Source organism: Musca vetustissima, unplaced genomic scaffold (assembly GCF_032173495.1).
Source record: "Musca vetustissima isolate MV318-11 ecotype Yass unplaced genomic scaffold, APGP_CSIRO_Mvet_v1 utg1397, whole genome shotgun sequence".
In the NCBI taxonomy this organism is placed as follows: domain Eukaryota; kingdom Metazoa; phylum Arthropoda; class Insecta; order Diptera; family Muscidae; genus Musca; species Musca vetustissima.
In genome coordinates, this window is record NW_026880157.1 from 160,312 (window position 1) to 232,400 (window position 72,089).

General features: G+C 34.5%; 2 protein-coding genes across 2 annotated transcripts; one reads left to right on the forward strand and one right to left on the reverse strand.

The window, feature by feature from the left end:
• Positions 1 to 11,229: 11,229 nt before the first annotated feature.
• LOC133325563 (uncharacterized) lies at positions 11,230 to 41,703 on the forward strand. Its single transcript, XM_061534303.1, has 4 exons — positions 11,230 to 11,341; positions 37,102 to 38,173; positions 38,239 to 38,503; positions 41,446 to 41,703. Exons 1-4 carry the CDS (start codon positions 11,242 to 11,244, stop codon positions 41,701 to 41,703), a joined length of 1,695 nt encoding a protein of 564 aa, XP_061390287.1. The 5' UTR covers positions 11,230 to 11,241.
• A 10,687-nt stretch (positions 41,704 to 52,390) lies between these two features.
• On the reverse strand, positions 52,391 to 55,804 carry LOC133325564 (telomere-binding protein cav). The gene is made up of 2 exons (XM_061534304.1): positions 55,721 to 55,804; positions 52,391 to 53,305 (listed from the first exon to the last, which is right to left on the reverse strand). The coding sequence occupies exons 1-2, from the start codon at positions 55,802 to 55,804 to the stop codon at positions 52,391 to 52,393; spliced, it is 999 nt and encodes a 332-aa protein (XP_061390288.1).
• Between the last annotated feature and the right edge of the window lie 16,285 nt (positions 55,805 to 72,089).

The following is a 72,089-nucleotide window of genomic DNA, read 5'->3' on the forward strand; positions in this document are numbered from 1 at the left end:
TTACTAAATGTTGTCTGTTTACTTTTCTCTGTACTATCGCAAAAGAGAGTAAAAACGGCTTACTCTCTGAACTAGAACTTACTGAATTAATGTTACTGGAAAAGTAACTAGACACACTTATTAATAGATCTTGTACTTAAATTCAATGTGTATTGTGCCAAATATTACTAGATAAAATTTGACAGATGGTCGGGTAAAAAAGAAAAGTTTTTATTTTGATACATCACCTTATTATTACCAAGGTTTATTAATAAGGCCATTCGTGGAAACCTGGAGCTGGATATCAGCTACCTTTCAAGTTTCCATTATTGTGAATTGACTTCCATTGTGACCACGCACAGTGTCACGACCGCGGCCAAAAATGGTCAATACCAAGTACCTCGGAGGACAAATTGTTTGATAAGGTATGATAGAAAACACTCCAATTAGAATAAATATGAAATATTATATCGATATGTCGAGTAGTTTTGTCTTTACAAAAATATTTTCGAAAAATGGGTGTGTTTTTCTGATGCTCAAATATTTTAATATTTAAATTAACGGTTATTATAAAAGTGTTTATTTTGGTTGCTGTGGATGTTAAAAACAAGGATTCGCTTTAGTTTGCATGTATATAAATATCATATGGTGTATACAGTGTCCACACTTGTAGTACTTAGTTCATCAAATTTGTAAAAAAAAAAATTGAAATTAGTAGAGCAGAAAAAAAGTTTAAAAAAGTTTAGCTCTAATTTTTTTATTTGAGTGTGCTATTTAAGGAATAACAAAAATTAGCTGCGGAGACCTGCGGCCCTAAGAGTTATTTAACTTTTTTGGTGACCAAAAACAAGTCATGCTACAAAATAATTAGTAGCAGCCCGAACTTTTGTTAAAGCCGAGTTAAATAAGGATTTTATTTAGTATTTTATATTACAGTCCGGCTTTGTAATATCCTTACCATAAAGTTAAGGCCCGAAATTATAACATGGATGACACTAAATCGTACATTTGGGAAGACAATAGTTTATATACGGTGGCTCCATCGCATAATCGGACAAAAGTTTTTCTAATATAAATGTATTCTGAACTTAAAAAAAAGTGTTAAACATATATATTTTTTTTTTTTTGTATTTATTTTGACTTCACATACATAACTCTCCGAACAGAAAAAAAACAACAACATTTTTAACGATAACTGTAAATATCAATAGAAAAACAAAAATAACTCAATTTCTTGCGCTCAACGCATAATCGTACAAAGCAATATATATCAATGCTAAAAGTCCCGTTATTATGCAAATACGCACTTCAAATTTGTATTTTGTTTGTCATATTCATTCGTAAATTGCATTTAGATCAAGAAAGTGGTAATACTAAATAAAAATAAATTTAAATGTCTCCAAAAGTGAACAATCCAGTGTGGAAATTAGGCAATTAATATTTAAATTGAATTATGAAGGTAAAACAGTAAGAGAAATTGCCGAATTGGTAGGAATGAGTAAATCTGCTGTCCACGACATTATAAAGAGGTTCCGTGATGAGTTCAGATTGACCAATAAAACCAGAGAAGGTCAAGGGAAGATATTAAATGAGCGAGAAGAGCGTTCGATATTAAAAGAAATAAAACAATATCCATTTAAAACCGCAAAAGAACGTAAAATAAATTTAAAAACTCGCACTGGAAATGATGTGTGCCTGAATACTGTTCGCAATACATTACATAAATATGATTATTATGGGAGAGTTGCAAGAAAAAATCAATTTATAAGCCTTAAAAATAAAAACAGAATAAAATATGCCAAGGAGTATTTACTAAAACCAGAAGATTTTTGCAAGCGGGTAATTTGATGATAGATCATCTTAAAATACATTTCTATTGATAGTTTTCATTATATTAAGGTTCTGTTTACTGACGAAATCAAATTTAATTTGCACGGATCAGATGGAAAGATGTATGTGTGGCGTAAGCCAAATGCTGAATTTAATCATAAGAATACAAAAGCCACTGTTAAGCACGGAGGGGGTTCTATTATGGTTTGGGGCTGCATGTCGAGTGCGGGAGTAGTCAATTTGCATCTTATTGATGGTATAATGGACAAATTTGTCTACCTCAACATTTTAAAACAAAATGTAAAGCAAAGTGCAGACAAATTGGGTATCGCGAACAACTTTGCCTTTATCAAGGCAACGATCCCAAGCACACATCAGGTGTTGCAAAGCTTTGGTTGATCCATAACTGCCCCAAACTTATACAAACACCTGCACAGCGCCCAGACCTTAACGTAATTGAGCGTCTTTGGGAAGAATTAGCTAGGAGAGTGTACGAAAAAATTTGAACTCCATAATACAGCTTAAGGAGGCTTTACTGAAATCGTGGAACTCCATAGAGCCGGAGGTATGCCAGAATTTGGTGAAATCAATACAAAGGATATGCAACTAAATATTAATTTCTCGATTTTTATCATTTTTTAACATTGATACTTTGCTTTGTCCGATTTTGCGTCGAACACAATAAATTGAGTTAATTTTGTTTTTCTACGGAAATTTACTGTTATCACTAGGAAAGTTGTTGTTTTTTGTATTGTTCAGAAATATAAGTAAGTAATGTGTAAATAAAAGCGAAAAAAACTACACATTTAGACAACTTTTTGAAATGTATAGCATTATTATATCTGACAACCACTCCGATTATTATATATATATATAGTACAGAAAGTTACTTTTTTAGGGACTTTTGGTATGGTAGGTACCTGTAACATGTACCAGCAACTAAATTGCAATACATATTACTGTCTTCGCCCAAATTTGAAATTTTTCATTAATAACAAAAATTTTATAGGTCAAAAATCGGATTTTTCAATATCCTTTGTATGGGAGGGATATCAAATATTGGTCCGATCTACCCAGTTTTTGGTCCATTGCTTTATAGGCATAAGTAAATATAAATTGCCAATTTTCATTGAATTTTGTTGAATATTAAAGATTATATAGCCTAAAACAGTAAAATTTTTAAGATCCTTTGTATGGGAGCTATAGGCCAAAAAGGGTGACATTCTCAAGACCCATTATATGGGAGGTATACCAAATCTTGGTCCGATCTATCAATTTTTTTGTCAGTTGCTCTTTAGGCCACTAATAAGCACGTGTACCAAATTTCATTAACTTACGATAACTCCTTTTATTTTTGGCCGCTGTTTATATGAACTCGCGACATAGTGCCACGTAAACAAAGTCCAAATTGTTTACATTAGACTTGTGAAAAACAGCAGATTTTCGCTAGCTGTGACCTTATTAATAGACCTTGATTATTGTATCGTGGTACCTACCATAAAACTTAAGCCAATATTAATCATTTTTGGTAGGAAAATCTCTACACAATATGTATCCAAAATACAAAATTAAAGACAATTCAATTGAAATGCCGTATAAGCTTATACGGTCCCCTACCTTATGATGTAATTTATCCAATTCATGGTGTTTACGAATCTGGATGAAAGCATACATAGTCCCCCAAAACTGTACTGTACGATTAAACGATTTCCGGTTTCCAAAAATATTTTTCATTTGTTCATATTTACTTCCCATATAAATCACAATCATAATATACATATGTATCTATGTATGTATCTTACTATATACTAATTGTTGCTTTTTTACTTTAACTTCCAAACATATTTTACCTTGAATGAATTGAAACGCAAAAACATTCCCGCTGCCTCTTCACGAAACATGTCTAAAATTTCCTATGATAGCAACAAATTGAAGTACCCTCCCAAAAAAAAGTTAGAGGTTGTTGCTGTTATCATTATTATTAATAATAACGTGTAATTTCCATTGTTGCAGGTGTTTCTCCTCGATAGAGTATATATTATTGCTGGTGTGAGTATGGATGTGTGTGTGTGCTATACCACCTTTGTTGTTTGATAACATTTCACTTTAATGGAAATAGAATTCATTGAATTTCCCGGGTATCAAGAAATGCGCATATTCGCATTTTACCCCACCCCCAACCTCAGCAAGTGGGAGAAAAAGCAGCAACAACAAGTATGTGTAGGGAAAAAATTCATTGATGAAAATTTCCGTTACCGCTTGCAAGTGACCTGCTGCCGCTGCTGGTGCTTCTGCCGTTGCGGCTGTCACGAACGAGAATTCGTGTGTCCTATCCCAATACCCCCAAACAGAGCTAAAAATAAACAGCTGCATACACTGACACCGTTGCATACACACCAACCAACACACACACACAGACACCTGAGAATACCTATCTATGTACGACACTCGATTTGCCGCAACAATAGAGAAAATAGTTCAGAATGAAATGAAAAATACTGCTGAAGGAAGGTGTGTGTTTGTGTGGGAAGGACATCGCTTCTCCTGTTTTATTTTGGCAAATTGTTGCTCCATGTTCAAAAACAAAAACCAGAATTTTTGATTTTCGACAAACTTTTCAACGAATGCTTAAACCTGCTAACAAACAACTATATCTGCTGGGCCTCCTCTACAAATACTCCTGTAACATTTTTATTCGTTTTTTGGTTCTGTAAGTATTGACGAAAGCTTTTGAGGCATTGCGCAGACTCGTATTAAGCTGTATGTTAGTCAATGTTATAGAATCATATGGCATAATACTGTCTGGTATTATACGAATATCAATGTGAGTGATAGGAATGTGGATTTGAAACTGGAAAACGTAATCTTAGTTATATTACCTATTTTTTTGAAAAATATAATACTTGGACGGGTTTATATTTTGTCGGGAGAATATATGGAAGTTTAAATATTTTAATCCTTATCGACGGTCTATCAAAAGGCGAAGACTGTAAAGATCGTCCAAAAAACGGCTATGATGCCTTGCGTGAACTGATAATGAGAGATGATCATGTGACGAGAGAGACATCCTTGGGCATTTCTACCAAAATCACATATTCAACACCAGTCAGTAAAAATGGCTTGTTCTCGTTGGTTACCGCACAATTAGAAACCCGCTCAAAAATGAGTGCCGAGTGGTGAAAAAAAGGAAAATTATCATTAATTTCAACCGGGTCGAACTTTTTATACCTTCCATCATTAGGTGGACTTTCAAATCCTCAAAGTACCGACAGTTCGGGTCGAACTTTTTATACCTTCCATCATTAGGTGGACTTTCAAATCCTCAAAGTACCGACATTTGGCAGTACATTTGGGGACTATAACTGATCAAGAATCGATATAGGTACCTTTTAGCAAGAAAGTTTTTCTATCCACTGGGAAAAAAACCAATAACAACTATTGGTCTGGCCTCACCACCAGAGGTTGACATTATAAATATCTAAAATTATTGGGGGTTCCTAGGATAGAGGCACATCCTCCTGTATAGGCACATCCTCCTGGTGACAGATACAGACAGCGTGTTGAGGATCTGGAAGGAGCATTTTGAAAAGCTTTTCGTATCAAATAGTGGCAGTGAAAAATATACCCCAGAACCAATAAGAGATGACGGTATAGAGCCCAGCTACCTAGCCAAGATGAGGCGAGGTCCGAATAGCAATCAATCGGCTGAAGAATAATAAAGCAGCAGGTGCCGATGGATTACCAGCCGGAGATGCATGCCCAATGATTGGAACCTCAGCATCCTGTGTACCGTGCACAAAAAAAGGAAACAAGACAATATGTGCCAACTATAGAGGAATAAGTCTCCTTCCCATCCTATATAAAATGCTATCCAGCCTGCTGTGTTAACAACTTAAGCCAATGGCCAATGACATTATTGGACCATACCAATGCGCCTTCAGGCCTGGCAAATCCACCATTGACAAGATGTGTTTAAAGCCATGTCTGCGTTTGGCATTCCTTCAAAATTAATACGGCTATGCAGGATAACTTTAACTGGTACAATGCCACCAGTTAAAGTAGGAAAGGACCTCTCGGAGCCCGTCAATACTGAACGAGGATTCAGACAAGGTGACAGTGTGTCGTGTGACCTATTCATCATCCTGCTTGAAAAGGTCTTACGAGATGCAAACGTGAACAGAAATGGCACTCTGTACACCAAGCAGCATATGTTACTCGCCTACGCCGACGACATCGTTATAATGGGTCGAACATTGCGAGCGGTAACACCCACCTTTGAACGAAGTGAGAAGGAGTATGCCAATGTGGGTCTGGCAGTAAATGGCGAGGTTAAGACGAGTGCGAACCTTGCCTGCTACAAAGTAGTGGACTGAATCGATATTCGCTCCTCGGTTCGATCAAACGTCTAAAATACTGGATGAATGCCTTCCGTCTATCATAACATGATCAATTTGATTTCTCGTTGCTTGATCAGGAGAAATCTAGGTGGTCTTGAGCATATCAAGATGCTTGAATCTGGCGCCGGATGTTTCTTTATGCAGTCTGAATTTTCTGACGGTGGGCCCAAAAATATTTTCCCCTCCGATTTTTTGCATTTAATTTCATGGCCAGGGCAGCGATTATATGCTGTTTGTAGGCGCTCGTAAAATATGGCTTTGTTTTTGTCTCGACCAGCTGTAAAATTTTTCCTTATATTATTTGAAATGGTTGGCAGCATTGACGCAGAATAACTTCGCTTTTATAAGGTTTATAGCCATTCAATCATCTACTGGAGGGAATTTGGAGGTCGAATTCATGCACTCCAGCATTTAAATGTGAATAAATCGTTTGTGTCTCGTACCGTTATCGTGATACTGGTGGCCCGACGTCAAGGAAGTGGACGGAAGAAAACAACAACATACGCAGAAATGGTCCGATAAGTAATGAAACGACTTGATCGAAACCCGAGTCGTAGTGGCCGAAAAAATGGCTCGCAATATTCCATTGAAATTCCAAAAAGTGCAAGAATTTACAGCGCAAAAGAAAGAAAATAGTCTCAAAAGAGCTAAAGAGTTGCTTCGCTTGGCCGAAAGTGATGCACTGCCGAATTTGTGTTACTCCGATAAGAAAACATTCGTGGTCCAGCAGTTTGTAAACAAACAAAATGATTGTGTTTACTTGCCAAAGAGATCAGTTGAAATTGTGCAACTTCAGTTGGCCACCAGAACTCAAGCGCCGGCCATGGTAATGGTGTGGGCCTCCATAACAGCCGATGATCGTTCTCCGCTCGTATTAATCGATCGTGGCATCAGAATAACTGCCGAATATTATTGTGATGCGAAAATATTCAGGAGGATGTATTAAAGTCTTGCGCACGCAAACATTTGGCCGCAGGCCTTGGACATTCCAACAGGACTCAGCACCATCGCACTCAGCACGCTCCACCCAAGAATGTTTACAAAATGAGGTTCCTCGCTTCATTTCCAGCGCACAATGCCCACCAAAATCTCCGGATACCAATCCGTTGAACCATTGTGTCTGGGGTATTTTGGAAAGCAAGCAAAAAATACCAAAGTGTCGAATATCTCAAGCAAGAGCAATATTCGGGCAGTGTGTGACGGTTCCAATTCGAACAAATCTAAACTTTATAACGAGTGGTTTTAACTAAGGCTGAATTAAGCTCAGTCGCTGCCAGGGTCAACTTAAGGACCCACAAACCTTAAGTAAAAACACGAGTTATTACAATTTCAATCGTTATTATAATACTCTGGTGTTTACCATATGAATAAAAGTTTGGATGTGAGATAAGCTATGTATGGAGGTCGGATCGTGAGTAGCCAGCTGGTTTCAGTTGGCTCGGGGATGGTTAAGTGATGTCGGCTCGTAACAAATCGGCTGGTTGGTATTCGGGTTGGTTGTGGTCGGCTCGAAAGTATACGTCTGGTTACAGTGGGCTCGAAGATACTCGGCTAGCTGCGGTCGGTAAGTTGGAGATCAGCTGGCTACAGCCGGCTCGAAGATATTCGGCTCGTTGAAGATCGGCTGGCTACAGTCGGCTCGGTAAAGATCGGCTAGCTGATGTCGGTACATTGGAAATCGGCTGTCTACAGTCGGCTCGAAGGTACTCGGCTAGCTGATGTCGGCTCGTTGAAGATCGGCTGGCTACCGTCGGCTCTTTGGTGATCGGCAGGATACAGTCGGCTCGTAGATACTCGGCTAGCTGATGTCGGCTGGCTACTGTCGGCTCGTTGGTGATAGGCAGGATACAGTCGACTCGTTGTTGGTCGGTAGGTTCGGGTTTTGTCAGGGTTCGGTTAGTAGTTAGTGGTTATTAGTATGGAGCTAGCTATGAGCGGGGGAGCTAGCTATGAGCGTGGAGCTGGCTATGAGCGAGGAGCTTGCAAAGAGCGAGGAGCTGGCTAAGAGCGGGGAGCTGGCTAAGAGCGAGGCCGAACCGTCGTTAACATTCACCACTTCGGTATGGAAAAGTGGAACATATATCCATATGGATGAATTATTGTGTACTTCCAGGACATTGTCTGTCGTTTAATGCAATGAAGTTGAAGAACGCAGGTAATGATACCGGCTTAGGTTTAAAGTGAGACGTTATTCACTACTAAATATTGAGGTGGGTTGACATAAACTTGGGTCGTGCATAATGTATGAAACGGTCACGTTACAACTTATTCTAAAATTTGATGCTATTTCCGGCAGCTCTCAATTTCAACGAGTGTTGAAAGTAGCTACTCCAGGTGACACCGCGAGGAGGTCAGTGTCCACAATTGAGAAAGAGGAACCAAGATAAGCCTGGGCTTTACCATGTTGAAGACAATCAGAGCCGTTCCTTGGTATTTATCATCTTGCCACCTTGTATAGTTATGCCATGATATTATCTTTAAAATACATGAGAATATAAATATCGTGACATATTGCCAGGTTCTGGAGTAGGGTAGTTGTCGGTTAAGTCCGACTATATGGCTCCGCTTAGTGGTTTTTGTCTAATAAGGAGGAATAAGAACATAGAGTGAAATAAATCGAATTTACAGGTTGTATCAGAGTAGTATGACCATTGGAAAGTTGGAGGGTCGCATTATGCATCATACTAATTCTGACAGTAGTGTACAGGGTTGCCCATATTCGACGGACCCATGTTTTTTTTTTTAAAAAAATCAAAGAAAAAAATAAAAATTTGGCGGTTGGCAATGTTAATTACCGACTTGTGTGCGGTGGAGCGCCGTCTTGTTGAAACCAGAACTGCCTCATACGCTTTCGATGAATAATTGGCATCACAAAATTGGTCATCATGTCGCGATAACGCTCCATTTTCATTTTTGAAGAAAAACGGCCCAATGACCGTTTTCGCACTAACGCCGCACCAAACTGTGACTTTTTTGTCATGAAGAGGCACTTCTTGAATCTCTTGATTTTCAGTGGCGTAAAAACGGCAATTTTGCTTATTTACGTTTCCATTCAATGTGAAATGGGCTTCATCGGACATGATAATTTTGTTCCAAAATTGCTCGTCATCTTCGGTCATTTCGATGACTCTTTGGGCCCATTCCAATCGACGAGGCTTGTCCGCAGACAACATTCTTTGTGTCAATTGAATTTTGTACGGGAACAAATGCAAATCAATGCGAATAATCCGTTGTAAAGTGGACCGAGCCATGCCCAACGGCTGAGAACGGCGTTTTTGGGATGTTCTTGAGGACCTCTCAACACTGGCTCGTACGGCAGCGATATTCTTGGCCGATCGCCTTGGTCGACTTTTATATGGCTTCTTCGGATTAGAAAGAGCCTAACCAGTCGAAAATTGTTCGTATAAACGCTTAATGGTGTTCTTAGAAGGCGCACTTCTCACATTTTTTAATGTTTTAAAAACACGTTGAGTTTTCAAAATTGACTTCTTCAGTTGAATGTAAAAATCTGCTTGGACTGACGCTTCAAACGCGGTATGTCATTAAGCGATGTGACATCTCTGTCAAAAGTTATGGCGTTGCCAGATGGGTCCGTCGAATATGGGCAATCCTGTATATCACTGTATGAGCCAATTTAATTTTTACATGATGAATATCGTTTTATCAGTCAAAATCGACTGCATCTGCTCACCTCGAGGCTATATGCACGTGTCATTATTGTGCCTAATATAACATATGTAATAAAATGTATCCTGTTACGAACAATTCGTTGTACAAAATTCAACTGTAGTACCGACCACACTGCCTGTAATAAGGCGATAACACAAACCAATTGTCCCGAAAAGAATACCAAACAAATCGTAAGCTTCTATGGGGGTTTTACTAACAGAATGCGGAGGTGTTATAACATTTTGCGTCACCAGGCTGGCGAAATCGTAAAACGGAATACGAGTGAACGAAGCAGCAGTTCGGTTCGGTGCCGTTCGGTACGACTCGAGAGGAAAGTAAGAGCTGTGAAAATTTGAACACCAACAGTATAACGGGAACACTGAACGACAACGTATCGTAACGAAAAACACACAAAACCAAATATAAGAAAACAAAAAAACAAGAACGCACTCACGAACCAACAACAACAACAACAAAGCTCATTAAATATTACACAGTTCAAATACAACAAAAACAACAGCGACAAAAACAAATAGGAACCGCAACAACAGTAACAAAAACATAACTATTATACATATACATACACACACATACGGCGTATACAAACAACAAGAAGATATAAAAAAGCACCGTACATACACATACATATACGAAAAAAAAGCTAAAAAGAAAAAATATAGCAAAAAAGAGGAAAAAATCCTATCCTATAAGCAAACATATTGCCAACTAAGAAGTGTGGAACTATAGAAGACGTATAAAAGAACGTTAACGAAAAAAACCAATAATTAAATTGAAAAAAAAAAATAAATAAAAATTGTTAACAAAAGTTGTTAATTATTTAAAAAAAAAATAATTATATATTAACCCCCAACATAAGTTAACAACCCTTGGGAGACATAAGAAAATCAGCAAAGGCGGTGGTGAGGTCTGCGAAAAAAATAAGGGGAACAGCAACCAAAAACCTACCAACAACAGTACAGGAGAAGAAAGAGAAGCAAAGAAAAAATCAATAATTGCCAAGCAGCCAAAAGGTTAAAGGCACACACATTTGTTTCGCTTTGCTGCTACAACTGCTTCAGCTGCTGGTGGTGGTGCAGGGGACACTGCTGTTATCACTGCTACTAACACTGCAGCAATGACCGGCCACCATATGTTAGCGAGGATAACCCAACATTTTTATTAATTTCTATAAAAACCCCAATTTTTGAGGATTTTATAAAACTACAACTAAAAAAAAAATAATATTTAAAAAAAAATACGAAAAAAACAACAGAAAAATAAATACCTAAAAATCTATTTTGAAAACAAGTGCAAGTGAAAAGTTTTGTGTGAAAAACAAAAAAACAACAACAAAAAAGCCAACAATATGTTAACTGCTGTGGGTGGTGGAATTTGCCTGAAAACACTTGTGGCCCTTGTTGTAATGCTAAGCATTCTGGGTCAATGCGAAATGTCATATTATCCAGGTGAGTTAAAAATAGCTAAGCCATCCATGGCACAATGAAAAATTTATCTATGAAAGTACATATACCTACATACATATATAATATAAAATTCAAATTAAAAAAACTATAAAAAATACACACTTATACCTACCATATATACGATATGCTCTCTATTCGAAATTTGAACTACGATTTGTATTTCATTCTAAAGAAATCAAAACCAAAATTTAACTACAAAATTCATTAACATATTTGACATGATTAGCAGCTGCAGGTGGTTTTTTTACTTCTTATCTTAACACCAGCCCAAACGCCCGCACTTATTTCTGCATTGTGGAAAGTTTTTGTTTTCCTTTATTTTTCCAACAAATATTTTCACAATGAAATTTTGTTAACCTTTTCATCCAACATATGTATGTAGTTATGTACTTACATATGTATATACTAGTACATAAACACATAAAATGTTATACATTCTTAGCAATAAAAATTCTCAAACACACACACTCAGTCACATTGTGTGTGTTCGTGTTTGTGTGTGATATTTGAACACTTAATCATGAATGCAAGCCAGCCAGTCAGCCATCCAGCATCCCTACGCATAAAAAAATCATCATCCATTCATATTGTGTACACAATATTATACATATCTTCATCTTTTTTTTTGTTACCCTAGCCCCAACCCCGCTCCATAGAATTTGCAACAATGAAACAACGACACACGACACCGCCAAAGAGATCCTCTCAGCATCAATGGCAACAACAGCAAAAAAACAAAAAGTGGTAACATTGGGGAAGTGGAAGTAGCTGGAATATAAAATATATATGAGCAATATTCTCTCGTAGGGATGCCATGTAGTTATATTAAGTTTGTTCGATAATTTTAAAATTCTTTGACGTATAAGTTACATATTTTTATGTTTTTTACAATTGTGTACACTGTACTTAACTCACACGTACGGAGATGAAATGCAAACAAGGAGCAATTTCAGTTTTAAAACATAAAAAATATAACAACAAATATATATACAGATTGGGGAACTTACAGCTGGTGATTTTCGCCAATATTTCGGTAATACACAATGGATAGAAAACAACAATATATATTTAATGAATATTATGCTGGATTCAGAAAACATTATTTTAACACATACAATATTTTGAATTTGGTAAATATAAATCACTTAATAAGTTAGGAGGGAAAAATACATTTGCGTTTTTTTGTTGATTTTGCTTGTGCTTTTCAAGTGGTTCCCAGAAACTCTCTGTTTTACAAACTTTCGTCAATCAGGTTATATTCTTAATATATCCGCATACTTTAACACTATTATACAAATAATAGGAGCCAAATTCGTGTCGGTAGTACTCTATCAGAACTTGTTGATCAAGGTGTCCGACAAGGTTGTGTATTAAGTCCTGTTATGTTTGCCCTTTATCTAAACAACCTGTCTGACTTCCCCATGGTGTAAACGTAACGGGCTCTCCAATTAAAAGTAAATTTAGAAAAATTAGAATTGAGCGTCCATCCATGATATGCACCCCCAAATCATTATTTTTCCAAATTTGACTTTTGGGATGGTGTTCTGCATTTCTAGTGCCTTTAAATGCTTGCATCGAAATCTAGTCCACAGTGGGAAAAAATCCCGAGGAAACTATAAAACATTAATGCAGTTTGAAAGTAGAGTGTTGAGTGTACTTAAGTCCGTATAAAATAATCCGAATTAATAAGTTAGAACGGAATAACGGTACATTTTAAAAATATATGTTAAAAATGGTATTTTTTAGCTATAAAATTCCGATGGTCGTGTGCATTCTGTGAATATATTATTATAGAATTTTGTCCATTTTTGATATATAGTATTGGTATTTAATTAAATGGAATAGTTATATAACCCATAAGTTATTTTAATTTAGGTGTTTCGGGCTAAATATATGTAATGCTTCGGCGCTTAGTGGGTTAATAAAATAAAATTGCCAATTTTTTTCATAAAATAATTAAAATTGTCCATCTAAATCTATTCTTATCCAAAATATCGATAAACATACAGTAAAATATCTAATTTTATTTTCTGCGCGCTAGGTCTGCATTTTTTCCCACTGTGTGGTGTGTCCATCATTATAATACAATATTGTTCGGTTAATTGCACATCAAAATTTGCACATTTTTTTGTACAATTAACCGAGGAACCGCTTAATTGAACTGTTTGTTCAATTACAGAAATCACACTTACGCTTTCTCGCGGGGTTTCCTTAGCAATAAACATATGTTGAAATGAGGAAATGTACAGGGGAAACAAACAGGGAATGGAACACAGAATACCAATTAGAAAATAAATTGATTGAATTGATCAAAAATAAATTTTAAACACTGTTAACACTTTTTAAGATTCACAAACGGGTTAAAAAACACAAAATAAATATTTTTAATAAAAAACACGGAGCACGACAAAAATTTATCAACAATCACGACAGGGTTGCCAATCACTATTAATGATGTCAAATACGTATGTAAAACGAGTATGGAAAGTAATAAAGTCGGACTGGGCCGACTATATGATACCCTTCACCAATTTGGTATGTTCTACATATGCATCCTAACAGACGTCGCTCTTCGAAGGAACATTGACATTTGGTGCACCATTTACCTAAAATCGGTAAATGGGACCTATATCTAAATTTGAACCTATTTTTCTCAATTTCAATAGGCTTCGTCCTTGGGCCGAATAAATTTGGTGTAACAAATATCATCTAAATCGAATTATAAATGCGACCTGTACCTTGTTTACAATTTAACACCAACAGACGGACGGACATGCATAAATCGACTCAGAAGGTGATTCTATGCATACTCTCAAAAGGAACTATGAGTTTTTAAAAATGCCTGATTATTTTTCAATAACAATGCAATTAACCGGTGAAAAATAGAGGAAATTTATCTTTGATGACATGAATTTTGAACCAATTAAACGGGAAAATCAATTAACAGTGTTTAATTATCCGAGGAAATTTACATGTGTTTTCGTATGCAATATTTTTTTGTCCCCTCATGTGGTTCAATTAAGCGGGGAAACCAATTAACCGTAGGGCCAATTAACCGAAAAATACTGTATAACATAATATTGGATTCATCGCAATATTCAGTCAGGTGTGAAACTTTTATATTGTTGTGCTCTTCGATTTTGACTGTGACCGTTGCCGAATTACTATGAGCAGAACATGGTCCAAAATACAGGTCGTGTAAGAAGCGAATAGTATCGGCAATTTTGATGAAAAATCCCAAAACTGCATCAACTTCGGTGGGATAATGCTTATACCTCTTAAAAGTACGCAAATTGGTTGGAACCTTAATAAGGGGACTATGTGCAAACCTAAATTGATAATTATTATCTACGTACAGTGCCGGTCACGTAATTAGCACACATCTGAAGGGAAAAGTGTTTTGATTCCTACTGCGAACCTAAAATATGATTTAACAGCAAACGTTATACTCACCTGTGCTTACTGGCCGACTTTTTATAGGCCTTGGTCTAAACTAAATGACCATAGATTAGATATAGGGGTATGTTGACATTCCCACTTTTAGGTTTGCAGTACGAATTGTTGACAATTTAAATATATTTTATATAATTTTTTCACCTTTTTCTTCGGAAAAGAATTCATCAGACTTAATTTGTTAACAAGAAGTAGTTTTTTGTATATATTTTTTAATATCAACGAAATTTAATTTAAAAATTCCAAGATGTGCTAATTACGTGTCCCTCTCAAATTTGACTTGTTTCATAAATACCGTTATATATCACAAATTTCCAGTGAAAATTTTCTGTTCAAACCCTTAATCGATCAGTACACATACGCTTTTTCAATAAAAAAAAAACAATTTAAAAATATTCCAAACTATTCGAGGGTTAATAAAAACACTTTTCCCATCACATGTGTGCTAATTATGTGACCGGCACTGTATATGTATGCCAGACTCTATAACCCCGCAGTGCGGTTAAAATCTTCAAAATACCGAAAATTGGGTTGGCATTAATATTTTTGGTTTGACGGGAATTTAGTTTGGCCTATGTCACCAAAACACCGAATAATGGGGATAAGGATCTATGGAGTGCTATCCTGAAACATGGACCCATATTGACAATTTTTTGCAGTGTGATTTTCTAACCAATTTATATTCAAAATTTCATATTAGCGCCAGTTCGGCTCTACCTTAGTGCAGTGTATAAATAGATTTTGTGGAAATATCGGATAGATCATTTTTTACTAAACCTTCAACATTTTCCCCACATGTATATTGACCTTTATTCGTATCTTTTAAATAGAATATTCCCGCAAATTTGCAACATTTATCTACACCGATTTACACATGTCGTTAAGAAAATTATGTATTGTACCATATGGTACCATACTACCCACACGGGCACACACATACACACAATTGAAACCCTTCAATTTCCAATAAACATTAGATCACCTGTTGATTTCGCACAGATTTCTTTTCTACATATATACAATTTTTTTTGTTATTGTTTAAATAATTTTCAAACAGCTAACAAGTTATTCAATAAAATTTATTATTTAATTTTGTTTTGTTCAGTTTTTCTTTTTTCTGTCCTTTTGCAAAACTATTTGGCAGCCCTATAAGTCTCTTTTCCACTGAAAACATTTTGCTAACATGTGTATCATTGTGTTTAGCTGTTCTTGTTGTTTTTGTTTGTTTCATTCTTTCTTTTTCTCGTTATTGCTTTATTATATGTGTATATACATTGTATGTGTTACATGTTCATAATACAGTTGGGTGTGTATGTGTAGCTGTGCGCTCGTTTCCTTTTGTTGGTTAGGGTTTATAACTGTTCAACCGAAAGCAAATGCTGGCATTTTTTTATTTAAAATGAAGTTTAAAACTGAATCCAGCAAAGAAATAATATAATAACAGTGTTGGTTTATCCGCAAGTAAAGTCATACACACGCACAAACACAATGACACATGTGTGTGCGTGTGTGCAATGCAAAAACGACTTGTTGTCGACATTTAGACGACTTCCGCTTTTAACTGTTTCCAATTTCAATGTAAAATAAAACATTACACAGCCACACACACAAATACAAATACAGTGGCCACAAGAGCGGCAGCAGCATCATCAGCCCATATAACGTGAAGGGGCACTCATACACACACACACACATACACAGATTTATACAAACAACATTAAACAATTTTTATATGAGAAAAACGAACGGAGTTTAGCACAAGTCTATTGAGTTTGAGGTAGGAATTTATTACTGAGAATTCCTTTGCATGAAACAGAGAGAGATAGTGAGAGAGAGAGGAAAACAAATTGAGAGCATCATAGAAAAGATGCCACATTGGTGGCGAAAAGTGGGCCAACTTGATTAATTACCAGAGGAAAGGAACGATTTATATGAAGTTAGTTAGTTGGTTAAAGGAAATATGATTATCTGTTTGTTGTTGTTGTTGCTACTGTTGTGGTCATACAGTGAGTGATGCTGCTGACCAGGGAGTAGAGAAAAAAAAATAAAAAACCCAATTTAAAGTAAATTAAATGAATGAAAATGACAACAACGTACCAGATACCGGGAGAAATATTGAAATAAAATTATGTTGATTAAAATCAAATGGATGTAGGTGGAATATGTAATGAAAAGAAATAATAAAAGCGAATGAAAATGAAAAACAAACGAAAAGAGGTAACGTTTGTGGAAGATTGTTTTTATGAAGGCCAAGGTTTTAGATTATATTTTTTAAGTATTTATCAGTGTTCATTTCATTTTGGTTGAGTTTTTAAAAATATTTTTTAAAGGGTGGATTTTGAAGGACCGATTTTTGGACGATTAACAGAAGCTTGTGATTTTTAAGGAATATTTTTTTAAGGGAAAACATAGACGTTGAATTGTTAAGGATAGAAAACATTCTTTAGAGGAGACTTTTAAGTCTTTTTCGAACAAGTTTTAAAGGACTTTTAAAAAGCGAGGATTTTTCTAAACGATTATTTTTAAAAGTCTATCAGACGAATAGTTTGAAGAATATATTTTTATGGCACCATCGTAGCGTGAAATTAAAAAAAAACATATATATATATATTTATTTAGAAGATATATTTTTAATTATATAAAATATATCTTCTTTTTTAAAAATGTATTCACTATCTAATTTTTGATTTATATAATATCATTCCAAGACGTAGATTTTTTTAAAGTATATTTTTCTGAGGCGTAGTTTTTTATTTTTTCCTAGGAATAGATTTTTTATAATTTTTCAAGACGTATATTTAAAAAAAATCAATATCTAGTTTTTTGAAGGTCTAATTTTTTTTAAATAAATTTTTCAAGGATTAGATTTTTTAATTTTTTTTCAAGGCGTAGATTTTTTTCAATAATTTTTTTAAGATGTGGATTTATTATAAAATATTTTTTTCATGACGTAGATTTTTAAAATCATTTTTTTCAAGGCGTTGATTTTATTAACTATTATTTCCAAGGTGTAGATTTTTTAAAATTAATTTTTCACGTCGTAGATTTTTAAAAATATTTTTTTTAGGGCGTAGATTTTTTTAAAATAATTTTTTCCAAGGCGTAGATTTTTTAAAACATTTTTAGATTTTTTAAAACATTTCTTTCAAGGCGTAGATTTTTTTATAAAATAATTTTTCCAAGGCGTAGATTTTTTAAAACATTTCTTTCAAGGCGTAGATTTTTTTAAAATAATTTTTTCTAAGGCGTAGATTTTTTAAAATATTTTTTTCAAGGCTTAGATTTTTTAAAAAATAGTTCTTCAAGGCTTACACAAGGCCTAGATTTTTTAAAAAATATTTCTTCAAGGCTTAGATTTTTTAAAATATTTTTTTTAAGGCGTAGATTTTTTAAAATATTTTTTCATGGCTTAGATTTTTTAAAATAAATAATTGTTTTAAAGTCTTAGATTTTTGAAAATCATTTTTTCAAGGCGTAGATTTTTTCAAACTTTAGATTTTTGAAAATCATTTTTTCAAGGCGTAGATTTTTTTAAATAATTGTTTTCAAGGCGTAGATTTTTTTAAATAATTGTTTTCAAGGCGTAGATTTTTTTAAATAATTGTTTTCAAGGCGTAGATTTTTTTAAATAATTGTTTTCAAGGCGTAGATGTTTTTCAATATTTTTTTTTAAATAATTGTTTTCAAGGCGTAGAATTTTTTTCAAATATTTTTTTAAAATAATTGTTTTCAAGGCGTAGATTTTAATTAAATTATTTTTTTATAAATTATCTTTTTCCAAGGCGAGGATTTTTATAAATTATTTTTCCAAGGATTTTTATAAATTATTTTTTTCACGGCGTGGATTTTTATAAATTATTTTTTTCAAGGCGTGGATTTTTATAAATTATTTTTTCCAAGGCGTGGATTTTTATAAATTATTTTTTCCAAGGCGTGGATTTTTATAAATTATTTTTTTTCCAAAGCGTGGATTTTTATAAATTATTTTTTTTCAAGGCGTGAATTTTTATAAATTGTTTTTTTTCCAAGGCGTGAAGTTTTATAAATTATGTTTTTCCAAGACTTGTTTTTTTATTTATTTTTTTTCCAAGGCGTGAATTTTTATAAATTGTTTTTTTTTCCAAGGCGTGAAGTTTTATAAATTATTTTTTTCCAATGCGTGGATTTTTATAAATTATTTTTTCCCAAGGCGTGAATTTTTATAAATTGTTTTTTTTCCAAGGCGTGAAGTTTTATAAATTATTTTTTTCCAAGGCGTGGATTTTTATAAATTATTTTTTTCCAAGGCGTGAATTTTTATAAATTGATTTTTTTCCAAGGCGTGAAGTTTTATAAATTATTTTTTTCCAAGGCGTGGATTTTTATAAATTGTTTTTTTCCAAGGCGTGAATTTTTATAAATTATTTTTTTCCAAGGCGTACATTTTATATTTTTCAGGGCTTAGATTTTTATAAATTTATTTCTTCAATGCGTAGATTTTTTATAAATTTATTTTTTCAATGCGTAGATTTTTTATAAATTGTTTTTTTCCAAGGCGTGAATTTTTATAAATTATTTTTTTCCAAGGCGTACATTTTATATTTTTCAGGGCTTAGATTTTTATAAATTTATTTCTTCAATGCGTAGATTTTTTATAAATTTATTTTTTCAATGCGTAGATTTTTTATAAATTTATTTTTTCAATGCGTAGATTTTTTATAAATTTATTTTTTCAATGCGTAGATTTTTTATAAATTTATTTTTTCAATGCGTAGATTTTTAAAAGCTTTGGGTAAGGCGTTGATTTTTTGGCGTAGATTTTTAAAATAATGTTGTTCAATGCGTAGATTTTCTTTAAATATATTTTTTTTCAGTGTGTAGTTTTTTTTTGAAATATTTTTTTAAGGTTTAGATTAAAAAAAATATCAATGGATTTTTTAAAAAAAATTTTTAAAGTGCAGATTTTTTTAAATTTATAATAAATTAAATAATTATTTTTCAAGACATGTGTTTTTTTATTATACACTTAGATTTTGTATAGAATTATATTTCCAAAAATGTCTTCACTATATGGGCTCGTTATTCTTTAAACCATCATACATGTATTTTCACACATATGCATATGAATGTATTGGTGACTCTATACAAAGCCATCATGAATATGATATGGAATTGCATTGTATTATAAATTCCAAACAAAAAAAAGGGAATTGTAAAACAATTTGTTCCCCTTTTGTTTCCAAAACCCTCTCAGAATATTTCTCATAAATGTTTGAAATACATTTGAACAAAAGACGAAGAAGAAGAAGAAGCAGCGGCAGAAGAAGACAAGAAAAGCGCCATAAATAGACAAAACATGATATATGAACTTGTAGAAATTTATTAATTTTTGTTTGAATACAAGCACATACACACACATACATACAGTTCCTTATAACATACGCATAGTATGACCGGATGTAAGGGGTCCTCAAACAACATTTTCGCTGTATATGTATGTGTTTGAGTGTTCAAGAAAAGAATCTCAAGAATTTCCTTTTGGAAATCTTAAACATGGAAGAAAAAATGTTTTTTTATCGTGATACCACTTAACAACATACCAGACATACATTCCACATACTGATTTCTGATTTTTTTTTGTTCTCCAACCAACAACGACAATTGGCATCATTCCAAAATTAATTTTTATTGCACTTAGTTGGGTTGGTTGGGTTTGTACTGGATTGCTGGCTGGTTAGCTGGCTGACTTATATCGAACAGAAATGGGGTGACAATACCGATGACAATGATGGAAAATGTGATAGAAGTGTCGGTACACATTGTGGGGACATTTGAGTTTGGATTCGTTTTGTGTATTGGAGGACAAATTATGAACGATATTATCGTGAATTTAAACAGAAGGTAGGGGATTTATGTCAGTAGTGAGAAAATGTGGAGGTTAAAATTCAGCTTATTTCCATTAATGATCGATAGCAAATATAATATTATACAGGGTTCCAGGTCGTATGATTAACGTATGCAAACATCTTTAAAGTCACTCATACGTATAGGTGGAACATATAATTTAAATATAATGAAGAAAAACATTTCGCAGAGAACGAAGTGCGACCAACATGCAAACACAATTTTACTTCCGACCTATTATACTGTGAAATAATATTTTGAGGGTGTGTAGAATTCCTTACGGGGATGAAAGCCCTTGGCGAGAATATTAAGAACGCAGAAGTTGATATATATTGGGTCGAATCAAATGAGGAATAATTTTGTAAAATCCTTTTGCGTCTTTTTCGTCCTTTTTTTCTTGAACCCTATACTAAAAATCGCAAGAAGAGATTTTCTGACTTACTTAGCTGGCTTGTGACAGAACATTCGTTCCATAAGCCGAACTTAAAAATGATTTCCAGGCGCGGCGGTCTTATACGCAGTTTTTCCAGTTTGAAAGATCATATTTTATCTTTCCATCTTACACGTGGTCTTCCCCTTGTGCGTGAAACATCAGCTGGTTCGCAACATGACCTAGCCAACGTAGTCGCTGCAGCTCAATATGTCCAACAATGCTGATGTCCGAGAATAGCTGGCACAGCTCACGGTTCATTCGGCGGCGATATTCACCCTCACGCAGATCTATTCTCTTTCAGAGAATTTTTCTCTCAAACACTCCAAGAGTTGCCTCATCTGCTTGCGTAAGTACCCATGCTTCAGATCCATATAATAGCACGGGTATTATCAGAGTCTTGTAGAGTTTGAGTTTGGTCTGGCGGGAGGTGGCCTTGCTTTTGACTTGCTTACTCGGACCATAGTAGTATCTGTTTGCCATCACAATCCTGCTCCGAATTTCAAAACTGATGTCATTCGTTTTATTTATGGCGGTACCATGGCATATGCAATTTTTGAATACCTCGAAGCTGTAGCTCCACAGTTGGCCCGATTCTACTTGACGTATTGCGCATTGATACCATCAGCTTAGTCTTCTCGCCGTTTACTGCCAGACCAACTTTGGCAGACTCCTTCTCAATTTGTAAGGAGACTCATTCCTCTATTTTTGGTAAATATTGCCTTGTATCCTTTTTTGTGCAAGGGACACAAGTTGCTGGGGTTCCAATCATTGGGCATGCTATCCTTTGCCAAATAGTACTAATGAGCTGGTGCATACTCCTGACCAGTATCTGACCACCGGTATTGAATAGTTCGACTAGTAGCCCACCGACTCCTGCTGCTTTATTATTCTTCAGCCCATTGATTGATATTCTGACCTCAATCTATACCGTCATCTCTTATTGGTTCTGGAGGAATACCAGAAACATTGCAAAATTCTCCTTTCAGAATCTCAACACGCTGTCTCTATCTGTCACCAGGTTTCCATCTTCATCCCTACAGGAGAATGTGCGCGCACCAAAGCCATCGGTTTGGTGTTTTTCTCGTTGGTAAACTCGGTAAACATCTCGTTGGTAAAAATCTTGATTTGCTCCCGCTCACACTGTTCTTGTTCTTACTTCTGTTTTCTGAAAATACGTTTCTCCTCTCTCATTTTCTCCCGATAATTCTCCATAATATTACGTGTTGCTACTGTCCGCAGGGTTGCCCTATACGCTGGGTTTTTTCATATCAGTAGCATTACGGCACTCCTGATCGTACCACGGATTTGTTGATGGTGGTTTTTGGTACCCAAGTGTTGCTTTTGCTGCAGTTTGCAGGGAGTGGGCAATTCTCTGCCATTTTGCTTCTATATTATTATCGGGACAAGGAGTGCTTTCGTCAAGCAGGTGGGTAAGTTGAGCAGAGTAGACTTCTGCCACCTGTTGTGTTTTGCAGTTTTTTCGACGTCGAGTTTCCGTGTTGTGTTAGATCGCACCTTTGGTGCTACAGACGAGTGTGAACCTTGGCTGCTACAAGGTAGTGGTCCGAATCGATGTTTCCTCCTCGTATCGATCGTACGTCTACAACACTGGACGAATGCCTTCCGTCTATCACAACATTATCGATTTGATTTCTCGTTGCTTGATCAGGAGAAATCCAATTGGCCTTGTGTATATCGAGATGCTTGAATCTGGTGCTGCTAACTTCCATATTTTTTGCTGTCGCGAAGTCAATCAACCGCAGTATTAGGTTGATTGACTGATGTTTCTTCATAGAGGCTGAATTTCCTGACGGCGGGGCCAAAAATATTTTCTCTTCCGATTTTTGTATTAAAATCTCCTAGCAGAATTGTCATGACCAGGGCAACGGTCATATGCTGTGTCTAGGTGCTCGTAAAATATGTCTTCGGTCTGTTCATCTTTGTCTTCGGTCGGAGCATGGGCGCAAATGAAACTGATGTAGAAGAAATTCTCTTTTATATGGATTATAGCAATTCGCACATCTACTGGAGTGAATCTGGAGACGAGGTTTTTTTATTCTACTGTTAACCATAAATCCGCAGGGAAATTCATGTCTTGTTTCACGCCGGTCCTTTTCCATCGCATTTCCTGTAAGGCAATAATATCGGTTTTGCACTTCTTGAGTACATCCGCCAAAGCGAAAACTGCACCTGTTCTGTACAACGTGCGCACATTCCAATTGCAGATTCGCAGTTCGTGGTCCTTTATACGTTTTCGGAGGTCGTCAACCTTAAAAATGTGGAAACTTTTATAAAATATTTTTAGAACTGGCATATATAGAGGAGATTAGGGCAACTTTGAACGGTGAAAATCTCGGTTTAAAAAATTTCCATCCCGTAATTAAATTGTTTTCTATGGGGCTTGAAAGCAGTATAGTGTTCAAATGTGCCCTGCTCCCACCTATGTCCATAGGGAAAATTTTGAAAACTAGATTTAAATAGGGCCAAATAGCCTGCAAAATTAGTATCAATAAAATTATACACAATTGTCCAAAAACACTTTGGGTTTTTAATTACAAAAAAATATTAATTTATTTACGTTCTTTATAAAATTTATAAATTTTAGTTAATTATAAAAAATAATATGCTACTGCTACACTCAACTGCCTTAAAAACATATTATTAACTCCCTTGCTCTCATTCCTGTGTTTCTCTCAGCTGGAATTTTCTTAACCAAACAACATTTTGTTATTGTCAATAAATACTTCATTCTCTGAGAGCTTCAAAAGCCTCTCTCTCTCTCTCGCACAGCTTACGGCATATGGTGGTTGTTGAATGTTGAACGACTGTGGTGGTAGTAATGGTAGGGTAGATTACTTGACGGCTGCTGGTGTTGATAATGACAATGGGTGGCGGTGGTGGTGGTGTGGTGGTGTTGATGTTAGGCGACTTTTAATGGCGCAAATATATGTGGCTGGGTTTGGAGGAGTCCGTCCCTAGGAGAATGATAGCATGTCGTACGTGCTTCAACATTTCATTTTGACTACGTCACAACCTGTATCATAAAGAAACAAATTCATTTTATTCACACACACACTCATGTATATTTTGTATACTTTTCAACGCATACAAATGCAAAAAGGCCCGTACTGTATACATAGAGACAAATAAATTCCAACAGAATATTACTGCTGGCTGGGGGCTAACTGAAATGGACTCGTAATAAACAGTTTGGAGCAGAAAACCCCCGGTATACGGGGCAAAAGGAGTATTCAAATGCGTCAATGGCCAACGGGAGGCAATTTGTTGTTTCCTCCCTACTAAACTACCTACCAACCTACCTCTATTGGTGGAATGAATAACAAGTTTTCTGTTTTCTGCTTACAAAGAAGCAAAAAAAAAATGTAACGAAGAACTGCAGCTATAACAAAATATATGTATGTACATAGGGAATGGAAGAAACGGGAGAAGTGGAACAAGACCGAGAAATGTCGTCAATTGTATATACATACATATCAATGAATGAATTAATGTGGAGTGTTTCCATATGTTTGCACTGAAAATTGTGGATTTTTTTCTAAAGAGTTAAATTTTGAAAATATATTTATATGATTATAATTTTTTTAATACATTTTTTTAAATAAGCCGCCACATGCATAGGTCATTGGGAACATGACCTAAATTTTGTTGATAAAACCAGATTCATAATTATTCGGCTGCCCCTTTGAAGTATTTATCCATTCATATTAGGCAAGTCAAAACTACTCTGTTATTAAAACGGGAATTCTCTGTAAAAATCGTGAACATCTTGCATTCACAATTTTGGGTCGCCATGGAGCACTTTGTCGTACCTTAATACATACAAGTTATTGATGTGAAAAAAAAACAAACAAACGTCAATCAATAAAAATTTAGAAAATTGCTCCTGTTGTCCAAAATCTTACACCATATTTTCGGGTAAAGACGTATTTTATCTAGAAAGAGCAAACTCTTGTATTTTAACATCTTGCGACTTTATTCTCAAACATTGAATTTGTCAGGCTGTCGAGCTATAGCTGTATTTTAGAGTGTAGCCACAGGTTTCAAAGACATAAAAGTATAAAGATAGGACAATTGATACGTAAACAATTCCCAACAGATGGCTTTTCCTCTGTTGTTACGATATCATAACAACAGAGCGAACACTATTAAATGTTTTTAGTGCAATATCTTAAGCTTATAAAATGAACACATATATTTTAAGTGCAGACCTGTGATTTTATTTAAATTTTATACAGTCATTTTGTATTGGCGTTTTTATTGTTAACATGCCTCTGTTAACCTTGATTCCCCCTGGATATGTTTTCACAAACTATTTTCTCAAAATGCATTTTGTCGAGTCTTTACGGCTTCTATGTCTTTGCAGGTTTCCCATACGCTTGCCATGTTCCAAGATCTTAATGAGGATCTAGTGTTATGGAGATTTTTTTACGAGTGACCTTAATAAATGCTCAAGTAAGGAATAGTGAAGGAATATAAGAATCCTTAATAAGTACTCAAACGAAGATACGGAGCTAATTCTATGTCAAAATAGCTTATATAGAGTTGAGCAGTTCCGGAATGAACCAGGTCATTCAAACTATTCCCATAAGGAACAATAGGAACTAGGTCCATTCTGATTCTATGTCAAAATAGTCATTCAAATTATTCCCATAGAGGAACAATAGGAACTAGGTCCAGTTATATTGTTACTTTTTATAAGGTATCTATATTAAGGTACTAGTTTTTTTTAAACAACGGCTTTCCTATTCACTAGCCAGGGTTCGTGTTATACGGTAATGTTGATTAATAAGTTCTCTAAATATGCTCTCACTGAGGATCTGGCTTTATGACGATTCTTTACTAGTGACCTTAATTAATATTCATGTAAGAAATAAAGAAGGAATGGGAAAGTTTTCCGGCGAGAAACCTTAATAAGCACTCAAGCAAATATACGGCGGTGGTTCAAAGTCAAAATAACTTATATAGAGTTGGTTAGTTCTGGAATGAGCTAGTTCGTTGGAACTATTCCGATAAAGGAACGATATGAACTAGGTTCAGATCATTAGTTCCTTTTTTTAATGTCTCTTTCTTAAGGAACTAGTTCCTTTTGACATATATGCAAAGGAATTGGCAATTGAAACCCACTGGGTTAACGCAATCCGGTTAAATGTAAACTTACTATTAATAAGTTAATAAGATACGGAGGTGATTCTAAGTCAACAAATTTTATGTAAAGTTGGGTATTCCGGGACGATAGGAACTAGGTCAAGCTCTTTAGTTCCCTTTTCTAATATCTCTATATTAAGGAACTAGTTCCCTTTTAAAAAAAGGAACGAGAAAGATTGATTTGCTCCGTGAACTAGATTGTCCAACTTTAATCTCTATCTCTAATTGAAGCAAAAATGTGGACATATTTTACAAGAAATATAATCAAGCTAGAATACGGAACGAGACAGCTGGACATCTTAATAAATACTCAAACAACTTTAATCTCTATCTCTAATTGAAGAAATAAAACAGATTTGTATTAGAACTTTTTACCGGGTTAATCTAGTTTAAGAGGATTTATTAGACATATATACAATGAAATTGACAATTTAAACCCACTGGTTTAACGAAATCCGGTACAATGTAAATGTACTATAATAACTCCTCAATCAAGTATTGGTATTAGGTCACTCAAATGATTGCATAGTTTCGTTTTAGTTCAATCGGACCATGTTCCGAAATGTTGTCTTCCACTTGTCTCTTTCCATCTTATTCCTGGCCTTCGGCTTCTGAGTGAGCCATCAGCTGAATCGCTTTTATATGCCTTTTAGGCTGGGGCATCCTCATCAATACTCACAACATGACCTACCCTTTGCTACAGCTCGATACGTCTGACTATGTCAATGTCCCAGAATAGGTGGTACAACTCACGGTTCATTCGACGGCGATATTCATCGCCAACGCAGATCGGCCCATAGATCTTTCGGGTAATTTTCTCTCAAACACTCCAAGAGCTGCCTCATCTGATTACGGAAGTACCAATGCTTCAAATCTATATATCAACACGGGAAGTATCAGCGTCTTGTAGAGTGTGAGTTTGATCTGGCGAGAGGTGGCCTTGTTTTTGAATTGCTTAGTCAGAAATTATTAGCATTTGTTGGCCGAATTTCAAAGCTTATGCTATTAGTTTGCTTATGGCGCTACCGATCTATAAATAAAAAAAATCGTTCACTACCTCGAGTCTACAGTTCGTTCCACAGTTCGAGTCTACGGGATGTCTTGCGCGTTGTTACATCGACTTGGTCTTTTCGCCATTTACTGCCAGCCCCACTTTGGCAGACTCTTTCTCAATTCGTTCAAAGGTGACTGTTACCGCTCGATTGTCGATTTCGTCGGTGTACCGAGTGTCATTTCTGTTCACATTTGCATCTCGTATGACCTTTTCCAGCCGGATGTTAAAAAGGTCACATGACAAACTATCACATTGTCGGCATTCGGCATTGAAGGACTCCGATAGGTATTTTTCGACTTCAAATGCTGACTTTGTGCCAGTTAATTTTATCCTGCATAGCCGTATTAATTTCGCAGACATGGCTTTAAAAACCTCTGAATGGTTAGGACTCTCGATTACGGCTTTGTAGTCGACGAATAGTTGGTTTTCCTGAATTTGACGCATTTTGGACATCTGTCAATCGTGTATTTGCCAGGCCTGAAGCCGCATTGGTATGGTCCAATAATGTCATTGACCATTGGCTTCAGTCGTTCACACAGCACGCTGGATAGCACTTTATATGCGATGGAAATTAGACTAATTCCTCTAAAGTTCGCGCATATCATCTTGTCCCCTTTTTTGTGCATAGGACACAGGTTGCTGAGGTTCTAATCATTGGTCATGCATTACCCTAGCAAAATTGTACTAATCAGTTGGTGCGTGCTCCTGAACAGCGTCTGACCATCGGCCATAAATAGTTCGGCAGGTAATCCATCGGCACCGCCTGCTTTATTATTCTTCAGCCGGTTTCTTGTTATTTGGGGTATATTCTTCACGGTTACTATTTGATACCAGAAGCTTTGCAAAATGCTTCTTCCAGATCTTCAACACACTGTCTGTATCTGTCACCAGGTTTCTTTTTTCATCCCTACAGGAGGATGTGCCTGCACCAAAGTTTTCGGTTTGGTGTTTTACTTGTTGGTGAAATTTCCGGACTTCGTTCTGATTTCTGTACATCTCGATCTCTTTCTTCATTTTTTTCGGTTTTTCCTCTATACTTTTCTCTCGATAATTTCCCATCGCATTACGTATTGTTACTGTTTACAGGGTTGTCCTATACGCTGCGTTTTTCACCTCAGTAGCATTAGGACACTCCTGATCTTACCATGGGGTTTTTGATAGTGGTCATTTGTTGTTTTTGCTGCAGTTTGTGTGAAGTGGGCAATTATTTGCCATTGTGCTTCTATATTATTATCGGGACAAGAAGCGCTTTCGTGAAGCAAGTGGGTAAGATGAACGGAGTAGGCTTCTGCTATCTGTTGAGCTTGTAGCTTTTCGACAACGAATTTCCGTGTTACATTAGATCGCACCTTTGCTGCTACATTAAGACGAGAGCGAAACTTGGCTGCCACAAGGTAATGGTCCGAATCGATATTCTCTTCTCATATCGATCGAACGTCTAAAATACTGGACGAATGCCTTCCGTCAACACAATCCGATCAATTTGATTTCTCGTTGCTTGATCAGGAAAAATCGAGATGCTTGAATCTGGTGCTGCTAACTAACATTATTATACCCTCACCATAGTATGGTGGTATATTAATTTTGTCATTCCGTTTGTAACACATCGAAATATTCATTTCCGACCCTATTCTTGATCAGGGTAAAATTCTAAGACGATCTAGCCATGTCCGTCTGTTGTAATCAGGTTATCTTTTGAAGGAATTGAGAATTGAGGGTGCTGAAATTTTGCATTGGGTTGACTTTTGTCTGCAGGCAGGTCAAGTTCGAAGATGGGATTTTCGGTATTTTGGGGTTCTTCCGTGTTTCAACCGAATTCGCTGAAATTTGGTACGTTGGATTCTTATTGTATACTAAATGTCTCCACAAAAAATTATGAATATAGGTCCACTTTTTGTGGTAGCCCCCATATAACGGCACCTCCTAATTTTCAGTATTTTGGGTGTTTTCATCGTATTTTTCCACCGAATTGGCTGTAATTTAGTATTTTGATTTCTTAATACGTTTCCAAATTATGAATATAGGTCCATTTTTTTTGGGTAGCCCACATATAAGGGTATCCCCAATATTCAGTATTTTGGGGTTCTTGAGCGCGTTTTTCAACCGAATTCGCTGCAATTTGGTATTTTGTAGTCGTATATGGTAACAAATCTCCCTACCAAAAATTATTTATATTCGCCCCCTTTTTGGGATAGTCCCCATATAAACCCCTTTTTAATATAAAAATAGTTATCAAATTTGTTCCGCGTTTTGGGTTTGGTTCTAAAAGTCTGTCGTAATCATTTAACCTGCGGAGGATATCGAGATAAAGCTAGAACGTAAGGTTCGATAATGAACTATAACCCTCATTTAGGCCTATCCCCTGTGTGGGAGGTATCAGAAGGAGTGGACCGATAGCCCACACCTTCGAACCTGAACTATGTTTGGAAGAAATAATAAGATAGGCACAGGTAGGATGAAATCAAAATTTTCCGGAACATGATTCACATTATGGTTTACATAATCGCGTTGTAGAAATTTCGGTATAGGTCCACTTTTTGGTATTTTCCCTACATTTTCATTTCAAGTACCTGTCAGTATAACTATGGTGAAGGGTATCCAAAGTTCGGTCCGGTCGAACTTAACGCTTTTTCACTTGTTTTTTTTTTTTTTGTCGCGATGTCAATCGACTTCATGCCGTTGTCTGATGTTTCTTTATGAAGGCTGAATTTTCCGACGGTGGGATCAAAAATGTGGTTTCTAGACGCTCGTAAAATATGTCTTTAGTCTGCTTATCTTTGTCTTCAGTCAGAGCATGGGCAAATAGGACTGATGTAGAAAAACTTAACTTTTATATGGATTATAGCAATTCGCTCATCTTCTGGAGTGAACCTGGAGACAAGTTTTTTTTTTGTCTACTATTAACCATAAATCTGCTGCCAAATTCATGTCTCGTTTAATGACAGCAATAATACAGGGCGTAATCATCTGATTTACTTACGCCAGTCCCTTTCCATCGCATTTCCTGTAAGGCAATAATATCGGCTTTGTACTTCTTGAGTACATCCGCCAAAGCGGAAACTGAGCTTGTTTTGTACATTGTGCACACATTCCAAGTGCAGATTCGCAGATCGTTGTCCTTCATACGTTAGCGGGGCGTCGTCAACATTTGGGGTTTGGTTTTCTTTTTTCGTAGCCTTTTCATAGTGGGAGGGGTTTTCCGACTGTGAGCAAACAAGCCGACGCCTCAACCAATTTTTTATAGTTCGCGGCAAATATTCGCTCAATATTTCAACGGGTGATGATAGTAGCTACCCCAGGTCACACCGCGGGAAGTTTAGAATCCACAATTGAGATGAAAAAGCGCCCAAGATAAGCCTGGGCTTTGTCATTTTAAAGCCAATCAGAGCCGTTGCTTGGTATCTATCATCTCATACATCACTCGCGGCAAATATCAGCTCAATATTTCAACGGATGGTGAAAGTAGCTATCCTAGGTGACACGGCGGGAAGTTCAGAATCCACAATTGAGATGAAAGAGCGCCCAAGATAAGCCATGTTAAAGCCAATCAGAGCCGTTGCTTGGTTTCTATCATCTGATACATCACCCACCTTATATTGATAATTCTTAAAAAAAAACAATACCTAACCATTTATCCGGTGCTCTAGGTAATTTCTACACAAAAATTATTTGGTATTACCAATTTACCAGACATCCAGTATTTCTTTTTATTTCTATTTCTTCTCCATTCCATTTTTCAAATTTGCATTAACTTTATTGCCTTGCCGACAACGACTATGGCGGTGGTCTAACTTAGAAATGGACTAAAAATAAATATTACAAAAATAGTTAAAGTATTTTTTTTATTTTTGATGGTGGTTATTTGACGGTAGTTAATGTTTTAGTTCGCGGCTTTTACGTTATGGTCGTATTTTTTTCTGTGTTTTATTCTTAATTATATTTCAACACGTAAAGGCTAATAAACCAAATAACAACAAAAAACATTTACATTTACATTCTGGCAACATTCAACAGACAAGCACTCACACATCCACAACTATTTGGGATTGTTGATTTCTTTTTGTTTTTTATTTATTTTTTCCGTTGTTCTAAAAATATCAAACTACGTATGTATGCAAGTTATTTTGTTGTTAATAATTGCAGGTGGGAGCGTCAAAAAAAAAAAAACGAATAGAATAGAACAGAACAAAGCAACATCAGCAAAAACCCCCCTCTGGCACTTTGTTTAATATCCTTCGTGTTCGGTTGTTGATTTCAAAGGATATTGGCTTTATAATGTTTTGAACAAAAAAAAACACGAAACTAATTTCTATTTCACAGACGTCATCAATATTAATTATGGCCACACTGATATAAATAGCATTAGGGAAATATTTCTGAGGTGATTTTTTTCTACAATCATTTCACATATAGAATGCTATTTTCGAAATCGTTTATTTTTGTTAAATGATTAATAGTTAAATTGTTTGTTATCAGTATTGAAAATGACAGCATATGTTCCATTTGTATACCCTTCACCACAGGGTATTCTGTCTTTGTGCATATGTTTGTAACAGGCAAAAATAATCGAGATAGACCCATGGTTCCTTTTGAGAATATGCATAGAATCACTTTCTGAGTCGATTTATGCATGTTCGTCCGTCCGTTTGTCCATGTTAACTTGTAAACAAAGTACAGGTCGCATTTATGATCCGAATTGAATGTAATTCGGCACAGCTCATTTGTTTGGCCCAAGGACGACCCCTATTGAAATTGGGAAAAATCTGTTCAGATTTAGATAAGGCTCCCATATATATTTTCGTCCGATTTATGGTAAATGGTGCACCAAAGTTCCTATATATCTCTAGATTTGCACGAAATTCGGCATAGCGTAATGAATAAGGTCTAGAATGATGTGTGCAATGTTTCGTGAAAATCAATCCAGATTTAGATATAGCTCCCATATATATCTTCGTCCGATTTAAGGTAAATGGTGTACCAAAGTCCTTATATATCTTTCGATTTGCTCGAAATTTTGAACCGGGTATTGAATTAAATCTAGAATGATGTGAGTTAAGTTTCGAGAAAATCGGTTCAGATTTAGATATAGCTCCCATATATATCTTCGTCCGATTTAAGGTAAACTGTGTACCAAAGTCCCTATATATCTTTCGATATGAACGAAATTTGGCAAAGCGTACTGAATTATGCTTAGAATGATCTAAAAATCGGGTCAGATTTAGATATAGCTCCCATATATAGTTGCGCCCGATTTTAGGTAAATAGTTCAAGTCCCTGGAAATCTTTTGATTTGCACCAATTTTGGCATAGCGTACTGAGTTAAGACTAGAATGATGTGTGCAAAGTTTCGTGAAAATCGGTTCAGATTTAGATATAGCTCACATATATATTTTCATCCGATTTAAGGTAATTGGTGCACCAAAGACCCTATATATCTTTCGATTTGCACGAAATTTGCCATAGCTTACTGAATTGCGTCTCTAATAATGTGTGCTAAGCTCCCATATATAGTTTCGCCCGATTTTAGTTAAATGGTGCACCAAAGTCCCTGGAAATCATTTCATTTGCACCAAATTTGTCATAACGTAGTGAAGTAATATAAATTAGACTCAGGCAAGTTTCCCTGGAATCAGTTCAGATATAGATATATAACAAAATCGCGACGTCTGTTAGGATACATATGTAGAATATACCCAAATTGGTGAAGGGTTGTCATATAGTCGGCCCAGTCCGACTTTACTTCTTTCCTTACTGGTTTTTTGTTTATTGTTGTTTGGAATATTAATAATTAGGAAATTCCCCCCAAAGATAAAAGTACTTGTTAAAATGGATTTTTGTGGCTATAAAAATCGTAAATTCAACACGATTTTGGGATCATTCGTTTTTTTAGCTCTTTAGGTAATTATCTACAAAGATGATAGCGTCCTTCTAATCTACTATTTATTAGATCACTCTTCGGAAATAATATTTAGAAAACTATCTTCAACGCATCTATTTTAAAGTTCGACCGGACCGAACCTTAGATACCCTCCACCAATAGGTATACAAACATATACTTGCAACGAAAATATAGGGAACATATCCAAAAGTGGACCTATAACGATAATTCTACAAACCGATTTATTTACAGCAAATACAAATTTCAGCAATTTTTAATGGATATTTTTCCTAAAACCCCCAAAAAGTGGATCGATAATAGTCAACGAAGCATGGTAGGATGGAAAATCCCCAAAGTCCTCCAATTTAGAGGTTACATAAGGCCGTCACCAACGTACACAGGTATTAATTCGGGAGGTTGGTTGGAAGCTGCTGGTTCAATATGAAAATTTTCATTGCAAAAAAAAAAACAAATGAAAAAGGCTTTAAGTTCGGCCGGGCCGAACTTTGGATACCCTCCACCATAGGTATACTAACAGATACTAGCATCGAAAATATAGGGTACATACCCAAAAGTGGACTTATACCAAAAATTCCATGTACACCAAATACAAATTTCAGCAATTTTTAATGGATATTTTTCCTAAAAACCCCAGAAACTGGTCCGGTGCAGTTAAGATGTCTCCAAAATACTGCAACTAAGGGGTCATAGTTATATAAGTCCATCACCAATATACACAGGTTTTATTTCGGCCTAATTGGTAATAGATATAACTCAATTTCGTAATTAACATTTTTGCATCCGAATACATTTCTTTGCGCTAAATATTAAAAATACCGAAAATCGGCAGGTACCATTATATGGTACCATTATATGGTATATAGTTTTTAGTGGAGATATTCGGTACCCAATAAGAACCCAATGTACCAAATTTCAGCGGATTTGGTTGAAAAACGCGCTCAAGAACTCCAAAATACCGAAATTTGGGGGGTGCCCTTATATGGGAGCTACCAGAAAAAATGGACTTATATTAATAATTTTTAGTGGAGATATTTGGTACCCAATAGGAACCCAATGTACCAAATTTCAGCGAATTCAGTTGAAAAACGCGCTCAAGAACCCCAAAATACCGAAATTTAGGGGGTACCTTTATATGGGCGCTATGCCTAAACGTGAACCGATAAAGCCCATCTTCGAACTTGACCTGCCTGCACACAAAAGACGACTCTATGCAAAATTTTGGCGATCTATCTCAATTCGTTTAGATGCTAGAGTGATTACAACAAACAGACGGACAGACGGACATGGCTATATCGTCATAGAATTTTACGCTGATCAATAGGTTCGGAAATGATTATTTCGATGAGTTACAAACGGAAAAACAAAATTAATATACCCTCCATATCATGGTGGAGGGTATAAAAAATGTGTATGAGTACGTCCCTGGAGGCGATACCTAGAGCGGAACCAATATTGATTACATCGTGTAGAAATAGACGAACATTTGTAGTTATCATTATATGAGGTGTTATGCCTAATTGAGTACTGATATAGCTCAATTTCGAAACTAAAATTTTTGCATTGCAATAACATCCTTTACGCTAAATATTAAAAACATCGAACATTGGTAGATGTCATTATATGGGGGCTAGACCTAACTGCGGGCCGATATAGTTCATTCTCGAACCTCATGTTCTAGTTTTTTTTATCTCGATATCCTCCACAGGTAGAATGTTTACAACAAAGTCTTAGAACCAAACTCAAAAAGGCGGAACAAATCAAATAACTAGTTTAATAAAAAAGGGGGTTATATGCGGACTACCTAAAAAAGGGGGTTATATGGGCGAATATTAATAATTTTTGGGAAGGAGATTTGTTACCATATACGACTACAAAAAACAATTTACAACGAATTTGTTTAAAACGCGCTCAAGAACCCCAAAATCCCGGAAATTGCGGTGGACCCAAAATATGGACCTATATTTATAATTTTTGATGGAAAAATTTGCTACCCAATAAGAACTCAAAGTACTAAATTACAGCTAATTCGATCGCAAAATACGATCAGAACCCCTAGAATACCGAAAATTTGGGGCTACCGTTATATGGGGACTATCAGAAAAAGAAAGACCTAAATTTCAGTGAATTCAGTTATAAAACGCGCCCAAGAACCCCAAAATACCGAAAATTCCCTTATATGGGGGCTACCCGAAAAAATGACCTATATTTATAATTGTGAATGGGGAGATTTTCTACCCAATAACAACTCAAAGTAAAAAGTCGGTTGAAAAACGCTCCCAAAAACCTCAAAATACCGAAATATATATACTTAATAGGTTCGGAAATGATTATGTCGATGCGTTAAAAAGGAAAAAACAAAACTAATATAAGGGTTAAGGGTATAAAAATGGAAACTATAAAATGAATATTTCAATCAAGATCTATTAATAAGGTCGCCAAGGTAGCAATCTAAATCGGAAACGGTTGTTTTTTCTCAAGTCTAATGTCAAAAATTTCGACTTTGTTTACGTTTTCATCATGGAAGTCAATTCACAATAATGGATTTTGACAGCAAACTTGAGAGGCACAGATATCCAGTTGGTCTCCCTGGGTGGCCTTATTTATAGGCCATGATTTCAATAAATGACATAACTAAGCTACCTTGTAAAGCTTAGTGACATTATAATTGCTTCAGTACCAACAGCTGTTTTCCTCAAATCAAATGTCAAAAATTTCGACTTTGTTTACGTTTTCATCATGGAAGTCAATTCACAACAATGGATTTTGACAGAAAACTTGAGAGCAGCTGATATCCATCTGGTCTTCCAGAATGTATACAATTTCTCTTACTTAACCTCTGTATCTTATTAATGGCATTGGCGACCATTTGCCTACACAAACCATCACTTTCGGTTTCGAATTGGCCTTGTCCAAGATCTATAAATAAAATTACCAGCTAGCGAAAGTCAGCTGTTTTTCGCTAGACAAATGTCAAAATTTTGGACTTCTTTACGTTTTCATGATGGAAATCAATTTACAATAATGGATTTTGACAGATAACTTGGGAAGCAGCTGATCTCCCTGGATGACCTTATTAATAGGCCTTGTACAAAGCAAGATCTATTTAAAGGTCACCCAGCAAGCGAAAGTCAAGTCTAATGTCAACAATTTGGACCATGATGCAATAATAAGGTGATGTATCAAAACAAAAACATTTTTTTTGTCTCGATTATCTGTCAAATTTTTCCTTATAATATTTAAAAAATTTGGCAGCATTGCACATCGAATTCAAGTAAAATTTACCACTTTGACAGTTAATCAAGACATCAGCTGCTTTAAATGGACCACATAATGTAAATTAACTCACAATAAAGGATTTTGACAGTAAACTTGAGAAGCAGCTGATGTCCAGCTGGTCTCCCTGTATGAAGTTATTAATAGGTCTTAGGCCAAAAATTTGCATTAACTTCCTATGACATAAGGGTGTCGTATATGAAACCCTATCGGTATGCATGTTCACCGCCAACCCATCTTCTTTCCTAAGGTCTCTTCCTGACATAGCATTAATATTTGGCTGACCGATTTCCTCTGTGTGGAAGTAATTCCAGTCTAGCTGACAAAATTTCCTTGACTTTAAGACAAATTATTCAGCATTCATGCTGAATTTTTTTTTTCAAAACTCGTAAGAATCCAAAAACACTTTTTATTCGATGAGTGATGTGGAACACACTATTGAAGTGCTCGCACATTTAAACATTAATTTCTTGGAACTAAAATGTGTATTGGATTTTATAAAAATCACAATTCTCTTCCATAGCTTCATATATAATCGTTTCCCAATAATTTCTACAATAATTTTCTTAATTTAATTTCAGGCCTACGTCGCCGACCATTACAACCGGCTCAAAGCTCATCCTATGAAGTCAATTCGGACTTTTTGACACAGCTAATGGAGGAGAATGCCCGACGAAGATTACAACAACAATTCGAGCAGCATTTGGAGCTGATCAATTTGAAATTGATGAGAGAGCGCCAGAGAGAGGAGCGGATGCGGGAACGTTATCGTCAACAGCAGTTGGCGGCAATGGCTGCAGAAAATGACGATGATTACGATTATGTGCGTAAATTCAAAGAAAATTCCGATGTCAACAGTGTGGTGGACAGTGGCAGTAGTAGTAGCGGCAGCAGCAACAGTGTCAACAATAACAACAATATTGTCGACCAATACGATAACACCAATCAGGATTTCAGTTATAAATATCCCAGTTTGGAAAATATTCACAATCTAAGGGATCGCATTAATTTCGCCGTCAATCCCAATGACCCCCGTTACTATGAGAATGTCGATGAGAATGCTGGTGGCTATATGGTCGGCAATATGGAAGCGGCCAATGACATTGATGGTTTGCGGGATGAAGATGCCGGCGGCGAAGATGATGAAGTTGCCGATGGTGATAAGGATGAGGATTTAGATTCACAAGTTCTTGATGAATATGAAGAGTATACACCGCAGCAGGTGGATGCAAATGCCATTGATGGAGGAGATGGTAAAGCGGGAGGAAAATTGAATGGTGACACTATGGTGTTACCACCCCAACAGGCTGGAATTGTTGGTCAAGGCAGTAACCCCAATTTCCATCGCATTAAACCGCAGTCGGTGTCAGCCGCTGCAGCGGCAGGTGTTAATTCAATAAATGTTAAACAAGTCCAGGCAGGTGGTGTGGCACCAGCACGCCAGGACATGACTTCTTTAATTGACAAACTACATCCGAAAGGTGATTCTCTGGCACCGGGAGTATTGGATGGTTCGGGAGGTGATGCTCACATGGTGGTGCGAGAACATTTGGGCATGAAAGGTGAAATGGGCATGTATGTGGTGGCATTAATAGCGGGAGTGAGTGCAGCAGCTACGGTGGGCTTATTTGTTTTGGGCATAGCTTGGTATACGTAAGTAGCTATTTCGATATTGTTTTTGGAAAATGAATTTAAAATTATTTGTTTTTTTCCTTTAGATTCCACAATAAGAGCAAAGCTGCTGCTGATGTTGATTATCCCGCCTATGGTGTTACGGGACCCAATAAAGACATTTCTCCTTCGGGTGATAGAAAGTTGGCTCATAGTGCCCAAATGTATCACTATCAACATCAGAAACAACAAATAATTGCCATGGAAAATCGTCAAAACAATGAAGAGAACTGTGAAATGTCCTATGTCGAAAGTGATGACGATAATGAGGAGGGTGATTATACGGTTTATGAATGTCCTGGTTTGGCACCGGTAAGTGAGAGTGACGTTATGAAATAAGTTCATCAAATATTCGGTATTTTGGGGATTTTTGGCATGTTTTTAATGAAATTGACTTTTGAGACGTTGAGTTTCCATTGGGTAGAAATTCTCCCTAACAAAAATTGAATAATCTTATATAACGATAAACCCCTTTATTAGGTATTTTGGAGATTATGGGCGCAATTTTTAACCGAATTGACTCTTCTTTGGTTCTCACTGGTTTTCAAATCTTCCTACCAAAAAATTTAGCATGCCAAATCCCGTCTTATCTCTAAGGTCCCGATCGATTACGGGTATTTTAAATATATAACTTATGGTGGAAGGTATACAAAATTCGGCCTGTAGGACTCCAACGACGTTTTTACTTGTTTTCATGGTGCAATAATAAGGTGATGTATCACAACAAAAACCTTTGTTTTTGTCTCGATCTTCTGTCAAATTTTTCCATATAATATTTCACATGGTTGGCAACTCTGCACAATTAATTAGAGTAGAATTTACGCACTTTGACGGTTAATCGAGACATCAGCTGAGCTAAATGGACTACCTATTTATTGTGCCATGCAAGATCTATTAATAAGGTCACCAAGATAGCAATCGAAATCGGAAAACAGTTGTTCTTTCTCAAGTCTAATGTCAAAAATTTAGACTTTGTTTACGTTTTCATAATGGAAGTCAATTCACAATAATGCATTTTGACAGCAAACTTGAGAGGTATCGATAATCAGCTGGTCTCCCTTGGTGACCTTATTTATAGGCCATGCTAACGACGTTTTTACTTGTTTTAAAGCAAGATCTATTAGCTCATCCAGCTGGCGAAACGTTTAATTACGTTACGTTTAATGGAAGTCAATTCATAATAATGTATTTTGACTGCAAACTTGAGAGACAGCTGGTCTCCCTAGCTGGCATTTTTAATAGACCTTGGTCCATATCAAGTCAGTTGATTCTGTCAAGTCTAATGTAAAAAATTTGGACTTTGTTTACTTTTTCATAATGTAAATCAATTCACAATAATGGATTTTTGACAGCAAACTTTAGAGGCAGCTAATATCCAGCTGTCCAGTCACCCAAGCAGACCAGCTGCAAATCATATATTTTTCAAATTTGAAGCCAAAATAATTGTTGTACCAAACTTACCGACCAGATTGTTGACATTTAACCTGAGAAATAACATCTGTTTTCCGACTTCGTTTGCTACCTGGGCCACCTTATTAAAATGCATTGACCATGAGTTTAATAGAGTCGAGATCTATTAATAAGATCACACATCAAGCTAAAATCATCTGTTATTTCTCAAGTCTAAAGTCGGAGATTCGAACGTTTTTTACATTTTCATAATGGAAGTCAATTCACAATAATGTATTTTGACAGCAAACTTAAGAAACATCTGATAGGTAGCTGGACATCCTAGATGATGTTATTAATAGCCTTGAATAGAGTATTAATAAAGTAGTCCAAAAGATCAAGGTAGACGAACAGTGACAAAGGGAGGGTGAAGTACGAATTTATTCGTGACGCAAGGTTCGTAGTGGACCGGCCAGACTTTCGCTTCGGCTAAAGTACTGGGACGGGGCAGGGTTCTCTCAATGCGTTTCTGCATAAAAGAGGCCTGTCCCAGACGGATTTATGTTGGTGTGGTATGACTGACGACTGGAAGCATATAGTACCAGAATGCTGTTACTATGATGACATTAGAGATTTAGCAAATATGGGTATATCGAATGGAGGGGCGGGGTGGGATTTCAGTAGAGCTCTTGATGACGATCGGACCTTTAGTTGTTTAAGTAGTTTTGCTCGTGAAGCATTAAGGAGAAGGACAGCACCTAGAAGATGTGATCCTCGTGCATAGCCCCTTGCAGGTGGGCTCGGTCGGTTGCATTTGGTGGTGGTGGGTTGGCGGAGAGCGTGCTGACTGCTGATGTTTTGCATCGAGGGTAGTTCGCGGTCTTCCTGTTTCACGAGGTTCACTCCTCTTGTGGATGTCGTGAAGGCTGTCCGTGAGGGCAGTTTCGTTGAGTGTTTGTGTTGTGATGTCCATTGCCGCGGTCCTTTGGGCCCTTTGTGCAGTCCGTGAGAACAGCATGTTTATTGTTTGTTTTGAGTGTATTTGTTCAACGTCGTCACTGCCTGTGGCATGGTTTAGCCTGCTACTTGTGGTTCTTGCAGCTGCGTGTCGTTTATTTTTGTTTTGGGATACCAGCCCGGACTTGCGTCGAACTGGGAGAGGGTTCGGACTCGAGCCTGATAGGAGTTTATCCGTACCGCGGGTGTCAAAATTTTGGACTTTGTGTCTACATAATGGAAATCAATTCACAATAATGGATTTTGATAGCAAACTTGAGAAGCAGCTCAATAACCTTATTAAAAGACCTTAAATTGGTCATAGAATTTCAAATCGGAGATTAAATCCAATTATTTAACTCCTCTTGTGGATGTGGTGAAGGCTTCGTTGAGTGTTTGTGTTGTGATGTCCGTTGCCACGGTCCTTTGGGCCCTTTGTGCAGTCCGTGAGAACAGCATGTTGTTTTTGTTGAGTGTATTTGTTCAACGTCGTCACTGCCTGTTGCAACGTTTTGCTTGCTACTTGTGGTTTTTGCAGCTGCGTGTCGTTTATTTTTGTATTGGGATACCAGTCCGGACTTGCGTCGAACTGGGAGAGGATTCGGACTCGAGCGTATTCGGAGGTTATCCGTACCGCGGGTGTCAAAATTTGGACTTTGTGTCTGCATAATGGAAATCAATTCACAATAATGGATTTTGATAGCAAACTTGAGAAGCAGCTCAATAACCTTATTAAAGACCTTAAATTGGTCATAGAATTTCAAATCGGAGATTAAATCCAATTATTTATTTATTTTATTTCACTTTTAACATGTACATATAATTCTATTCAATATTAAAACGTCTTTAATTTATTCCTATTATTTCAGACTGGTGAAATGGAGGTAAAGAATCCATTATTTTTGGATGATACACCAGTTACACCATCGCTAGGTAATCATCCTATCACTCAGGTTTCGGCACAACAGCCATCGGTGAAGAAAATTTTCGAAAAAAGTCATCAACCGGCGACAACATCAAGTTCTGCTGCGGCTGCTGCAACAGCATCGTCATCGTCAACAAATGCAGGAAGTAATGTTGCGGCAACGTCTTCCGATGATAAAAAATCCAAGAAGTCAAAGAAATAAATTTGTTAAAACAAATACTAAATAGATTAACAAATCTATTGCAAAATTTATTTCCGCTGTTAAACATTAAAGAAACAAATGAAACTTTTCCTTTTGAAAAACAAGATGAGATTAGAATTATTATGATTATTGAATGAAATTGTTAAAAAGGATTTCCAGGATGTAATTTTTTGTTTGTTATTCTGAAAAGATTTTATTTAATTATTGCAACTTATTAAAAACTGTGTTGTAAAATGTTTAAGGAGTGGCAAAAATGGTAAAAATTAAACTACGTCTACACTAAAGTGATAAGTTTTTTATTATGATAAATTTGAAATATATTTTCATATAATATATGGCAATTTAAACATCCTTATCATGATGATTTATTACATTAAAATACGTAAACCTACTTTATCAGTGCATAGAAATCTATTTTTAGTTTGTTTACATTCAAAGGCGATTTAATAAACATGTCATTTAAGTTGTCAATTCCAGAGAATGTATGTCAAATAATCTACAAATTTAAGAAATAAATTTGAATTTGTATTACTAACGATTATGAATGACAGACATACATATATTTCTCTCTTACCTTGCCTTTTTTGTATTTTTTTATTGACATTTTACCATTTGTCACTTGTCATTCCAAATATTTTAATAGAAAAATAAAATTATTGTGAATTATTCACAAATTTTCTTTGATATATTTTCCAATAACATAATAATTCAATTTGGAAATTACAAAAATAAAATACTGAGTAAAACTCATTATTATAAACGGCAACACATAATAATTCACACAAAATAAAATATAATAAAAAATGTAATTTATTTTATGTGCTAACAAAGATGCTTATTTAAAAATGTATAATATATGGAATATAATTCCTTTAAAAAATCAATTGAGAATTATTTGTTGAGATTCCTGAATTTATTTTATAATTATTTATTCAAATTTAATTATTTTTGATTTTCCAAAAATCTCCAAAAAATTAAAACAGATTGTATACAAATAATTTTTTATACACATTTTTTTTAAAAAATTGTTTGTTTTCTTGAGAAGATCCCCAAAAAATGTTTAAAACCAAAAACTCTCCACTCTCTCACACACTTTTCTTCCTTAACTATAAGTGTAACAAAAAAATAAATAAAAGTACATACAAATATTAACATTAAATCAACAACAAATTCAAAACTTAAAAACAATCTATCGATGTTGAACAACTACAAAGAAAACAAATCAAACAAACAACCTAAACAATTAATAAAAAATACATTCAAATAATTCTCGTAACATTTCAAAAAATCTACATAATTAAAAAAAAAAACACTACATACTTTATTTTTTCATAACATAAACATATGATTATATATACAGTTTTTTTTCATAATTCTCTTTCATACATAAAAAACACTACTAAACACTGGACATGTTCAGAAATGCAACACTGTTATATTTGACATTTGGTTTTAATTTAACAGCTGTTGGGTACTCTCCTGTGTTTAAACTATGTTTACATTATTTTTTGCTTTCATTCGAGGAGTTATAATAATGATTTATTTGTTAAATCAGTCAATAAATAATTTAATCGTAATAACAATAAATGTAAACAAAAAAAAAGTGATGCTACATTTACACAAGCTTGTTTTATGATAAGACATTTTAATTGTCATTTCCTTTGTATATATGTCAATTAAATTTCGATTTCCACTAAACACTTTCGATGTATTTTTTAGAATATAATTGATTAAATAAAATCAGGTTTAAGATCCCAAACAGTTTTGCATCTTAAAATATTATATGTCAGTGTTGCATTTTCTGAACAGATTCATTTCCTTTTTTGACATTTATATACAAATAAAATATATGGTTAACATATATAAAATTTATATACATGACAAAACAAACAAACACTATATAACACTTAACAGTTTATCCGAGCCTCTACTTTTTATTCATCTCTTTAAAAACAAATAAATTAAAACAAAAACCAAAAAATACAAAGCTTTATTTAATTACAACAAAAAAAACATAACAAAAACAATTAATTAAAACCAAAAACATAACATTTTGCCTTCATGACATTTAAAAAATAAAGATAACATACAAATGCAAAAAACCTAACAAATTAAAAATAAATATTTAAAACAAATGTACTATCATGCGACAAAATTATGTGTTATATATATTTATATAAAATATACAAATACTTATATATGAACATGACATATATAATAATTTAAATGAAGTGTGTATATGAAAGATGATGAAGAAGAAATATTATAGCTATATGCGATAAGATAGTGTAAATGAGGACAATTTGTGGAGAAACATGCAAAAAATATAAAATATATTTATACAAGTAACTTTGAAGTTCTTAAATTACATATTTTATGAAGTGTTTTATAACAATCAGCTGTTATGAATTAATTCACAATAGTTCATTCTAAAATTATATTGAACTGATGTAAATGCTTTATTGTTGACTGTTGTACAGAACTGCCTGAACACTGGCAACTAAATTACATATTTTATATTAGAGCAATTCCATTAACTGTGTGTCAAGTGATTGAAGATATAATAAATGGAATTACCCACGGTCTCTTAATAAGGTCATCCAGGAAAGTCAGCTGGATATCAGCTGCCTCTAAAGTTTGCTGTCAAAATCCATTATTGTGAATTGACTTTCATTATAAAAACGTAAACAAAATCCAAATTTTTGACATTAGACTCTGAGAAAACAGCAGACTTTCGCAAGTTGGGAACCTTTTTAATAGATATTGGATTCGCCTATATAAGATGTTTCATTTCGAGAATATTGATGAAAATATATCCTTCGAATTTCCTTTGACGTTTTTTTAAAGTGCATTTAGATTTATGAGATCCTTTCGAATTTAAATGTCAATTTCATAACGTATGTATCAAGTATAACCTCAGCACAGTGAATTGAAATAAACAATTAATCAAAATCTATTAATAAGGTCACCCAGCAAGCGAACGCCAGCGGTTTTTTCTCAAAATTGGACTTTGTTTACGTTTTCATAATTGAAGTCTATTCACAATAATGAATTTTGACAGCAAAGTTGAGAAGCAGCTGATATCCAGGTCTCCCTGGAAGACTTCATCAATAGCCCTTGCAATTAATGATGTATTCAATGCTTAATAAGGACACCGAAAAAGTTAAAAACAGCTGTGATTTCACAGGGAAGATGTCAACAGTTCTACCTAATTTACGTTTTACCAAAAAAATAAAAAAAAAGAAAAACTAAATTAATAATTTACGTTTTCATAATATCGATCAATTCAATAAAAGTAAATTCACAGTAATGGTTTTTGACATAAACTTTAGAAACAGCTGATCTTCCTGTATGACTTTATTGATCAGCTGCTAATCACCTGCTTCTCAAGTTTACTTCAAAACAAATAAGAAATATTTTCTTTAAATTGTTTCGAAATTGTTTTCGATTTTCTCTTTATACATTTAGAATTTATGTGTACAGGGACAGACCATATGTTATTGCTTAAAATTTTACCAAATATATGACGTATTTTCGCAAATGTCAGTTATATTACATTGTTTGTCAAATAAATTACGTATTTACATAAAACGCATATCTGCAGTTTAGCATACTTTCTAATAACTCAGCAACATTTCATAGGTTTATTTTAAAATAAATTTTATGCTCTGTTTACATTAAACCTGTTCTAAATAAAACATGTCATTTATATTATAAACAAAAAATAATTTTCAAAAAAAAAAAAAACATTTGATATAAACATAACCCTAATCGCTTTATCTCCTCAATTTGTCCTCATTTACATAAAGTGATGTATAAATTAGATAAAAACTTGATAATTAGTGTAAAAACATACTGGATACTTTTTTATAGCATAAATATTCAAATAAATTATTTTCACTCCTTTTTCAATTAAATGTAAACCTTTTATCAGTCTATTAATTGCTCATTTCCATAATATAATTTGAAAAACAAACAATGAAAACTCCCTAATGTAACTATATAAATAACTGAAAAAAATAAACTGATAAGCCAAATATATGAAAACAATTCCAAAATTTCATAGAAAACTAAAAATCTTATCTGAAAGCACTTCAAAAAATGATTTTTTTAATAAAACCAATTACAACTGAAACACTTTAAGTAACCAAATGACTAAAATGCTAATTAATATTAACAAAACCAAAAACAGGCAACTAAAGTTGTGCAAGTCTTTCTTTTTTTTGTAGAAAAAACCAAAGAAGAGATATACATTTGAAAAAAAAAAACAACAACAAGAACTATAACAATTTTTTATAACTTTTTTCTATAACAACAACTACAAAACCAAACAATTTATTAAATGTGTATAGATTTATTATAAATAAATTAAAACAAAACTAACATAACATACTTTTTTAAATACTTTAACTTAAAAAAAAAAAAACAAAAACCAAACCAACAACTTTTGCCCTCTAATGTAAAACTTTGGCATTTCATTTTTTTAAAACAAAATCAACTTTTTAGAACTAAACAAAATATATATATATTATATCTAAAATTAAACCAAAAACAAAATCCTACCATACAATTATTAACAACCAACAAATCCTGAGTGAATCAATTATTTTTTTTCGGTTTTTATTGGCAAAAAAACTAAAAATTTTTTAATCAGATTTTTAATTATTAAAGAAAAAATGATTGAAAATAAAAATTCAACTGTTACACAAATATTATCCTACAATGAATTAGAAACGAAAATCTGTGTCAATTTCAAAAGATTCAATTGATTTTGTTTTGAAAACAAATGGTATTTCATTACAACATATATTTATATTTATTAAAAAATAACATAACTATACATATATATTTTTTTCGGTTTACATATAATACAAAAAAAAATTAATACGAATATGTTAAACATTCAATGATTTATTACTTTAATGTAAAACAAAGAAACAAACAAAAAACCATGACTGTTATAACAAAAAGAAACTGTTATTAAAGAAGTTACCAAACTGTTATACATTTGATAAGCAGCCCCAACAAAATAACGGAAGTAACGATAAATTTATTCCCATAATTAGGCAACAAAAAATAATTGTTATTTATTTCAAAATATTCCTATTCATCAAATCACAATATTTTTGTTATTAGTTCTCTGTTAAAGATAACAAGTCACACTTAAATTAATGTTTAATTGATGTGTGGCCTGGTGTCATTATTAGTTTGCAAACGAAGATAAATTGTCCAATGTGAACGGGTGTTACGGAGATTAAACTTAATGTAATTAAGGCGGCTTCACACTATATATAAGAAAAACGTTAACAAAGCTATGCTTACATTAATCGTGCTTTAATACATCAGTCTATGGTGGTTCTATGAGACGAGCTGTCAAATATTAGTCAAGGCGAAAATAATATTTTTTTGCCTTGAGAGCAAATATTTATTGTGAAATTTTGTACTTAAAAATTGTATGATTTTGTTATAATTTTGTTATAAAAAAATACACAAATATTTCACTATCATAGTTGTCAGCTGGTAATGTACCATGGTCCATGGCAAGGTTTATTGTGTGTTCCTGCACACAAAAACTTTCAAAGTTATATTAAAAAAAATAATAACTAAAAAATCAAGAATCTACTATTCTTCCCGTTTCTGGGACTGAGCTAATGCGATCATCTAGGAAGATCAGCTGTCTTACGGAGATTAAACTTAAAGTGACCCGTAAACGGTCATGCATGCATGACATTCTTTTTGTGGTGTTAGTGAAAATTTGTATGTATGTGTCACACCTACGATGCAAGAAGCAAAATCAAAATTTTTTGATTTTTCGCATGCATGACGTTCGATTTTGACGTGTGTGCGGTGAAGGCATCAAGCATATTCTTATTTGTGACGTTTTTTTCAAAGGGAATGGCTGTATAGAGATGTCGGATACTGCGAAAAAAAATGTTATAGAGTTGTTGGAAATATGCCGGTCAATGTCAAACCTTTTTCAGCATTTTCATTATTTTTTAAGCATATGAACAAAATTGACAAAATTGTATCGTCCTCGAGAATATTTTTTTTGCCTCGAGAACAAATATTTATGGTGAATGTTTTACTTAAAAAAACCACACACACAAATATTTCACTACTGTAACTCTCATAGTTGTCAACATTACAAGAATTATATGATCAGCTGTTGATGTACCATGGTCCAAGGCAAATTTTATTATGGGTTCCTGTACACAATATGAAAAAAAAAAAATAATTAATAGTAGATTCTTGCAGGTTCTGGAACTGAGATAATACGATCAACTGAGATAATACGATCGTTTGCTATTAAAATATATTATTGTGAATTGAATTCGCAATATGAAAACCATTTAACAGGTTGCGTAAGAGGCGAATATTATCGGGAAATTTGGTTGAAAATCCCTCAAATTTGTTGTTTACGTTTCATGCGATTAAGTCAAAATTGAAAGCATTTTGACAACTCGGGTGATAAAATCTGGCCTTATCGAACGACCTTATTATTGGGCCATGAGCGAAAAGTTTTCTTAAAAGTTTAATGTCAAAAATGTGTACGTTATTTACGTTTTCACAATGTGAAGTCAATTCACAATAATAACATATAAATAGGCCTTAAAAAGCTAATTACAGATCAATATCTATTAAATAAGTCACCCAGAAAGAGAAAGTCATCTTTTTTCGCAAGTTTTCTTAATGGAACATGAGAAACAGCTGATATGCAACTGGTCTCCCTGGATAACGTTATTAAAAGGCATTGTTGCTGATCTTTCTGGGATCAAGCGTTTCTCAAGTTTGCTGTCAAAATCTATTATTGTAAATTGACTTAACATTATGAAAACTGATATAACGTACAATTATTTATCAATTAAATTGAAAAAAATGAAATGTTTTCCGATTATAAATAGATCTTGGTCATATATAAAAACAAGGCCTATTAATTAGGTCATTCAGGAAGACAAGGTAGATATCAGCTGCCTCTATCGACATATTTTTAAAATATTGATGCGTATAGAATATCAATATTTGAAAAGTCTGCAAAAGTTATTCATATACATATAAAAGTCGTGTGCTAGGTCTTATAGCAAACTTGAGAAACAGCTGATCTTGCTGGGATCAGCTGTTTCTCAATGCTGTCAAAATCTTTGAATTATTTCTCAATTAAATTGAAAAAATATGTTTTCATAATTCAATTCAGAATAATGGATATTGACAGGAAATTTGAGAGGCAGTTTATATCCAGCTGGTCTCCTTAGATAACCATATTAATAAAAGATATATTAATAGGGACACCCAGCAAACGAAAGTCAGATGTTTTTTTCTTAAGTCTAAAGTCAATTTAGAGTTTGTTTACATTTTTAAAATGGATGTCAATTGACAATAATGAATTTTGATAGCAAATTTGAGAGGTAGCTGCTGCCTTTTAAATTTGCTGTCAAAGTCCATTATTGTGAATTGATTTCCATTATGAAAACGTAAAGAAAAGCCAAAATTTTGACATTAGACTTGAGAAAAAAAGCTGACTATCTGGGTGACCTTTTTAATAGATCCTGGTCCCATATTTTTTATAATATCCAAAAAAGAACTATATATGAACCTATATGTTTTTATTTTTTTACAAGATTACATTTAGTTTAGTCACCAAACTGTTAACCGAATCTCTTTCTCTAAACAACTATTTTTTTTTTTTTTGAAAAAAACTAACTTCTGTCTTCTTTAAAAAAAAGCTTACAACTCTATTGAAGCAAACCAACTAATAAAAAATTATTAAATACGAAAGAAATTTATAAAACAAAAAGCTCAAAGACAATATCAACAGGTGTTACCGGAAAAATAAATAAATAAAAAATTTAAAAAAAGGAGGAAGCTTAACAGGAAAACAAATAGTAGAATTTCTAAGATAATCCTGAAATGTTAAAAACTCAGTCTGAAATAAAAACAAACCGTATAAAAGGTAAAACAACAACATAAGCAGAAGAAACACAACGTTTTTTTGAAATGACATTACATATATATTTTTTTCTTACACGATACAATAAAAAACTACAAAAAAAAAACAAAAAATATACATATATAAATATTGTGTAAATAATACAATTTGGAATTAAACTACAAAATTAAAAAAAGATATATTATTTTTTATAAGAAAACTGAATGTATGGCTATGCAAAGTGGTAAAAATAAATCAGCTGATTGATTGGTTGCTTGGAAATGTTTTATTTTAAATATTTTAAAATTTAACTCTGATTTTTTTCCAAACATTCAAAGTAGCTACTGTTATTTTTATTTAAATTCAATTTTTTCAAATTTATTTTAAACAAATATTAAACCCCAATACAAAAGACGACACAACATTGTTAACAGGTATAATAATTTAATTAATTTCTTTATAAAGGAAACAAAAATTAAAAACAAAACAACACAATTGATAAACAAATTTAACGCGAAAACATTTTGTTTAACAAAATATATATTATTAATATAAAACAAAAAAACAACATAAAATTGAAAATATTATTATTAAATATATAAATATTGTATCTTTGTGCAGTATGAGCAAACCACACTATATACATATATATACTATATATAAAACTGAACAAATACAGAACAAAAGAAAAAAAAAACAAATATTGAAGAAAATTATATATACCAAATAAATAATAAGCGTGAAAATTATATAAAGGTGGAACTATAACTTATACAAGACAACAACAAAAATAAGAAACCAAAAAACAAAACAGCATATATAAATATTTATGTATATACACATACAAATAAATAATAAAGAAAAATCCATATAAAATAACTAACCTTAAAAGAATATGTTTTTTTTTTGGATTTAAATCGGTTGGAATCGGTTATTTGTTTACTTTGAGAAGAGGGGTATCAATTCACTGCATGGTTTGAAATACAGGGTCTGTTGTGTGCTCTGAATAACTTTGAAATTAATCTCCTTATATTTCTGGGGGCTAAAAGCATCGACTATACACTGGTTGTATAACACCGTGATAAGGCCCATCCTTTCCTATGGTTCTCTTGTTTGGTGGAACTGCTTGCGCCTCAAGTCGACATGCAGCAAATTAGAAAAGGTACAAAGAGTCGACTCGATTTTAATAACAGGAGCCATGAGGAGCACCCCACAAGCAGCTCTGAACGCAATGCTGAACTTAAAGCCTCTGGGCCTCAGCATTAAGTTTCAGGCTGCATTAACAAAATCTATGTCGAAATTGTACCTACAGGCATGCATGTATCCTGAACGAACTAGATATGACATTGGATCAATGCGCTAAACTAATCGACTATATATCACCAGTCCTGAGATTTGACGATGTAGATGTCGTTAATCCTAGTAAAGACGACTGGAACCCGAGTAATCCAACTCTGAACGGTCTGGCTTTCTATACAGACGGATCCAAGATGGAAGAAGGTACAGGGGCTGGCGTCTACTGCGAAAGGCTAGGCCTTGAGTTAGCCTACAAACACTTTCTTGTAAGCTTCTTGTCTCTCTCTCTCTATCCCCCTTCTTTTCTCCACCATAGATCTCTCCATATCTTTTTCTTTACGTGGATGATTACAATGGACCTGACGGTCTCAGAGTGCTGCAGCCACATAAGTGACTGTACATCTCGAAATCTAACCTAACCTAGGAACTGAGTATTTATTAGGAAGTCTTTAAGTCTTTTCCATTCATACCCTCACTACTCTTATGGAAGACCAAGAGGTCTCATAGAAGACCAAAAGGTCTTCCCATAGAAGACCAAAAATTCGTCTCATAGAAGACCAATAGGTCTTCTTATAGAAGACCTACGGGCATGCATGTATCCTGAACGAGCCTACAAGCACTTTCTTGTAAGCTTCTCGTCTCTCTACCCCCTTCTTTTCTCCACCATAGATCTCTCCATATCTTTTTCTTTACGCGGATGATTACAATGGACCTGACGGTCTGAGAGTGCTGCAGCCAAATAAGTGCCTGTACATCTCGAAACCTAACCTAGGAATTGTGTATTTATTAGGAAGTCTTTAAGTCTTTTCCATTCATACCCTCACTACTCTTATGGAAGACCAAGCGGTCTCATAGAAGACCAAAAGGTCTTCCCATAGAAGACCAAAAATTCGTCTCATAGAAGACCAATAGGTTTTCTTATAGAAGACCAATATGTATTCTTATAGAAGACCAAAAGGTCTACCTATAGAAGACCAAAAGGTATTCTCAAAGAAGACCAAAAGGTCTTCTCATAGTAGACCAAATACCAATAGGTCTTCTTATAGAAGACTAAAGACCAAGAGGTCTTCTTATTAAAGACCAAAATGTCTTCTTATATAAGAACAAAAGGATTTATTATAGAAGACCAAAAGGACTTCTTTTAGAAGTCCAAAAGGTCTTCTTATAGAAGGCCAAAGGGTCTTCTAATAGAATACCGGAAAGTCTTCTCTTTGAAGACCAAAAGGTCTTTTCTTAGAAGACCAAGAGGTCTTCTTATAGGAGACCAAAAAGTCATCCTATAGAAGACCAAAATGTCCTCATATAGAAGACCAAAAGGTCATAATATCAGTATATCATCATGAGTAATTACTCAAAGTATTAAATTAATTTTTTTAAAATAATATATCCACGAGCAACATTTATTAACGAATACAAGAAAAAACAAATACAATTACGAACAGAAGTGGACAAAAAAAAAACACATTCCTAATTACTAACACCCTGCGATTGTGTTGAAGTTTGTGGCACACCAATATCAAAGTCATCATAATCATGTATAACATCCTGCGAATGTACACCATTATTATAATCAGTTATGGATTGTGATTCCGGAAATTCCGAGGTCAATGTCAACGAATCGGTATTGACCTGAAACATTTTAACGACATGTTTGTCGGGTATGCCTCTTTTTTGTAGCTCTTCCGAATTAATATTGACCGATTCTTTATCCATATAAATTTGCTCTTCCGAATTTGGCTCGGGCACATCATCTTCCAATGATTCGGAGATCACAAAACGAACACCGGCTGGAAGTGATGATTCATCGCTTTCCTCCTCCTCGTCCTCTTCGACTTGCTGCGTCATTTGGACCAATGGTGATGGTGGTACACGGTGCACACTTTCCTGACTTTGTATATCTGGCATTTGTGTCGGTTGTATATCTGGTAGAATTTCCTCATATTCCTCCTCTTCACTCTCACGCCGTTGTATTTCAGGCATTTGTGTTGGTTGTAATACCTCTAAACTTTCTGAATTCTCCGAATCAGATATCTGCAAAACTGGTGTTTGTTCTCCAGCTTCTTTTTGTCTTTCATATGCCCATAGATCCAATGAAAGTAAATTATTTTTCTTTTGAATAATCCATTCTTTTCGCCTTTCCTTACGCATTTCTTCCTCATTAAATTTCCATTTGATATGATAGTAACGATTTACAGCTTTGGCAAGTAGTTGTCTCTGTTCCAGAGGTGATTTGCCAACAAAACGATTTCGTCGTTTAAAATATCTATTGTAATCCTCAACGGGATTCCAACGAAAGGCATCGACGCGACATTTAACTTTTCGGCACAATTCCTTTAGTTCATCCTCTGACAGTACTCGCTTGATGTCTTCTTCAGTTGGTTCCTGTAAAAAAATGAGAAAACATTTTAATAAATATTTTGATATTGATAAAAAAAACACAGGATATAGTTGTCAAATATTTTTTATAGAGGACCAGATGATCACATAGATGTCGAAAATTACAAAAAAAATCATATAGTCGAAATAATTAGGTTTTATAAAGATTTGCAGACCTGAGTACTTATGAAGTATGTAGGATAAAGCTCAGAACATTTATAAACGAATTTTTATTACAGATAAAAAAATATCCTCATACAAGATAAAAACGTAACTTTTCATACACGTTGATGGTCTTCTCATATGAAGACAAATGAATTAATATTTTCATTACATTACTGCCTTGTATAAGCCACATTTCATACTCGATATGAATGTATTCCTTTCTAAAAGAATATCACAATTTTTAGTAGAGAAGCCGGAATTATTCCATTATAAAAAGAAATATTCCATATAAAAGAACACTTTTAAATATCATCGATAAAAAATAGAAAATATCCCGAGTGAAGGCCATATGAATATGAAGGAAAGAAAAGAAGATATTATTATTCGGAGGAAGATGAGAATAGTTTCGAGGGCTAAAGAAATTGGACAGAAAAACATACTACGTGCTAAGATTGCTCTTTTCAAACCACTTTAGGTTTGTAGATTAAAGCAGGTTCTATGGTTTAGAAGACGCTTAGATACAGTGGAAAGTGAGCACCCGCTAGTCTGTGCCGTCTGATGACCAGAACTGGACACCGTCTCCTCCTCGCCAGCACAGAGTCTGCAGTAGTCAGTAACATAATGGTCCCATTTACTGGTAAAGACCCTGATATTGCAATGACCACTAATAATAAAGTGAGCACCCGCTACTCTGTGCCGTCTGATGACCAGAACTGGACACCGTCTCCTCTCGCCAGCACAGAGTCTGCAGTAGTCAGTAACATAATGGTCCCATTTACTGGTAAATACCCTGATATTGCAATGACCAGTAATAACTCCTGTCATTACTCTAATTTAAGCTTTGCTCAAGATCAACAGTGAGTTTGTCCTCTTGGTGGACAGAGTCGGCCAGATAGATCTTGACACATTGTATCTAGGTTCGTTGTGCCAGAGTTCATTGGCTCATTCGTCGAAGAACGCCTCAAAGTTCCGAAAGACAGATGACAGATTGGTGGATTGATTGAGCAATCGATTGTTAGATCTGTAGATTGAGATGCTCGTCTAGCTAATTCGTCTGCTTTTTCATTACCCGTGATGCCACAGTGTCTTGGTATCTAACACAGCCGATGGTTTTAAGAGACGCCTGACTATCCACAAAGATATTCACCTCTGCATTCAGACTTTTTATCAATTCCGCTGCGTCCAAATCGCGAAGATTTTAGCTTGGAAAACACTACAGTTGCTATCCAGCTTGTATGTAAGCTCAAGGCCTAGCCTTTCACAGTAGACGCCTAGCCTTTCACAGTAGACGCCTAGCCTTTCACAGTAGACGCCTAGCCTTTCACAGTAGACACCAGCCGCTGTACCTTCTTTCATCTTGGATCCGTCTGTATAGAAAGCCAGACCGTCCAGAGGAGGGTTACTTCGGTTCCAGTCGTCTCTACTAGGGATAATGACATCTATATCGTCAAATCTCAGGACTGGTGATGTATATTCGCTTAGTTTTACGCGTTGGTCCTATGTCATACCTAGTTCGTTCAGGATACATCCATGTCCGTAGGTACAATTTCGCCATAGATTTTGTTCATGCTGCCTTAGGGCACTTCTCGCTGCCTGGCACTTAATGCTGAGACACAAAGGCCTTAAGTTCAGCATTGCGTTCAGAGCTTCTTGTGGAGTGCTTCTCGCGGCTCCAGTTATTAGAATCGAGGCGGCTCTTTGTACCTTTCTTAATGGAGTTCTTGCATGCATAGAGGGCAATCTGTCCTCTCTTCGCCCGTTTCTCGGCGTTCATATTCCATCCCAATTGACAGTCCAGGATTGTGACAAGGTATTTTGCTTCGAGCGACAGATGAAGCTGCACTCCACCCAGTGTTAGAATAAACCAAAAGATCCACAACCTATAAAAACTAGTTTAGGCTAAAGTCTAGTATAAGGACCGGTCGATAATTTGACAGGTTAAGTTTAATTACTGACTACAGCGGCATACTTTTTTCTTCAATTCAAAAGGGTAAATTCGAAGAGGTTGATGAATTAACAAAAATTTAAATTTTAAAATGGTCTGAGAGGTGTCCGTCAAGTGCATTTGTCCCTAAATTTGTATTATACGGACTTCACCCGCTACAACATTGACGTGTCCCTCATGTACCAGGAAATATGGATTTTGCATGAAAAAACTATGCCCTTGTAAAAGGTAAACTGCGGCCGATACCCTATGCTCACCGAGTCTTTAAAATCTAATCACAAGAAACAAAAATCGTGGATTATTTCTTTTACCAGTTTTGCCAACATCGATTTCACAACGCTCCTTGCTGGCTCTTCAAACTGCTCCAAATTGACATCATATACCGGCGTATCCATTTTTCAGGTTTATTTTATTTTCGCGCGCCGTTTGTTTACAATCAAGTCCAATTCAACGAGCGTCTTTATTCGAATGAAAATGACCAACCTAATTTAAAAACGTTTGCACACTTTGGATAGAGGAAGACATGTTTACGAATGAATGTGAAACAAAAAGTTGAAACATGGTAGAATATCAATCAGCTGATTGGTTGCCAGAAAGGAACCATAAAACGGAACTAGTTTAATTTTTAACATCATGGTCAAAAACAGCTGACAGTACGATTACATTGTACTGGATGTCGTTAGCCCAGTGGGTATAAATTGTCAATCCAGTTAAAAGATCTAATGTACATGCCGTTAAATAGACAATCCGAAATAAAACGACATTTAAATTAGAACTTTTTGTTACCCGTTTGTTTAGCTATTATAGTACGTTTACATTGTAAAATGACAAATAAATTAACATAGAAAAGGTTAACCCGGCAAAAAACTTGAGGTTAATAAATTGCACGTAATGGCTTCTTCTGTCAAATAAAAAAAAAACATGCTTAACAGGTGGTTGTGTTTATTTGACATATTTTCAACACCTAACTAAAATTGTGAAAAATTATTGAAAGGTCGTGATTTCATCCCAAAAATAAGTAGAAAATGTCATGAAATGTTTTTTTCATCCATGTATTTTGATTTAATAGATCCTGAGAAAAAAAAAACTTATAACAAAAACACTTAGTCCGCTTTTCCACAGGCAAATTTTTATTTGGCAAATTTTTTGTTTTCTCTTTTGAAATTTTCGCTTTGCTTTTATACTAGCAAATTTTTCTTCGCCAAATTTGCGAATTAAAATGCAAAAGAAAGAAAAAAACGTCAAAAGGGTTTGTTTTTGGTGATGTATCAAAACAAAAACCTTATTTTTTGTCCAAGACATAGACAAATTTTTTTATAATATGGTTAAAAATATATCATATCACATCGAATTCAGTTAATCATCCACTTTGACAGTTAATCACTTGTAGCTGCTCTAGCAATGGACTACCTATTCATTGTGCCATGGTTCAAGTACCATGGCATTAAGAATAACACCTACATCCATATAAAGTCAAGCTTACACAAAAATTGAAACCATCTGTTTTTTTAATGGATGTCATATATTAAATGTATGCCCTTTCATCCCTAATCTTTGTCATCTATATTTTCAAAACATCTATCAATATTTGTTTTTGTAAATTAAACCAAAAAAAAAAAAAAAATACATTTTTTGAAATTTCAGTAAAATAATTAGAAAAGGGGTCCAAATCTTCATAGGAAACACTAAATAACTACCCACATTTCGCCATTTTCTGGATTTTTAGATACATGTTCCAACCTAATTATCTATTATTTAATATCATGAAGTCTAACTGGATAACAAATTTCCATAAAAAATTATTAATTACTAATTTTGAAAGTTTCTGGACATTTTTTGCAACCGATCCCACTGTAATTTGATATTTTTGGTCCTATTCCTATGTACTTTTTTATTTTTTTCTTGTAAAGGGGAAACATTGTGAAAATTGCTTTCATATCAAAAATTTGGAGCGCATTTTATATATTTAAAAGTAAATCTAAATGTACGTTTTGTACATATACTATATAACTTTTTCTTTTTGTCATTTTTTCGGCCAAATTTTCAAAAAGTTTGATTAATGTTTTACCAGTTTTGTGGTTCACGGTTGTTCCAAATAAAAATTTGCAAAAAAAATTTTAGGTTCTGGAACAGAATTTTTTCAAACCATGAGTTCATGGTATAATAATAAAAGGTAACATCAAGTGTTGTAGTACAGAAAACGATATAACAACCACATGGAAATTTGTTGTTGTAAGTTCTAATAGTGTCAACTCATTTGACAGAAAAATGTAAACAAAGAAACAAATTATCATCAAATTATTTTCGAATCCTCAAAATAAAAATTGAAAAACATGAATGAAAATCTATCAAATTTATATTTCTATCGCTTCCACATCTTTCCTATAATCGAGCCATTGCCACTTATGTATATGTGTAGCACATATGAAAATGCTGGGTATCCCAGCAGGCAGATTGAATAAATTGAATACAGGAGCACATTTAATAAAGAACAATTTTAAATTGTATGAGTTCCCAATTTTCCTGTTGGGTGATTTTTAAAAACATAATTTGTCAAATTTATATTGACACTAGTATTACGTTGGAATCAAATCAGCTGGGATTTGCTGTTACCTTTTATAATTGTACCATGCATTCATTTAACAATGTGACAGCATTCGAAAAATGAACGAGAAAGAACAAAGAATATGGGAAGAAAGGAACGAAATAAGAAAAAATAACAAGATACACTAAAAAGCTACATCTAGATCCAATCGTTCATTTCCGTGAATTATTTCAATGAACTAGTTCATTGCGGAACGACACGAATATAGAAACGAATATTCAAAGTAGCCAGTCGCCTCAAACTCTTCCAACAATAACAAAGTGAAAAAAATATTTCCCATAGAAAAAATAAATAAGAAAAAAATACAAATAAGAAAATAACAAAAAAATCCAAAAAATATATAAAGAAAATTTAAAGAAAGAAAACGTAAGAGAAAATAAGCATAAAGGTCAATAGTCAATGAAGGCAAATCGCGAAATGGAAATTGTGTGTGAAATCAATATAAAAAAATATGTAAAAGAAAATTAAAGGCAAAAGTCCTGCTCAAATCGAAAAATAAATGAAGTGTTCTAATTTAGTGGTATTGGTGTTTAATTAAACTCAGCAGCAGCTGTAATAGCAACGGCAACATAACAAATTGGGAGGCAGCAGCAGCGTCAGGGCCGCTGAGCAGCGACAACAACAGCAGCAGCAGGGGCAATAGCGCAAAACACAGACGGCTGGTTGTGTATTGTCTTGAAACAAAACTATTGTGGGGTGAGTTTGCCGACCGACCGACAACCGAATATCCTACTAAATAGTAAATGTTTTGTGTGGAAAATTTATTTTTAAACTTAAAATACCAATACTTTAACATTGAACTAGTCAATGAATGAAATAAAACAACAACAAAATGTAAAATGTAGTCAGCCGGGGACAGCCAGACAAGAGAAGAGTGGCTGGCAGCAGCCAGCAGTAGTCAATAATTTAGTGGCTTCCATTTGTTTTTTTTTTAATTTATTTTGCTGATGGTGCTTTGCAATAAAACAAATGAAATGGAAGCAAAAAATATATAAATTAAGAAGGAGGCAGTTTTCTTGTTGGCTGTATGTTGTTGTTTATGGTTCGTGTGTGTGTGTATGTTTTGTTCATTACGTTTGGATCATTACGAAACATAATTTTGTTGTTGAAGGAAATATCTATGGAAAATGCAAACAAAGTCTGCACACGATGTGAAGAACGAACGCACCGGATTTGAAGAATCAAACAATGTATGATTCATTGTTAAGATAATAAATTTAATTGAATTTATAGTATGTATGTATTTCCCTTGGGAAGTATATAATTTTTGGTTGGAATTTCCTTACAGTATGTTTTGTCGGATTTGCCGCTAGCAACAAAAGTGTATAAATTGAAATATGACCAACCAATGCCGGAATTTGTAATGGAACTTTTTGGCCATAAAGAATTGTTGTGCACATTGCGGTATTGGTTACCTGATATTTTCTTAAATTTATTGCCGTACCATGCAATTCCGTCCAGACATTAGAATATTTCCAAATAAAGTGGGGAAACCACAGACCAAAAGTGAAGACGTTATTTCTTATTTCAACATCTGTAGATTATTGTTAGTGTAGGTAAGTTTAAAACATGTACAACCTACCCAAACATGTTCTAATCCTAAACTTTATCTTCTCATTTAGAATGCTGCTAAAAATTCAAATATTGTCAATTCTAAGGGTTGAAATAAATAAAAGTAAAGTCGTTAAGACAGGCGTGGATGAACTTTTTAACATTTCAATATGAGATGGACATTTGATATAGTTCTAAACTGGTTAAATGATATTTTCTTAAACATATTTTATATTGCCGTACCATGCAATTCTATCTAGACCTTAGAATATTTCCAAATAAAGTGGGGAAACAACAGACCAAAATTTTAGACGTTATTTCTTATTTCAACATCTGTAGATTATTGTTAGTGTAGGTAAGTGTTAAACATTTATAACCTACCCCAAACATTTTTAATCATAGCCTTAATCTTCACTTTAGAATGCTATTATAAAGCCGGAATACAAGACAAATATTTTCAATCTTAAGGGTTGAAATAAATAAAGAAAAACAAGAAAAAATTCGTTAAGTTTGGCGTGTACAAACTTTCCCTACACTCCAACATTGAGGTGGACATTTAAAATAGTAATAAGGTGGACGAAATATGCAATTCTATCCAGACCTTAGAATATTTCCAAATAAAGTGGGGAAACAACAGACCAAAATTTTAGACGTTATTTCTTATTTCATAACCTATAGATTTTTGTTAGTGTATGTAAGTTTAAAACATTTATAACCTACCCAAACATTTTTAATCATAAACATTATTTTCTTATTTAGAATGCTGCTAAAAAGCGGAATACAAGTCAAATATTTTCAATCATAAGGATAGAACGAACTTATTCTAGAATATTGTAAAGAAAAAAATCGAGTAAGGAAAGGATAAATGGGGCTATACGAACGACACTCTTAACATTCATATTATATATACAAAATTTCCTCTTGAAAACTATATAAATCGAGCAGTCATTTGAGAGGAAATTAAATACAAATCTGGCCCGATTTAAAGCGTGCTATTGTGGCTGAAGCGGAAAAACTTTGGGAGTTTTATACACAATTTACAAGAAATAGTACCAGACTATATATGGATGCTATATCTAAATCTGAACCGATTTTAACCCGACTTCAAACACACCCTACTAGACTCAATTATGCCTTAAGCGGGAAAACTTTGGAAATTTTAGGTAGCATTTTCAACAAATCCAACGAAACCATATATTGGAGCTATATCTAAATATGAATCGATTTCAATAGAACTAAATCAAATCCTACTAATCTCTCGACCTCACTATCTGCAAAATTGTGTATCAAGTTAGAAAAAAAGTTGGTAGTTTTGTGTACGATTCTCAAGAAATAATACGAGACTATATCTAAATCTGAACCGATTAAAAAAGAAACTCAAAACACACCCTACTAGACTCTATTGTGTCCCAAGCGTAAAAACTTTGGGAGTTTTAGGTACCGTTTACAAGAAATCGGTCAAACCATATATTGTTGCTATATCTAAATTCAATTCGGCACAGTATGCAAAATTGTGTTGCAGGCAAAGAAATGGGAATGGCTGATCTAGGAATTCCTTTAGATAATCGTTTGGATTTTAGAGAACATATCTCACTTGTCACCAGTAAGGATTATAAAGCATTATGATTTATTAAGCGATCGTGCAAGGAATTTGCTGATCCCTTAGTTACAAAGCATCTTTTGTACTTTAGAATATCTTAATTTTCTTAATTTTAGCCGAATCGTCTGGAAAAAATTGCTAAAACAAATGACAAACCAGTAAGGAAAGTTCAAAAGTCGGACGGGGCGACTATATGATAGCCTTCACGACTGTGGATACACACAAGAGATGCTAATATATACAATATCCTGTGGATAGAACAGACATATAATCTTTAGAGGACATTAAAATGGAATCGGGCGAAACTAAATGTGTGATCTACATAGATATATGAACCATAAAAAAACGCATACACATACAATTTTGCAATCTATGAAAAATTGTATGTCAATCGGATACTTTGGTGTCCCATCCGATTCGGATTCTTTGGTGTTCCATGAAATCGAGACAAAATAATGTATGTAAATCTGGACCTTATTGGGCAATCGTATGCTGCAACACAGTGCGCTGTCCACAATTTTACCACGTTTATATGGAACAGACGTTGGCTCCTCGGTGCACCATTTATATAAAATCAGACGAAAATATATATGGGAGTTATCTAAATCTGAACCGATTTTTGCAGATTTAATATATACCACTCTGAACTCACCTCTGTCAAATTTAGTGTAAATCGAATAAACATAGGCTATTTGGTGCACTATTTAAATAAAATCTGACGAAACTATATATGGGGGTTATCTAAATCTGAAGTGATTGAGAAAACTCCACAGACATTAAATTGGACTTAATTCAGTACGCTGTGCAAGATCCTGTCTCAAACGGATAATCCTTGCGTGTTTGGTGCACCACTTATATAATTTCGGAAGCTATATCTAAATCTGAACCGATTTCCACAAAACTTCGTATACATCAATATGGACTTATTTCGGAAATATTTTTTTGTGTATCGGGCAAATAGTAGGTGTTTGGTGCACTATTTACATAAAATCGGACGAAACTATATATGGGAGCTATACCTAAATCTCAACCGATTTCAAACCAAACTTTAAAGACATCAAGCTGGACCTAATTCAGTACGCTGTGGAAAATTTTGAATCAATCGGACAAATATTGGGAGTTTTGTGCTCCATTTACCAAAAATGGACCCAATTCACTACTCTGTACAACATTTTGTTTCAATTGGACTAATATTGGCTGATTGGTGCACAATTTAGATGAAATCGGACGAATATATATATATATATATATATGGGAGCTATATCTAAATCTGAACCGATTTTCTCCAATTTCGTTCTTGACCAAATAAGTGACCTGTCCCAATTTCAACCAAATCGGATCATAAATGCGACCTTTACTTTGTTCACAAAAATACATGAACGGACGTACATACGGACATGCATAAATGGACTCAGAAAGTTATACTATGCATATTCTCAAAAGGAACCATGGGTCTGGGATATATATTTGGGATATATCCAAACGTGGACCGTTTTCAATTCCAAACACAGCCATTTTCACATACATCCTAGAAATGTATGTACCAACCTTTATGTTAAATATTGCAATGTCTATCGTGGTCCTCTACGTATGTCGTAAACTACTTGTCAAGAAGATATTTTATATTTTAATCCCAAATCCGTTCCTATTTTAACATTTTTGAGAAAAGAAATTTCGACTAAAACCTATCTGGTTATTGCAAAACAAATTCGTTTGTGTACATTCGGAATTTAAAATCATAAATGAGGTGCCCTTAAATACTCATTCTATGTCTCTATTCTATTTCCTCTTATTTCTTACGTCTAAATCAAATTTGGTATTTGTGTTGACATTTAGATATTAAAATTGGATGAATATACTTCCTCTGAACTTTGCAAACGTCAACAATGTTATACAAGTAATAATGTCCTTGTTGCTAATAAAAATCAATTACATAGTATCAATAGAGAACCTTTTGAAGCACTTTGATTAAAAAACTGTGAAATGAATGTATTCATTCAATTCGAAATTCAGCAACAACAACAATACCAATATTGTTATTGTGAAGTTTTCTTTCCATTCTATTAACAAAATATCCTGAAATTTGGTTATTATTTTGAATTGGAAACGGGTCTCTTTTGGGGAATTTCTTATTGTCTGTTTAACATCAACGTCCTCCTCCATCTCAACCTTTATCATTGTACCTGCCTTCTTATTTTGCATGAAATATAACAACGCAATTGAATCGTCGTCGTTTCGTATTCACTTCATTGCCTTCATTCATCTGCTTCGTAGTCTTGTTGTGTTCTCATTTGTTTTCTTGTCTTTTGTTGTGAAACGAATCGAATGTGAATGGAGATGGTGATGGCGGCGATGATGAGGATTGCGCGCAGCTGTTAGACCCAATTTTTTTGCTTGCTACCGCTTCTTTGTTGTTATTATTGGTAAGGTCATGTCAAGATGCATGTGGTTGTTGTTATTGTTTTGGTTTCTTCTGCTTCTTCTTCTATTATTGTTCATATTCTTTGTTGTCGTTACTGTGTGTTCCTGTTTTGTCATTGTCGGGTTGTTGTTGGTTTTTCTTTATTTCCAAGCTTTACCACAAAATTTAGCAAAAACTACAATGGCATCTTTTACACTTGTCGGAATGATAATTCTATGGGCTTGCTTGCATGCGCAAGCATATTGCCGAGAATTTAAATGACAATTATGGGAGAATAGTGTACACTTTTCATTTAACTAATATTATGTTTAGGTAATGCTTAATGATCTAAATTTTCGTATTTGTTATTCAATCAGTTTTCCTAGAGTAGTGCTGGGATATAGGGAATAGTGTCCTTAAGGATATATCTCTTATCCTTAAGGATAAGAACTTCTTTGTCCTTAAGGATAAGTTAGAAAAATGTCAACAATGATTTGGGGGTAAATATCAGGCAAAGTCGTGGAAGAATTAGCTTTTATACAGGGTGAGATAAAAAAACTGCAAAAATTCAAACGCTATCATTTTTACAATTTTTTAAATTTTATTCAATTGAAAGCAAAAAATGTCGGAAATAGCATAAGCATTTTTGAAAAAAAAAATTTTATTTGTTCGTATTGTTCACCTTTGGCACGAATTATTGCCTTCAAACGGCCAATGAAATTGTCACTCGCCGCCCGAATGTTGCTGTGCGGTATTTTGCCCCATTCCTGGCGAAGCGCTTGCTTGAGGTAATCGACACATTGGTATTTTTTAGTGCCAACCTTACTTTCCCAAATACTCCAGACACATTAGTCCAACGGATTGGTATCCACAGATTTTGGTGGCCATTGTGCGCTGGAAATGAATGGAATAACCATTCTTGGGTGGCGTGTGCTGAGTGCCATGGTGTCCTGTTGGAATGTCCAAGGTTTGCGACGAAAATGTTTGCGTGCCCAAGGCTTTAATACGCCCTCCAGAGTAATATTCGATAATATTTAGCATTTATTCTGATGCCAAGGTCGATTAATACGAGGGGAGAGCGACCATCGGCTGTTATGGCGGCCCTCACCATCGCCAAGGTCCGGCGCTTGAGTTCTGGTGGCCAACACGATCATTTTGTTTGTTTACATACTGGACAACGAATGTTTCTCATCGGAGAAAACCAAATTCGGTAATTCACCACTTTCGAACAAGGGAAGCAACTCTTTAGCTCTTTTGAGTCTATTTCTTTCTGTTGCGGTGTATGGTCTTGCACTTTTTGGAATTTCAATGGCTTAACCCCGAGCTCATTTTTCATTCAATATTTGCCAAATGGAATACAGTCGACGCTCGGTATAACAAATACTCAGTTTAACGAATTCGGAACACGTCGTTTCTTTACTTTTCAAACCATTTCTGCTGATGCTGTTTTCTTCGGTCCACTTCCTTTACGTCGGGCGATGGTACGAGACATAACAGATTTATTCACATTTAAATACTGTAGTGCTCTAACGATATCCACTTGTGGATTTCCAGCCATGATTGTACGATCATGGCGCACTATGTCGCGAGTTCATATTAACAACACTGATAACGTTTGCAATATGCTGAACAACTATGCCGAGCATATAGCTGATTTTTCCACACTGTTTACCACTTGGACAGCGGAGATGCAGCTACCCCAAGGTTGTATTGGTAACATTCGATAGCCTTTATACGTCGTCGGGGCATACCACAACTATTTGCGAGCGAGTTTAGGAGCAGGAACAAGGACCTCAAGTGCTCCCCTGCAGCACTATGGGAACTGACAAAGTAACCTTGTTAACCACATACACAGCAATAGGCAAACCTGTGGTAAACTATGCGGCACCAGTGTGGTCGGTTAACGTTAGTGCAACGCAATGTTAAAGTTTTTAATCCTGCCAGAAATCCACTCTGACACAGGGTGTCTCCTCATGACTCTAATATACCATTTACATGAGGAGACGAAGATCCTTAATGTGTCTAGATCAACAGGCCTATCAAGCTGGATTGAGTCGTTTTGACACGGATACAGTTGAGGAAGCAATTCGGGAATATCGTTTGAATTCAATCTTCGATGATCGCCCGCTGACGATAGTAGCAAAAAAGTAGCAGCTACCTCGACAAACCAGGGTGGTCTTGGCACAACTGAGATCTGGGTGGTGTAGCCGCCTCATTTCATATTGGGCACGAATTGTCGGCGCGGTCAGCACCCAATGATCTAACCCCATCTTGCCTTTGGTCAAATCTATACAGGTCACAGTCTTTTTGAACTTGGAGTTAGAAGCAGAACCAGATTAAGGAGAAATACACAGCAGTACTAGTTCCTTCGACAACAACAATAACCATAACGTTTCCGTTACTTCAGCCCAAAGTCGCTACCTTAACAATATAGAAAATGTGTGGGTCTATTTGAAAAAAAATGGCGAAAGGCAAACAACAAATAAAAAAACAGTGAACGGAGCAGCATAGCCGGACGGGGCAGACCATACGATACCCTACACAAATACCACGGAACTCTTAAGTTCTGCGAATGTTTATTCCGACCCTGACAATAATTCGTGATATTTCCACCCTATTGCTCGATTAGAGGCCAACAGCATCTCTTTCTTTACACTGGCATATTTTCCGAATATTATAAATATTCAGTAAAGCTCTTCTAATTACATGTTCAGATTCCCTTCACCGTGGGTGTTGTTGTGATGTTCGGCTTATAATTGTGGCCTATATATCATCTCCATAAAAAAACACAAAAAAATAAGTTTTCGGTCCACTTCATTCTAAAATTATTATATGATCATCACAGAAAATTATAGGCGTTGTCCTTGACCATAACTGGAACCTCATGAACAATTTCAAAGCGATCGGCGATATATTTCCGCCCTCTAGTGTGGTAATGGGTTACTAAATAATATATGAATACGTAAACATCTGTAAATATTTAAGTGTATTTAAGTGTCTCTCATTCGATAATATACGACAATATAATTGATATCAATTTAAAGGCCAACCACTCATCTTCGATACACCATCAACTTCTCCGGTCTATGTCCTTCAGGTGTAAATATATACGCTATAGAATACAAATTTGGTAATTTTGCACACAAAGGTCAGGATCCATTTGACTCGTTAAATATTGACCGATATTTATCAAAACTGACACGCTTGTTCCATGGCCCTATTCCCTTCTCCATGAAAAAATTCGTGATGTTCTGGCCATAATTGCGGCCTCTAGAGCGACCAGAAAAACCGACAAAAATTAAGTATTTGATCCATTTCATCCCCTATATATTAACCGATCTTTACCAAAAACAATAGGGGTCTTCCTTGGCCAGAACCCACCCTACATGCAAAATTTCGTGAAGATTGGTCCATAACTGAGACCAGTATCGTGTTTACAAATTATAACGGACAGACGGACGGACGGACGGACGGACGGATTTTTGATGGGTGACAAAAATTCTTTGCAGACATTTTTAAATTCGGATCCATGTTGTATTATATGGGCTATATGTCCCAACACGGGCCTGTATTTAATAACTTTCATTATTTTCCAACCAAAATGACTGCTAATTTGGCATTCCGGTAGAAAAGCATATTCGTAGAATATTTTTATTTTAATATATGTTCGTGATTTTAAATAGCCCTTATATATAGCATTTCCACATTAAATGAAACCTTTTACAAATTAAATGAACCCTTTTCCAAATTAAATGAAACCTTTTCCAAATTAAATGAAACCTTTTCCAAATTAAATGAAACCTTTTCCAAATTAAATGAAACCTTTTCCAAATTAAATGAAACCTTTTCCAATTGAAATGAAACCTTTTACAAATAGAATGAAACCTTTTCCAATTGAAATGAAACCTTTTACAAATAGAATGAAACTTTTTCCAAATTAAATGAAACCTTTATTCTTATCTAAGGAAATATAATATTTGCAGTAATTTTAAACCAATATTTGAGAATAATCAAAGAATATTAACAAATATAGTTGTATGGCTATGTAATTAACATAAATATTCTTTAATTCGGTGTGATTTCATTTAATATATTTACTACAAAAAACTAAATAAATAGTAATACAAACTGGGGTATTTCTTGACATTTTAATAAATAAATATTTAAGAACAGGAATTGAATACCCGGTTCTAAATGCGAAATACATATTTGACTTAATAAATTGTTGATGATAAGGTAACTACTTATCTTAATGAAGGGGTTCCCGACTTGCAGCTTGTGGGATTTTCAAAACCATGTCCATAACGTAGTTAGAACAATCTTGCCGAGTAAGCTTTTGAATACTTCGCTCGATTACATCAACAATGTTGTGTTCCATTGTAACGTCACACAGCTCAGCTCTTGGACATAATTTTATTTTTGAAAATGAATTTTCGATTGGATTTAGCATTGGAGAATAAGGCGTTAAGAATTTAAGGTTGCATCTTTTGGATTCGATCAAATTTTTTATGTCATGTCGCTTGTGTATTTGAGCGTTATTTTCCAACTCTGGATTGATTTTTCTCAAAAAAAATTTCTATAAATAATTTAAATCTATCTGCATTGACACTGGAATTAGAAACGGTTGTGTGATGTACAACTCCCGCGTTGTTTATTGCTGCAATTATAGTGACATTACGACCTCTGACCGTAGCCAACACAATGTGTGCTCTTGTTCCTTGTCTTGAACGGGCTTGGGTTTTTCGTATGTGAAGATTAAATCCACACTCATCAATGAATATTAATTTTTCTCCTTGTTGGGGTATCCATTTTGTAAAATCTTGAGCATATTTTTGTCTCAAGCCTAATGTTCTGGAGTCATTCATTCGTTCTATTTCAATAGAGGCCATCTTAAACGTAATTTTTAATTTCCGTAATCCATATTCTATGCAGCTTGTGGAAATATTTATTTCATTTTCTCTCAACAGTTTAGTTTTTATGGCTTTGAGGGTAATTCCAGGTTGACTTTCTATATAGAACTCGATCAGACTTGTGTTGTCAACAACTTAGATCTATTTCCTCCACGCTTATTTTCCTTGAATGTTCCAAAATTTTGTTTGTAATTACTTCACATTGTCGAGAGTTTACTGTTTTGGATGTTTACATTATCGAGAGTTCACTGTATTTAAAAATAGCAACGTTTAAAATAAATGCGAAATTGATTTTAGCTCGGGAAGCTCTGACAATTGGGAACCTGAGGAAGAATCAATATCCTCGCCAAGTATTGCAAGTGGAAATGCTCCAGAACCTACCGAAACTACATCTACAAGACTCCGAAACAAATTGTATCAGTATAACAAAATAACAAAAGACATGAAATTGTTATTATTTAAATTCTATGAAGAGGGGAGAACCATTTCCGAGGCTGCAAATTTAACCTGCATAAAAATAAATTCCGAAGAAACATTTATAAAAAGATACAAACAAAATTTTGGAACATTGAAGGAAAATAAGCGTGGAGGAAATAGAACTAAGTTGTTGACACCACAAGTTTTAAGTCTGATCGAGTTCCATATAGAAAGTCAACCTGGAATTACCCTCAAAGCCATAAAAACTAAACTGTTGAGAGAAAATGAAATAAATATTTCCACAAGCTGCATAGAATATGGATTACGGAAATTAAAAATTACGTTTAAGATGGCCTCTATTGAAATAGAACGAATGAATGACTCCAGAACATTAGGCTTGAGACAAAAATATGCTCAAGACTTTACAAAATGGATACCCCAACAAGGAGAAAAATTAATATTCATTGATGAGTGTGGATTTAATCTTCACATACGAAAAACCCAAGCCCGTTCAAGACAAGGAACAAGAGCACACATTGTGTTGGCTACGGTCAGAGGTCGTAATGTCACTATAATTGCAGCAATAAACAACGCGGGAGTTGTACATCACACAACCGTTTCTAATTCCAGTGTCAATGCAGATAGATTTAAATTATTTATAGAAATTTTTTTTGAGAAAAATCAATCCAGAGTTGGAAAATAACGCTCAAATACACAAGCGACATGACATAAAAAATTTGATCGAATCCAAAAGATGCAACCTTAAATTCTTAACGCCTTATTCTCCAATGCTAAATCCAATCGAAAATTCATTTTCAAAAATAAAATTATGTCCAAGAGCTGAGCTGTGTGACGTTACAATGGAACACAACATTGTTGATGTAATCGAGCGAAGTATTCAAAAGCTTACTCGGCAAGATTGTTCTAACTACGTTATGGACATGGTTTTGAAAATCCCACAAGCTGCAAGTCGGGAACCCCTTCATTAAGATAAGTAGTTACCTTATCATCAACAATTTATTAAGTCAAATATGTATTTCGCATTTAGAACCGGGTATTCAATTCCTGTTCTTAAATATTTATTTATTAAAATGTCAAGAAATACCCCAGTTTGTATTACTATTTATTTAGTTTTTTGTAGTAAATATATTAAATGAAATCACACCGAATTAAAGAATATTTATGTTAATTACATAGCCATACAACTATATTTGTTAATATTCTTTGATTTAATTCTCAAATATTGGTTTAAAATTACTGCAAATATTATATTTCCTTAGATAAGAATAAAGGTTTCATTTAATTTGGAAAAAGTTTCATTCTATTTGTAAAAGGTTTTATTTCAATTGGAAAAGGTTTCATTCTATTTGTAAAAGGTTTCATTTCAATTGGAAAAGGTTTCATTTAATTTGGAAAAGGTTTCATTTAATTTGGAAAAGGTTTCATTTAATTTGGAAAAGGTTTCATTTAATTTGTAAAAGGTTTCATTTAATGTGGAAATGCTATATATGTTCCGCACATTTCTGGTACCTTTAAAACGAAATGACTGTATTTTGGCAGTGTTTTGGTCAGTGAAAAAAAAGAAAAACTTCTTCTATATAGCCCCTATGTTTTCATATTGCCCCTATATAATGGTCCTTCCATTTTCGGTATGTAGTAAATTAGAGACGAATTTTCCAAATCAGTAAATCAAACCCCTAAAAAATGTTTCAAAATGCTTACCTAAATGGTAAGGTATCCTACTAACGATCGGGAATCTTTTAGGCATTTTGAATGTTAGAATATACCCGTTCGAATTTAACGACGTTATTATTTATTTATTTTTGTATTTAATTTTTTACTCCCTTTTCGACTACAATGACAAATTTTCAAAATAATGTTTATGTGTGGAAAGCAGCTGCTACCGTTGACTATTTCCATACCTAGACTTCCGAATTTACATTTTCAGTGGTTAGGTAAATTTTGTGGAATATGTAATTATGGACAGCAAACCAAACCCCTAACCTCAACCACTACACACACAATAACTTCCCATAAAAAAGGCGCATTTAATCTTGTGCTGATTTGAAAACAATGAATGAATGAACGAAAAATAATAATGAATAAATTATAATAAATTTTCTATGCAAAAAAAAGTAGAAACAAGTACAAAAAACATGTAACTATAAATATCGGCCGACGTATGGGTTGACTATGGCCTTATTTCGTCATTTGTTATTTTGTTTCTCTACGACAATATTCTAGATAGGCATAGGAACGAGCGTCAGCCATGCCTTGCGAATAATTAAAAATTGATTTGGTTTAATGCATTTTTTTATTATTTAAGTTGATTTTTTATTAAAGGCAATGTTTTCAATGTTATTGATAATTTTTATTGGAACATATGTACTTAATGCTTACAATGCCTTTTTAGCCCTCTGGTGGTATGCTTATGAATTTTACTTTGTTTATTTAAACAAAAACTATTTCCACTAACAGCAGATTATTATGGAAGTTTTTCACACAATGCCAAAAATGTTTTCTGACTCAAGTTTTTGCTGAGAGAACACAGCATATAAATTTTTCGTTTCCCTCTATAGCCTTATATACTTGTCTATGAATATTTTATTTTGTATACCGTAAACAAAAAAAAAAAAAAAAAAACATTGTTGTTTATAATACATTGCGCTCTAAACGTAGCCAATATACGTTCTCAGCTGTTTAGCCGCCTTAGTTTATTTTCTTGGCCTCATTAATATTCAAAAAAATATATTTTTTTGATATGCCATGTAAACTGCTGGAATGCATTCATGGTAAGTACATAGTTGTAGCAGTACGAGGCAGGGACGTACGCAGGGGGGCGGCCCGGGGGGCCCGTAAATTTATGTTTGCAACAGCGAATTTTTTTAATTTTGTACTACCGGGCCCCCCCCGAAATGAAATCCTGTGTACGTTGCTGGTACGAGGGTAGTTATTTTTTGATTACGGGTGGTAAGACTAACATAAGGGTTAATTTTTATACCCTACACAACTATGTTGTCTAAGGTATTACAACTTTGTGCAGCCCAAGAGTTAGTAATGCAGCGAAATATTGGTCCTATACCCACCTTTAAGTATACCGATTGTCATATCTCGACTAGCTGAGTCCATCCGTCCGTCTGTCCATTATAATTTGAAAACACGATATAGGCCACAGTTATGGACCCATCTTCACGAA

What these genes read in the sequence shown, in the direction of transcription:
- LOC133325564 (XM_061534304.1), bottom strand. Translation starts at nt 55,804, where the DNA reads ATGGATACGCCGGTATATGATGTCAATTTGGAGCAGTTTGAAGAGCCA. An exon ending in AATCGATGTTGGCAAAACTG is followed by an intron (nt 53,306 to 55,720) that starts GTAAAAGAAATA and finishes ATTTTTTTACAG; the next exon opens with GAACCAACTGAAGAAGACAT.
- LOC133325563 (XM_061534303.1), top strand. Translation starts at nt 11,242, where the DNA reads ATGTTAACTGCTGTGGGTGGTGGAATTTGCCTGAAAACACTTGTGGCC. An exon ending in TTGGGCATAGCTTGGTATAC is followed by an intron (nt 38,174 to 38,238) that starts GTAAGTAGCTAT and finishes TTTTTCCTTTAG; the next exon opens with ATTCCACAATAAGAGCAAAG. An exon ending in AATGTCCTGGTTTGGCACCG is followed by an intron (nt 38,504 to 41,445) that starts GTAAGTGAGAGT and finishes CTATTATTTCAG; the next exon opens with ACTGGTGAAATGGAGGTAAA.